The sequence below is a fragment of the Oncorhynchus gorbuscha genome, linkage group LG14 (genome assembly GCF_021184085.1).
Source record: "Oncorhynchus gorbuscha isolate QuinsamMale2020 ecotype Even-year linkage group LG14, OgorEven_v1.0, whole genome shotgun sequence".
NCBI lineage: Eukaryota > Metazoa > Chordata > Actinopteri > Salmoniformes > Salmonidae > Oncorhynchus > Oncorhynchus gorbuscha.
The window spans coordinates 33,990,426-34,062,514 of record NC_060186.1 but is presented as its reverse complement, the minus strand read 5'-3'; the positions used below and the strand labels follow the sequence as shown (position 1 = coordinate 34,062,514).

General features: G+C 43.2%; 1 protein-coding gene across 4 annotated transcripts; it reads left to right on the top strand.

Annotated features, from left to right (window-relative positions):
• Nucleotides 1-26,357: 26,357 nt before the first annotated feature.
• On the top strand, nt 26,358-71,800 carry LOC123994824 (interleukin-1 receptor accessory protein). Of its 4 annotated transcripts, none has more exons than XM_046297838.1 (12): nt 26,358-27,068; nt 27,316-27,471; nt 29,125-29,219; nt 45,472-45,760; nt 46,007-46,202; nt 47,940-48,108; nt 48,320-48,391; nt 54,648-54,774; nt 54,966-55,114; nt 58,572-58,715; nt 58,934-59,077; nt 70,292-71,799. In XM_046297838.1, exons 2-12 carry the CDS (start codon nt 27,413-27,415, stop codon nt 71,071-71,073), a joined length of 2,226 nt encoding a protein of 741 aa, XP_046153794.1. In that variant the 5' UTR covers nt 26,358-27,068; nt 27,316-27,412; the 3' UTR covers nt 71,074-71,799. The 4 variants fall into 4 exon arrangements, with proteins under 4 accessions (XP_046153794.1, XP_046153795.1, XP_046153796.1 ...); XM_046297839.1 differs by having other exon boundaries at nt 27,275-27,471; XM_046297841.1 differs by lacking the exon at nt 70,292-71,799 and adding an exon at nt 59,571-60,352 and having other exon boundaries at nt 26,367-27,068.
• The last annotated feature ends 289 nt before the right edge of the window (nt 71,801-72,089 follow it).

Sequence of the window (72,089 nt, the reverse complement as noted above, 5' to 3'; positions counted from 1 at the left end):
CACCTGCAAGTTCCCAGACATTTCTGGGAGGAATGGCCCTAGCCCTCACCCTCCGATCCAACTGGTTCCAGACGTGCTCAATGGGATTGAGATCCGGGCTCTTCACTGGCCATGGCAGAGCGCTGACATTCCTGTCTTTCAGGAAATCACACACAGAATGAGCAGTATGGCTGGTGGCATTATGCTGGAGGGTCGTGTCAGGTTGAGCCTGCAGGAAGGGTACCACATGAGGGAGGAGGATGTGTTCCCTGTAACGCACAGCGTTGACATTGCCTGTAATGGCAAAAAGCTCAGCTCGATGATGCTGTGACACACCACCCCAGACCATGACGTACCCTACGCCTCCAAATCGAGCCCACTCCAGAGTACAGGCCTCGGTGTAACGCTCATTCCTTCGACGATAAACACGAATCGACCTTCACCCCTGGTGAGACAAAACCGTGACTCGTCAGTGAAGAGCACTTCTTGCCAGTCCTGTCTGGTCCAGCAACGGTGGGTTTGTGCTCATAGGTGACGTTTACAACAGACCTACAGACCTGCCTTACAACAGACCTACAAGCCCTCAGACCAGCCTCTCAGCCTATTGAGGACAGTCTGAGCACAGATGGAGGGATTGTGCGTTCCTGGTGTAACTCGGGCAGTTGTTGTTGCCATCCTGTACCTGTCCCGCAGGTGTGATGTTCGGATGTACCTATCCTGTGCAGGTGTTGTTACACGTGGTCTGCCACTGCAAAGACGATCAGCTGTCCATCCTGTCTCCCTGTGCGCTGTCTTAAGCGTCTCACAGTACAGACATTGCAATTTATTGCCCTTGCCACATCCTCAGTCTTCATGCATCCTTGCAGCATGCCAAAGGCACGTTCACGCAGATGAGCAGGGACCCTGGGCATATTTCTTTTTGTGTTTTTCAGAATCAGTAGAAAGGCCTCTTTAGTGTCCTAAGTTTTCATAACTGTGATCTTAATTGCCTACCGCCTGTAAGCTGTTGGTGTCTTAATGACTGTTCCACAGGTGCATGTTCATTAATTGTTTATGGTTCATTGAACAAGCATGGGAAACAGTGTTTAACCCCTTTACAATAACAAAGTTATTTGGATTTTTACGAATTATCTTTGAAAGACAGGGTCCTGAAAAAAGGAATGTTTCTTTATTTGCTGAGTTTATAATGGAGTGTGCAAAGCTGTCATCAAGGCAACGGGTGGCTACTTTGAAGAATCTAAAATATATTTTGATTTGATTAAGACTTTTTTGGAGATTAATTTAGGTACTAATAATTCAATATGTGTTATTGCCTAGTTTTGATGTCTTTACTATTAATCTACAATGTAGAAAATAGTAAAAGTAAAGAAAGACCCTGGAATGAGTATGTGTATTTTAACTTCTGACTGGTACTGTACACTCTCACAAAAAACGATTCCAAAAGGGTTCTACAGCTGTCCCCATAGGAGAACCCCTTTTGGTTCCAAGTAAAACTTTTTGGGGGATCCATGTAGAACCCTCTGTGGGCTTTTGGAACCAAAAGGGCTCTACCTTCAAAGAGTTCTCCAATGGGGATTGCCGAAGAAACCTTTCAGGTTCTAGATAGCACCTTTTTTTCTAAGAGTGTACTAGTCGTACTCTGAGTGTACAAAACATTAGGAACACATTCCTAATATTGAGTTGCTCCCCCTTTTGCCCTCGGACCAGCCTCAATTCGCCAGTGAATGGACTCTACAAGGTGTTGAAAACATTCCACAGGGATGCTGGACCATGTTGACTCCAATTCTTCCCACAGTTGTGCCAAGTTGGCTGGTTGTCCTTTAGGTGGTGGAACATTCTTCACACACACGGGAAACTGTTGAGCATGAAAAACCCAACAGCGTCACAGTTCTTGACACCCTCAAACCGTTGTGCCTGGGATCTACTACCATACCCAGTTTAAAAGCACTTAAATATTTTGTCTTGTCCATTCACCCTCTGAATGGCACACATACACAGTCCAAGTCTGTGGAATGTTTTATATTCTCCCAGACCTACTTAAAAAGGGGTGAGCACAACCACTCCGGTACAGTATAGAGATAAATAAAACATTCTTCAAAAATACACTTCAGGGCCCTGTGTCTTCAATGTCTTGCTGTCTTAAGAGCAGTAGATGGTTATGAAAGATGTATGAAGGCCAATACAAATACAGCTCTTCTTCACACTGGGTGACAGATAAAACAATACTCCACGTCAAAACGACAATTATAAACAGATTGACACTAATTTATTTTTTTATTTCACCTTTATTTAACCAGGTAGGCTAGTTGAGAACAAGTTCTCATTTACATCTGCGACCTGGCCAAGATAAAGCAAAGCAGTGTGACACAAACAACAACACAGAGTTACACATGGAATAAACAAACATACAGCCAATAATACAATTGAAAAAGTCAAAATACAGTGTGTGCAAATGAGGTAGGTTAAGAACTAACTAAGAAGTTTTAGGGAGCTATTAAAACTGATAACACCAATTTCTTCACACTCTCCATGTCTTGCTACTGTCATAGCAAACAGTGAATGTTCCTACAACGTTAGTTAATGTTCCCTATGGAGTCCCAATTGACCCATTGTCTAGCCCAGACCTCCTACTGTTGCTATTCAGGCCAAGCTCAATTCTCCATTTAAACCAATGGAGAAAACCTCTCACAATGATCCCAAACTGTGTTTTTAATATACAATGAAAGTTAACACAGACTACACCTTGCTAATCAGGAGACTTTTAGGTATGTTGTGGTAGACTGTCTTAGTTATATTAACTGGCTACCTAGCTAGTGTTACCAGCATTTTCAATGGTGGTCAATGAGAGCTAGCTCACCAGCGAGCAAACAATGTAACAGACTCTGCATTTCAGGAATTACAGTTGCAAGTACCTCTGGTGCACTGTTCAACAATTAAGCCATTTAAACAATTTATTAGGTGAGCGTGTTGAAAGCCAAGCACGACTGTAGAAACTGTTCATTCTTTTTCTTATTCACTGCCACCTAGATAGTGTGGACCAGAGCTATACTAGAGCAAGAGCGGACCGGTGCTAGCTAGCTACTAGCTATGCCCCGGACCACAGCTCTGGTCTTTCTCTGGCCCGCACCAACTAGATGTGTTCCGGAGCATAGCTGGTCCAGGGAGTAGTTAATAGCTAGTTAGCTCTGGTCCAAACTATCATCTGTCTTGCTCTAGGCCGTGCTAACTAGGTCTAGTAGCTAGCTAGCTTTGCTCTACACTAACTGCACTAGCTGTGGTGCTTGTCTTCCCAGTGGCCTACTTGATGTGTGAACTGCTGACTGCTCATAATTTGCAGATCAACCAGAATTAAAGGGAAGGGTAATTTTTTACTTGTTTTGGTAATCAGTGTATCTTTTCTGAGTGCTCTGTGCATTCAGAAAGTATTCAGACCCCTTGACTCTTTCCACATTTTGTTACGTAACAGCCTTATTCTAAAATTGACTAAATAGTTTTTCTCCCCCATAAATCTACACACAATACCCCATAATGACAAAACAAAAACAGGTTTAGAAATGTTTGCTATTTCATTAAAAAAACTGAAACATCACATTTAAATAAGTATTCTGGCCCTTTACTCAGTATCTTGTTGAAGCACCTTTGGCAGCGATTACAGTCTGACATATCTTGGGTATGACGCTACAGGTTTGGCACCTATAGTTTCTCCCATTCTTCTCTGCAGGTCCTCTCAAGTTCTGTCAGGTTGGATGGGTAGTGTTGCTGCACAGCTATTAACAGGTCTCTCCAGAGATGTTAGATAGGGTTCAAGTCTGGGCTCTGGCTGGGCCACTCAAGGATATTCAGAGGTTGTCCCGAAGCCACTCCTGTGTTGTCTTGGCTGTCTGCTTAGGGTGGTTGGACAACACCCTGGACAACACCCTGTCATTCTCTGCAAACATCAAAGCCGTGACTCACTCCTGCAGGTTCATGCTCTACAACATCCGTAGAGTACGACCCTACCTCACACAGGAAGCGGCGCAGATCCTAAACCAGGCACTTGTCCTCTCCCGTCTGGACTATAATGCAACTCTCTGTTGGCTGGGTTCCCCACTTGTGTCATCAAACCCCTGAAACCTATCCAGAATGCTGCAGCCCACCTTCCCAAGTTCTCTCATCTCACCCATCTCCTCCGCATGCTTCACTGGCTTCCAATCAAAGTTCGCATCCACTACAAGACCATTGGTGCTTACCTACGGAACAGCAAGATGAACTGCCCCTCCTTACCTTCAGGATATTCTCAAACCCTACACCCCAACCCGAGCACTGAATTCTGCCACCTCAGGTCTCTTGGCACTCTCACCCCTATAGGAGGGCATCTCCTGCTCAGCCTAGTCCAAGCTCTTCTCTGTCCTGGCATTTGTAGCTTAAACAATCCTCTTCCTCACCTAAATCCCCCGTCTAGCTCTCATTCGCACTTGCTGTGGTCTAGCACTGGACCACACTATCTCTAGTCCAGCTCAGGTCCAGGGCGTAGCTAGTACTGTAGCTAACTGTCTCTGGTCTGCACTAGTAGTTAGCTGATAATGGTCCAGCTCTACTCCAGGGCGTAGCTAGCATTGGTCTAGCACTGGTCTGCATTAACTAGCTCTGGTACAGACTGACTCATCTTAGATTGCGTCAATAAAGCTTTATGCTTCAAATTACAATAGTCACTACTAATACCACTACTATTGAAGTTACTACTACTACTGCCACAGTCACCACTACTATCACTACCATTACTACTAGCCCGCTATAACTCTGTATAACTCCACACCTACAAACCACCCTATAGGTCACTATAACTAACACCTAGCCTATGAAAACCCTATTACTACTACCATTATTGCCGTCACTACCACTAATGGTACAACTTCTTTAATTACCATGAAAAACACTTAAAGAGGATCAAGCACAACACATTTTCTTCAGGAAATATAATTTTCTAGTTGCCATAGGCCTCATAGGCTTCCATGCATTTGGAAACGAGAGCTTGCCCTAGGCGTCAGACTTCAGCTTGGTTAGTGACAACTGCTATGCACTGGAGCGATCGGTTGTTCAGCAATTCAACCAAATGCCCAAAATTCTGGGGCGGGGCTTGACAATGGGTCAATTTGGGTTACGGCTAACGTTAGCATGACAATCACCAAAATAAAAAAAGTTCCACGGAATATTATTTGATACACATAAACATCTTGTGTAATCAGGCTATGTGATTCACAATAGGCAATGAAATAGGCCAGGAGTTTTTCCTGATAAGACCTGACCGAGTTTTTCCTGCTTCGATCACATAGCCAGAAAAAACTCCTGGCCAAATTACTTGTATGTACTGTAACTTACAGTCTACTTACAGTAAGCTAAAATATTTTCAGGAGGGCTATCAAGTCTAAAGACACAAATGGCAGAATGAAAAACTCAGCTACAGCAACAGAAAGGAAAATACAAATATTTAAATGTGATTTCCCTGAACAATCCGTGTCAATAAACGTGCCAAAAGTAGAGATATGTTTGAAATGAAAAGTGCAATACATTTGTATAAATGCCTGGAGTAAGAGGGTTGATTTGCCAGCTTGCATTATGTGATGACATCCTAAAGAGCCATTGTATTGTGAAATAGAAAACCTCCCTCAGAGACAAACCTTGTCCCAACAACGTTTGCTAAATCTGGTAGATGGAAATATTGTTCTATGTGCATTACTTCTTTCAAAGGAACGTAGTAAAGTAACAGTTACTGACACTTTTTTTTGCAAAATCAATTTCTATTATGTCATAATAAACCATTTTCTAACTACACTTTGATAATGATAGCCTATACTTGCCCCTATTCCAAAACAGAAAGCATTTATCTAGTAGTAGCGACAGATTTCCACATAACCGAAAACTCTTCTGTGCTTTTACTTGACCGTGGCTGTTCTCACTGTGCCTTGTTTCAAAAGGTTTATAACCGACCAGCAATGTAAACTCAGCACAGCCCCTGCCCCCTGCCATTGGATACCAGAGTCTAGCAAAGGACATGTATTAAAAGAGTCATAGGAAACTGCTTGTAGACAGGCACACTATTCGACCCTGTGCCCACTTGCTAAACTAGAGCCAAGCAGGAGCATCATTTTCTACTGACTCTGAGAAAAAGAGGTAGTTGTACTCTGACGATTGACTCTTGAACTGATATAGAGAGCCCGTCACACACCCAATGACATTCCCTTGCACTTGAACACAGTAGCTCCTCCTGTAAGCCTGAGCATAAGGAAATTAAATCCTAAATTGATATCCTGAAGCTTAACTGCTGTATACAGAACACAAATCTGATAACATGAGCTCCCTGGTTTAATATAGCCTGGACCCAAATCTGTTCGTGCTATATAGCCAAGTTATAGCACAAACAGATCTAAGATCTGACTAGATTTCATACCCTGGCAGGATGCCGATCACATCCTTGTGGTGGTCAGGTTTTGAGTCAATTTGAATTGAAGCCACAAAAAAATAAAAAAATGTGGGTGGTATTTCCATTATCTGAGAATTGGAGAGAGCCTGTGTTGGTTTCTCATGACAGGCATTGCTCACCACCTGCTGGTTGTGGTTGGATGGTGCATTTGGAAAGCTGCAGTGCAGTCTGAGGGTGAGTACTTTGATTAATTCCCTACGTCCTCTCCTCACCTTATCTTTCCTCACCTTCGCAAAATGTCAGCGAGAAGTGAGGAGATTATTGGAAGAGAGATCTCCTCGGATCTTCTACTCATAGCTGCGGTGATGAAGTTTTACAACAAAAATAAACAAATGGTAAACAGGAGTAACATTTCAATGAGTTCAGTCAAAAGCTTGAGATATACAATATCAGTCAAAAGTCTGGACACACATACTCATTCAACAGTTTTTCTTTATTTTTACTATTTTCTACATTGTAGAATAATATTGAAGCCATCAAAACTAGGAAATAACACATACGGAATCATGTAGTAACCAAATAAGTGTTAAAAGAAATTGAAATATATTTTGTATTTGAGATTCTTCAAAGTAGCCACCCTTTTCCTTCATGACAGCTTTGCACAATCTTGGCATTCTCTCTACCAGCTTCACCTGGAATGCTTATCCAATAGTCTTAAAGGAGTTCCCACATATGCTGAGCACTTGTTGTGTCACACCCTGACCATAGTTTGCTTTGTATGTTTCTATGTTTTGTTTGGTCAGGGTGTGATCTGAGTGGGCATTCTATGTTACATGTCTAGTTTGTCTATTTCTATGTTTGGCCTGATATGGTTCTCAATCAGAGGCAGGTGTTAGTCATTGTCTCTGACTGGGAACCATATTTAGGTAGCCTGTTTGGTGTTGGGTTTTGTGGGTGGTTGTTCCTGTCTCTGTGTTTGCATCAGATAGGGCTGTTTTGGTTTTTCACATTTCTTGTTTTGTTAGTCTATTCATGTATAGTTTCTTTATTAAAGAACCATGAATAACAACCACACTGCATTTTGGTCCGCCTCTCCTTCAACTCAAGAAAACCGTTACATGTTGGCTGCTTTTCCTTTACACTGTGGTCCAACTCATCCCAAAACATCTCAATTGGGTTGAGGTCTGGTGATTGTGGAGGCCAGGTCGTGTGATGCAGCACTCCATCACTCTCCTTCTTGGTCAAATAGCCCTTACACAGCCTGTGTGTGTTGGGTCATTGTCCTGTTGAAAAACAAATAATAGTCCCACTAAGCAAAAACCAGATGGGATGGCATATCGCTGCAGAATGCTGTGGTAGCCATGCTGGTTAAGTGTGCCTTGAGTTCTAAATAAATCACCTACAGTGTCACCAGCAAAGCACTGCCACACCATCACACCACCTCCTCCATGCTTCACGGTGGGAACTACACATGCGGAGATCATGCGTTCACCTTCTCTGCATCTCACAAAGTCATGGCAGTTGGAACCAAAAATCTCAAATTTGGACTCATCAGACCAAAGGACAGATTTCCACCAGTCTAAAGCAATTGCTCATTTATTACCTTTATTTAACAATGCAAGTCAGTTAAGAACAAGTTCTTATTTTCAATGATGGCCTAGAAACAGTAGTTCAGGGCAGAACCACTGATTTTTTTTAACCTTGTCAGCTCAGGGATTTGAAATTGCAACATTTCAGCTACTAATCCAACACTCTAACCACTAGGATACCTGCCGCTCATGTTTCTTGGCCCAAGCATGTCTCTTCGTTTTCTTATTGGTGTCCTTTAGTAGTGGTTTCTTTGCAGCGATTCTACCAGGAGGGCCTGAATCACGCAGTCTCTGAACAGTTGATGCTGAGATGTGTCTGTTACTTAAAATCTGTGAAGCATTTATTTGGGCTGCAATTTTGAGGCTGGCAACTCTAATGAACTTATCCTCTGCAGCAGAAGTAACGCTGGGTCTTCCTCTACTATGGCGGTCCTCATGAGAGCCAGTTTCAGCATCGCGCTTGATGGTTTTTGCGACTGTACTTCAAGAAACTTTCAAAGTTCTTAATTTTCCATAGTGACTACCTTTCATGTCTTAAAGTAATGATTGACTGTCATTTCTCTTTTCTTATTTGAGCTGTTCTGAACATAATATGGACTTTTACCAAATAAGGCTATCTTCTGTATACCACCCCTATCTTTTTACAAAACAATTGATTGGCTCAAACGCATTAAGGAAAGAATATCCACAAATTCACTTTAACAAGGCACACCTGTTAATTGAAATGCTGGTTGAGAGAATGCCAACAGTACAAATCTGTCATCAAGGCGAAGGGAGGCTACTTTGAAGAATCTCAAATATAAAATATATTTTGAACTGTTTAACACCTTTTTGGTAACTACATGATTCCATATGTGTTATTTCATAGTTTTGATGTCTTTGCTACAATGTAGAAAATAGTAAAAATAATGAAAAACCCTTGAATGAGTTGGTGTGTCCAAACTTTTGACTTGTACTGTACAACATAATTAATTTAAGGCTCCAAGTTCAATCGATGGCTAACACAGAGTTCTTATTCTATCCATTCTTTAAACACTACACTACAATTCCTCCCCACTATATAAGTCCCCAAAATAAACTATTCTCTCTTTTAGAACTCTAATGTGCTTGAATAACAGTACTTAGTCCTTTAAAAAAAACTAAGCTCTTGTACATGCTCTTCGTCCGCCCACGTGTTCTCGCACACCCCGAGAGCTTCTGGTCAGCGGGGTGGTGGCACCGGGATCCTCATCTCTCCCAAGTGGTCATTCTCTCTTTCTCCCCTTACCCATCTGTCTATCGCCTCCTTTGAATTCCATGCTGTCACAGTTACCAGCCCTTTCAAGCTTAACATCCTTATCATTTATCGCCCTCCAGGTTCCCTCGGAGAGTTCATCAATGAGCTTGATGCCTTGATAAGCTCCTTTCCTGAGGACGGCTCACCTCTCACAGTTCTGGGCGAGTTTAACCTCCCCACGTCTACCTTTGACTCATTCCTCTCTGCCTCCTTCTTTCCACTCCTCTCCTCTTTTGACCTCACCCTCTCACCTTCCCCCCTACTCACAAGGCAGGCAATACGCTCGACCTCATCTTTACTAGATGCTGTTCTTCCACTAACCTCATTGCAACTCCCCTCCAAGTGTCCGACCACTACCTTGTATCCTTTTCCCTCTCGCTCTCATCCAACACCTCCCACACTGCCCCTACTCGGATGGTATCGCGCCGTCCCAACCTTCGCTCTCTCTCCCCCGCTACTCTCTCCTCTTCCATCCTATCATCTCTTCCCTCTGCTCAAACCTTCTCCGACCTATCTCCTGATTCTGCCTCCTCAACCCTCCTCTCCTCCCTCTCTGCATCCTTTGACTCTCTATGTCCCCTATCCTCCAGGCCGGCTCGGTCCTCCCCTCCCGCTCCGTGGCTCGACGACTCATTGCGAGCTCACAGAACAGGGCTCCGGGCAGCCGAGCGGAAATGGAGGAAAACTCGCCTCCCTGCGGACCTGGCATCCTTTCACTCCCTCCTCTCTACATTTTCCATCAGATCCTCCTCTCCACCCTCTCCGAGTTGGGCATCTCCGGCGAGGCCCACGCTTGGATTGCGTCCTACCTGACAGGTCGCTCCTACCAGGTGGCGTGGCGAGAATCTGTCTCCTCACCACGCGCTCTCACCACTGGTGTCCCCCAGGGCTCTGTTCTAGGCCCTCTCCTATTCTCGCTATACACCAAGTCACTTGGCTCTGTCATAACCTCACATGGTCTCTCCTATCATTGCTATGCAGACGACACACAATTAATATTCTCCTTTCCCCCTTCTGATGACCAGGTGGCGAATCGCATCTCTGCATGTCTGGCAGACATATCAGTGTGGATGACGGATCACCACCTCAAGCTGAACCTCGGCAAGACGGAGCTGCTCTTCCTCCCGGGGAAGGACTGCCCGTTCCATGATCTCGCCATCACGGTTGACAACTCCATTGTGTCCTCCTCCCAGAGCGCTAAAAACCTTGGCGTGATCCTGGACAACACCCTGTCGTTCTCAACCAACATCAAGGCGGTGGCCCGTTCCTGTAGGTTCATGCTCTACAACATCCGCAGAGTACGACCCTGCCTCACACAGGAAGCGGCGCAGGTCCTAATCCAGGCACTTGTCATCTCCCGTCTGGACTACTGCAACTCGCTGTTGGCTGGGCTCCCTGCCTGTGCCATTAAACCCCTTCAACTCATCCAGAACGCCGCAGCCCGTCTGGTGTTCAACCTTCCCAAGTTCTCTCACGTCACCCCGCTCCTCCGTTCTCTCCACTGGCTTCCAGTTGAAGCTCGCATCCGCTACAAGACCATGGTGCTTGCCTACGGAGCTGTGAGGGGAACGGCACCTCAGTACCTCCAGGCTCTGATCAGGCCCTACACCCAAACAAGGGCACTGCGTTCATCCACCTCTGGCCTGCTCGCCTCCCTACCACTGAGGAAGTACAGCTCCCGCTCAGCCCAGTCAAAACTCTTCGCTGCTCTGGCCCCCCCAATGGTGGAACAAACTCCCTCACGACGCCAGGACAGCGGAGTCAATCACCACCTTCCGGAGACACCTGAAACCCCACCTCTTTAAGGAATACCTAGGATAGGATAAGTAATCCCTCTCACCCCCCCCCCTTTAAGATTTAGATGCACTATTGTAAAGTGACTGTTCCACTGGATGTCATAAGGTGAATGCACCAATTTGTAAGTCGCTCTGGATTAGAGCGTCTGCTAAATGATGTAAATGTAATGTAAATGTATTTATATTGACCATCCCCAACATTAGTTTTTACACTGCTGTTACTCGCTGTTTATTATCTATGCTTCGTCACTTTAACCCTGCCTATATGTACAAATTACCTCGACTAACCTGTTCCCCCGCATATTGACTCGGTACCGGTACCCCTGTATATAGCCTCTTTATTGTTATTTTATTGTGTAACTTTTTATTGAATTTTTTACTTTAGTTTATTTAGTAAATATGTTCTTAACTCTATTTCTTGAACTGCATTGTTGGTCAAAAGGATCCACCCTTTAATAACAAAAATGTGCCTTTTTTTGTACCATCATATTTGAAATGCAAGAGAAAGGCCTTAATGTATTATTCCAGCCCAGACACAACTTAGATTTTGGCCACTAGATGGCAGCAGTGTATGTGCAAAGTTTTAGACTGATCCAATGGACCATTGCATTTATGTTCAAGATGTTGTTTCAAGACTGCCCTAATGTGCCTAATTGGTTTATTAAGGCATTTTCAAGTTCATAACTGTGCACTCTCCACAAAAAATAGCATGGTATTCTTTCACTGTAATAGCTACTGTAAATTGGACAGTGCAGTCAGATTAACAATAATTGTATCTTTCTTCCAATATCAGATATGTCTATGTCCTGGGAAATGTTCTTGTTACTTACAACCTCATGCTAATCGCATGAGCCTATGTTAGCTCAACCGCCCCGAGGTCGGGACACCAATCCTTTACATGGTAACTTCATAGGGCTAGGCACTTTTTCTCAATTTCCGCCTGAATGACGTGCCCAAAGTAAACTGCCTGTAGCTCAGGCCCTGAGGCCAGGATGTGCATATAATTGATACCATTGGAAAGAAAACACTTCAATATTGTAGGAGAATATAACTCAATAGATATGGTAGGAGAAAATCCAAAGAAAAACCTGGCCAGGAACCCAGCCTAAAACCCCAAACAGCAAGCAATGCAGGTGTAGAAGCACGGTGGCTAGGAAAATCTCCCTAGAAAGGCCAGAACCTAGGAAGAAACCTAGAGAGGAACCAGGCTATGGGGAGGGGGGGGCAGTATTCTTCTGGCTGTGCCAGGTGGAGATTATAACATAACATGGCCAAGCTGTTCAAATGTTCATAGATGACCAGCAGGGTCAAATATTAATAATCACGGTGGTTGTCGAGGGTGCAACAGGTCAAGCCCCTCAGGAGTAAATGTCAGTTGGCTTTTCATAGCCGATCATTTAGAGTATCTCTGGTAGCACGTCCGGTGAACAGGTCAGTGTTCCATAGCCGCAGGCAGAACAATTGAAACTGGAGCAGCAACACAGCCTGATGGACTGGGGAGAGCAAGGTGTCATCAGGCCAGGTAGTCCTGAGGCATGGTCCTAGGGCTCAGGTCCTCCGAGAGAGAGAGAAAGAGAGAGAATTAGAGAGAGCATACTTAAATTCACACAGGACACCAGATAAGACAGGAGAAATACTTCAGATATAACAGACTGACCCTAGCCCCCTAACACATAAACTACTGCAGCATAAATACTGGAGGCTGAGACAGGACGGGTGAAGTCCCTTCCCTCCATCGTCTTACTCACACATCGATCCAATTCTCTGAAATGTGTTTTAGTAACCCCCTCAATGTCCCCAGGACTAGGCTGGCGTTGTACCCACATTTCTCTTTCACTTTCTACCATTCTTCTATGGGTGTGCTTGGATCAAGTAGATATACAGTTACAGGTCTTTTCCACATCCAGGGTAGGGTTTTATTAATCTCACTATCTATGCCTACCCCCACTATACTGCGATATCCCGGACAATTACCACCACCCAAAGGGTAACTGTTACAGTAAATGGGGCCCAACACCCCTCTGGGGTGCATGGTTGTCTGTCCACCCGCAGTCCTTTATCCATGTTCAATATTGCGTCAACACAATTCTCATAATATTTATATATAGCTGGGTCTACCGTAGTCTGCCTATGGCCTTGTGATTTTCCTTTAAGAGGTTCACTCTGGGTCTGTTTTACATTAATCAATTTCTCTGTTCTGGAGCATGTCAAGTTTAAGTTACCCTAGAACAGACTAGAACGGGGTATGTTTGCCTTGATTCGCTGCTTCTATACACTCCTTTTCCCATAAAGGCATGCCCTTGTCCCCTTTAAAATACTGAACACACCACTCTGAGTACAGCCTTTGTTGTTCCCTTTCCTTTTTAATCCAGGTCACTTTATCTTCCAGCTCGGTCCAGTGCACTGAGACCCGGTGTAATCAAATCAAATCAAATTTTATTTGTCACATACACATGGTTAGCAGATGTTAATGCGAGTGTAGCGAAATGCTTGTGCTTTGCAGTAATAACCAACGAGTAATCTAGCTAATAATTCCAAAACTACTGCCTTATAGACACAAGTGTAAGGGGATAAAGAATATGTACATAAAGATATATGAATGAGTGATGGTACAGAGCGGCATAGGCAAGATACATTAGATGGTATTGAGTGCAGTATATACATATGAGATGAGTATGTAAACAAAGTGGCATAGTTAAAGTGGCTAGTGATACATGTATTACATAAAGATGCAGTAGATGATAGAGTACAGTATATACGTATACATATGAAATGAATAATGTAGGGTATGTAAACATTATATTAGGTAGCATTGTTTAAAGTGGCTAGTGATACATTTTACATCATTTCCCATCAATTCCCATTATTAAAGTGGCTGGAGATGAGTCAGTGTGTCGGCAGCAGCCACTCAATGTTAGTGGTGGCTGTTTAACAGTCTGATGGCCTTGAGATAGAAGCTGTTTTTTAGTCTCTCGGTCCCAGCTTTGATGCACCTGTATTGACCTTGTCTTCTGGATGATAGCGGGGTGAACAGGCAGTGGCTCAGGTGGTTTTTGTCCTTGATGATCTTTATGGCCTTCCTGTGACATCGGGTGGTGTAGGTGTCCTGGAGGGCAGGTAGTTTGCCCCCGATGATGCGTTGTCTAGACCTCACTACCCTCTGGAGAGCCTTACGGTTGTGGGCGGAGCAGTTGCTGTACCAGGCGGTGATACAGCGCGACAGGATGCTCTCGATTGTGCATCTGTAGAAGTTTGTGAGTGCTTTTGGTGACAGGCCGAATTTCTTCAGCCTGAGGTTGAAGAGGCGCTGCTGCGCCTTCTTCACGATGCTGTCTGTGTGAATGGACCAATTCAGTTTGTCTGTGATGTGTATGCCGAGGAACTTAAAACTTACTACCCTCTCCACTACTGTTCCATCGATGTGGATAGGGGGGTGTTCCCTCTGCTGTTTCCTGAAGTCCATAATCATCTCCTTAGTTTTGTTGACGTTGAGTGTGAGGTTATTTTCCTGACACCACACTCCGAGGGCCCTCACCTCCTCCCTGTAAGCCGTCTTGTCGTTGTTGGTAATCAAGCCTACCACTGTTCTGTCGTCTGCAAACTTGATGATTGAGTTGGAGGCATGCGTGGCCACGCAGTCGTGGGTGAACAGGAGAGGGCTCAGAACGCACCCTTGTGGGGCCCCAGTGTTGAGGATCAGCGGCGTGGAGATGATGTTGCCTACCCTCACCACCTGGAGGCGGCCTGCCAGGAAGTCCAGTACCCAGTTGCACAGGGCGGGGTCGAGACCCAGGGTCTCGAGCTTGATGATGAGCTTGGAGGGTACGATGGTGTTGAATGCCAAGCTTCACACCTTCATGACTCTCATGTGAAGATTTGAAGGATCAGGTTAAGGTGGGTTTGCTCTACGGCTCCCTCTCTCTCCCTCATAGGTGGAGAAGGTACCTGCAGGAACTATCTCTCTCTCTCCCACTCTGCAGAAATGGAAGTTATAAATCCCTTTGTTATACAACAGAGAGAGATTTTGCAGTACTGTGACATCCAAGATTGGATAATGTTGTGGAATTTATAGGATTAAATGTTAAAATATTTGTGAGAAGATTAAATATGATGTTAGCCTTCTAAATGAGAATTGTTTTTCATATAAAAGTTCTACCCTGTCAGTGACCACACCCATGTGAGCATTATGTTGGCGTCATGGAATGCCCCCTTTTGCCAGAGTGCATAAAACCCCTCCTAACGAAATTTACATTAGACCAAGCAGGCGGACGGGTGTTGAACCGGACGTCACGAATGTTCAGACTCTATGAGACCAGAAAAACGTGGACCATGGCTGCATGTTGAAATGGTTAGAAACTCTGAAACTCTCTCTCTCTCTCTCGAAGAAGAAGACTACACAGGAACATCCAGTCTGCAGCTGTTTAAGTACTTTAGTCTAGTAAACTCAACCGAGAACCACCAAGTGATACTTTGAAAGATCTAACGAACACTTCCTCTGGAAGATCCGTTCTCACAGACACTCCCAAACCAGGAAGCTACGACTACGAAAGACATTGCGATCTCTGGGGACAAACCAGAGACTTCTGTCGAACTACTCTACCCAGACGGACCGGCGATTTCAACAGAGAGACAATAAAGACATACAATCCTAAATATGTACATTGTATTTCTAAATCCGAATGAGCGCATGTTGGGGTGCTAAATATACATTTTTACGATGAGCGTATTATTCAACTGTATGTCTCTTCTTCCACTCTTTCTTACATGCCACTCCATTTTAATTTTTGTAACAAGCCATCATATCAGGTTAGTCCACTAGGGACTTTTCATTGCATTGTGTAGTAATTAATGTGTAAGCTATCCTGTTTGTGTGTTTATGTAATTCTGTGTGATTATTTAGTTAGTTATTAAAAAATAATTAAGCCAATTTGTATATCGCTGATTCATAATTTATGCTTGGATTTGTACAGATTTTCAAGTGTTTTGCGACATTAAGAATGATACTGAAGGTAAATAAGAATTAATTAATTCACTGTGACTGATGTAAGAGATATCTTTAGAGTTTAGTTGTTTTATAGTAACTCATTAAATACATTTTCCCATGGTGCCCCAGATTACTACTTAATTAATTGTTATATGATTAATTTAATTGCGTAATAATTGAACATGGTATGTAATTATTTTATAAAATACATTAACGGCATATTGATGCCCCCGTGCGAGGAATCTAAGATAGAATGAGGTCTTCATGTTGAATTCAGCCTATGAAATTGAAAAGCAGATTACATTATGGACCCAGATTATATTATGAGAGTTGTAGACCGGAATTGCTGATTGTTTGTGTTGCCATTGGAACAATACATAGAGGTTGCCTCTGTATTGTTTCTCTGACATAGTCAGTGTAGTGTCGATCAGGACATCATTCCCGCCCGGTATCCTTCTTGGCCTTTCCGTCCCAGGACCCTTCCAGACTACTGGCAATGGTGTCCCAGGTAAGGTGGCACACTCGCTGGCAATAGCTTGGCACCACCTCAGACCTTCAGATATTGTGCTAGTTATGCCGTCCTTCCCTAGCTGTAGTAGTGATTAGGCCCTTCCTGACCATATGTAACTATGTCCCCTTCTTACTAATCCCTTCAAATTCACATCCTCTGCCCCCAGAGGTAATGGTAATTGGGATTTAGGTTTGGTCATAGCATCTGCCTTGAAGTGCTGATTTAGCCAGCTTTTCCTATTCTAGGTATTTACTTAATCACATAATAAAATGACACTAAAAGGTGCAGTTTAGTCACATAACACAAGAGCACAGATGTCTCAATTTTTGAGGGGGTGTGCAAATGGCATGCTGACTGCAGGAATGTCCACTGGAGCTGTTGCCAGAGAATTGAATGTTGATTTCTCTACCAGAAGCCACCTCCAACCGCAGACCATGTGTAACCACGCCAGTCCAGGACCTCCACATCTGGCTCCTTCACCTGCAGGATCATCTGAGACCAGCCATCCGAAAAGCTGATGAAACTGAAGAGTATTTCTGTCTGTAAAAACTGGCTGGGTCTGGTTCCCCAGTGGGTTGGCCTGGCTCCTAACTGTGTGGGCCTATGCCCACCCATGGCTACGCCCCTAACCAGTCATGTCAAATCTATAGATTGGGGTCTAATGAATTTATTCCAATTAACTGATTTCCTTATATGAACTGCAACTCAGTAAAATTGTTGAAATTGTTGCATGTTGTGTTTATAATTTTGTTCAGTATACATTTGACGTCACACAGTTTTTCAGTTTTGAATACCTTTTACTCTGTATCCCATTTCTTTCAGCTTTTCCCAAGTTCATTTTATCCCTTGGTTTTCTAAACCCATATGGACACCAGAGATCAGCTTTCCCTTAGCCTCCTCAGGGACCTCTCCCTTCAGGAGTTGTTTTCCACCGTTCCCCCTTCCACTATTATACTCCTCACCTAAGCAATATCATCTACTTCCTCATTACCCTGCCAGTTATCTCCTTCTTTCAAAGTGCTTTCTTGTGTATTATTTAATGTTGCAAATCCATTAGCAACTGAGCTATTTAAGCCTGTACATCTTCATTGGCAATCTCCTTTCCTTTAACTCCTTCATAACCATTTCATTCACAGATCCCTAAGTCTTACCTAAGTCTCATTTTAAGGCTATATGGCAGTAGCCACTATTGGTTATTATTCTCTGTTTAATGTGTGTATCTTTAGTTTTTAACAGGACTTCAAGTACCCACAATAATTGGGCCCCCTCAGAGAAGCCATAAGTGTCTAGTAAATGTTTAACTCTAGACAGGTAGTTTATATATTTTTCAACTGTCTCTTTTAGGCAACACTTCCAATAATATTTTCAGTTCTTGCAACACATCAGACTGAAGCAAGGTTGTCATGGGTAACGCTTGTGGTTGCGGTAACCCAGCTTCTGTAGCGATTTGCCAGAGCTTTGATCTAAACTGCTAGCACTTCCTGTGGAGGAAGAACTGAGGCCCCGGGTGCTGTTACTATTTAACATCTCAGAGCTAGAGTCATCTCCCTCTGAAATTCTAACTCTCCTCCTTATTTTAGTGTCTGCTTTCAGCTCCTTTATAATCTTTCTCATAATCTCCTGTAACATGTGCCACTTAAATTATGGACATTTTAAAGGGGAGAGTGAGGCCCTGAGCTGACAATAAATGCTTTGAGGAGGGGTGATTGGCAAAATTCACATCATCATAGTTCCCTCATCCATCTTATCCACCCAAGATCTGGGATGATAACTACAGTCTATTCTGTTGTAGGGACATAGTATTCCCTACCATCCGGCCCAATCACCGTCCCCCAATAGGTATTAATTGCATGCTTTCTAGTAGCTCTTTTGGGTTTTTGCTTTTTATACTTGTGTTGCCTTTGTAGCAACCCTAATGATGGAGCAGCAATCACCAACGTACACCCCAGATTTCCTCATCGGTCCTCCTCTCCATCCTCATCATTCTGGTCTCACTGCATGTATCACATATTTCCTAACCTCTCCTGGGGGAGGGGGGGGGGTGCTTTGGGTCAGGTTGCTCCAGTAATGATTACAATGTTTTAACCTTTACTGGTCCTTTACTGCTACCCGGGCTTGTCCTTCTACCTCTAATCAAGGTACCGACCAATAGCTATATTCCTGCACTAAACCCCCTGGATGATTCAGGTGACCATTGGCGGCATTGGTAATAGCCTGAGTGTGTGCCCCGCAGATGAGTGATCTTTATTTGGGGTTGTCAGGGAAACACTATGCTTCCCTTTATTTCCAGGGGCACATTGGTGGGATTTTGCTTAGGGGCTGAGCCATCTCTTTTTGCCTCTCTGTCCCTTTTGCTATTTTCCCCGCCTGACCCTGGCCCACTCTGGTCTCGGCCTCTTGCGGGTGTGCACCCCTTCTCATTTCCATTTCCCCCCTGGGTTCTGTAATCATAGAGGCAAAATATTCAACCATCTTCCTCCAGGTTGCCCCAGATAAGGTTCTAGGCACTATTACTGGCTTGTGTATTCTTGAACACTCCGCGGTTAGAGGTCCCTACTACTTCGCTATCACCAGTACGTTCAATCGGGGACCCATACCATGGCAGGGTCCTCCCCGGACCGGAGTCTAGCTTTTTGTGTGTTTCTTCCCCTTCCGACTCCACATCCACTCATTCACCTATACTCATCTGACCCAGAAACATACTCCACACCCTCGGTGCAAGACCCCCCTTTAATTCCTAAAGGGATCCGTCAAACCTTGGGGTGTTTGTTCCGTAACTCTGGGCGGGTCCACTTTCTTCCTTCCGAGTCCCATGTATCCCTACTTATTTTGTAGGGGGAGCCGAAGGGTGTCCAAGAGTAACCAATTTTTGGTAAGAGGGAGGTGAAAGTATATATGGAGGAGCCAACCTTGCCGGGTCTAGGTACTCTGGCCCTGAACCTCTCCATCCAGGTATCTGGTCCTGTCTGTCCCACTTCTCATGCAACTGTAAATAGCATGCTTGCCATTCCGGGTCTGAGGATGCCATAGAGGTCGACGTTATATGGACACTATATGGACATTGCATTGCTGCTTGCCCCCCCCCCCCATTGCTCCGCCAGGACCCCTCATTTACCGTTCCTACACTGTATGACCTTCTTAAATTACTATACCCATACAGTGCACTACACACTCCCCTCTCATAGTCTGCTACTGGGGGTGTGACTTCCATTACATTTTCTGGATCCACATACTCAGATGTCTGAACAATCAAATCAAATCAAATCAAATTTTATTTGTCACATACACATGGTTAGCAGATGTTAATGCGAGTGTAGCGAAATGCTTGTGCTTCTAGTTTCGACAATGCAGTGATAACCAACAAGTAATCTAACTAACAATTCCAAAACTACTGTCTTATACACAGTGTAAGGGGATAAGGAATATGTACATAAGGATATATGAATGAGTGATGGTACAGAGCAGCATACAGTAGATGGTATCGAGTACAGTATATACATATGAGATGAGTGTGTAGACAAAGTAAACAAAGTGGCATAGTTAAAGTGGCTAGTGATACATGTATTACATAAGGATGCAGTCGATGATGTAGAGTACAGTATATACATATGCATATGAGATGAATAATGTAGGGTAAGTAACATTATATAAGGTAGCATTGTTTAAAGTGGCTAGTGATATATTTACATAATTTCCCATCAATTCCCATTATTAAAATGGCTGGAGTTGGGTCAGTGTGTCGGCAGCAGCCACTCAATGTTAGTGGTGGCTGTTTAACAGTCTGATGGCCTTGAGATAGAAGCTGTTTTTCAGTCTCTCGGTCCCAGCTTTGATGCACCTGTACTGACCTCGCCTTCTTGATGATAGCGGGGTGAACAGGCAGTGGTTCGGGTGGTTGATGTCCTTGATGATCTTTATGGCCTTCCTGTAACAACGGGTGGTGTAGGTGTCTTGGAGGGCAGGTAGTTTGCCCCCGGTGATGCGTTGTGCAGTCCTCACTACCCTCTGGAGAGCCTTACGGTTGAGGGCGGAGCAGTTGCCGTACCAGGCGGTGATACAGCCTGCCAGGATGCTCTCGATTGTGCATCTGTAGAAGTTTGTGAGTGCTTTTGGTGACAAGCCGAATTTCTTCAGCCTCCTGAGGTTGAATAGGCGCTGCTGCGCCTTCTTCACGACGCTGTCAGTGTGAGTGGACCAATTCAGTTTGTCTGTGATGTGTATGCCGAGGAACTTAAAACTAGCTACCCTCTCCACTACTGTTCCATCGATGTGGATAGGGGGGAGTTCCCTCTGCTGTTTCCTGAAGTCCACAATCATCTCCTTAGTTTTGTTGATGTTGAGTGTGAGGTTATTTTTCTGACACCACACTCCGAGGGCCCTCACCTCCTCCCTGTAGGCCGTCTCGTCGTTGTTGGTAATCAAGCCTACCACTGTTGTGTCGTCCGCAAACTTGATGATTGAGTTGGAGGCGTGCGTGGCCACGCAGTCGTGGGTGAACAGGGAGTACAGGAGAGGGCTCAGAACGCACCCTTGTGGGGCCCCAGTGTTGAGGATCAGCGGGGTGGAGATGTTGTTGCCTACCCTCACCACCTGGGGGCGGCCCGTCAGGAAGTCCAGTACCCAGTTGCACAGGGCGGGGTCGAGACCCAGAGTCTCGAGCTTGATGACGAGCTTGGAGGGTACTATGGTGTTGAATGCCGAGCTTCACACCTTCATGACTCTCCTGTGAAGATTTGAAGGATCAGGTTACAATGGCTGCACGTTAAAATGGTTAGAAACTCTGAAACTCTCTCTCTCTCGAAGAAGAAGAAGACTACACAGGAACATATAGTCTGCAGCTGTTTAAGTACTTTAGTCTAGTAAACTCAACCGAGAACCACCGAGTGATACTTTGAAAGATCTAACGAACACTTCCTCTGGAAGATCCGTTCTCACAGACACTCCGAAACCAGGAAGCTACAACTACGAAAGACATTGCGATCTCTGGGGACAAACCAGAGACTTCTGTCGAACTACTCTCCCCAGACGGACCGGCGATTTCAACAGAGAGACAACAAAGACATACAATCCTAAATATGTACATTGCATTTCTAAATCCGAATGAGCGCATGTTGGGGTGCTAAATATCCATTTTTACGATGAGCGTATTATTCAACTGTATGTCTCTTCTTCCACTCTTTCTTCCGGTTTCCTACTCTTCTTCTCTTTCCCCAGATTACTACTTAATTAATTGTTATATGATTAATTTAATTGCGTAATAATTGAACGTGGTATGTAATTATTTTATAAAATACATTAACGACATATTGATGCCCCCGTGCGAGGAATCTAAGATAGAATGAGGTCTTCATGTTGAATTCAGCCTAGGAAATTGAAAAGCAGATTACATTATGGACCCAGATTATATTATGAGAGTTGTAGACCGGAATTGCTGATGGTTTGTGTTGCCATTTGAACAATACATAGAGGTTGCCTCTGTATGGTTTCTCTGACATAGTCAGTGTAGTGTCGATTACCGAATGCTATGAGCCAGACCATACATATGGGCCGGTCAGTTTAGCTATTCTGAGAAATAAAGCATTGGGCTAAACGTGCTATTTCTGTCACTTGTGCCTCAGGAGCGAGTAGACTCGGTCAGTATTCATTTCTTGAGCCAGACATAATGGGCTGGCAATTAGAGAAGTTTTAGTAGCTATATTAGCTTAACTTCTCTGCGATATGTGGGACGGTAGCATGCCACCTCGCCAACAGCCAGTGAAATTGCATGGCGCCAAAAAAAAAAAAACAGAAATCCCATAATTAAAATTCCTCAAACAAGTATTTTACACGGTGTCTCCAGTGTGCTATTCTAGCCCGGTGCATTCTATACCAGCTCTTCGCATTGGCCGGGTTAGAATGGGCATCCAGCCAGGAAGGAGGGTGCCGGCTGAGCGCTCCTGGTCTCCAGTATACCTCCTTGGACCAGGATACTGTGTACTGTGTCTCCGGTGAGTCTGCACAGCCAGTGCGTCCTGTGCCAGTGCCCTGCATTTGCAGGGCGAAAATAAACATCCAGCCAGGACGGGTTGTGTCATCTCTACACTCCAGACCTCCTGTACTCCTCCACAGTCCAATACGTCCTGTGCCTCATCCCCGCACACTCCCTGAGGTGCGTGTCCCCAGCCCGGTACCACCAGTGCCGGCACCATGCACCAGGCCTACAGTGCACCTCGCCAGTCCAGATTGTCCGGCAACAGTACCCAGTCCAGAGTGTCCGGAGACAGTACCCAGACCAGAGCGTCCGGTGACAGTACCCAGTCCAGAGCGTCCGGCGACAGTACCCAGTCCAGAGCTTCCGGCGACAGTTCACAGACCGGAACCTCAAACAACGGGCCACAGTCCGGAATCTCCAGCGACGGTCCCCAGCCCGGGGTCTCCAGCGATGGTCCCCAGCCCGATACCACCATTTCCTGGCACCACACACCAGGCCTCCTGTGCACCTCCAGGGTCCAGTACTCCCTGTTCCTGCTCCTCGCACTCGCCCTGAGGTGCGTGTACCCAGACCGGTACCACCAGTGCGGGCACCACGCACCAGGCCTACAGTGCACCTCGCCAGTTCAGAGCGTCCGGCGACAGTACCCAGTCCAGAGCGTCCGGCGACAGTACCCAGTCCAGAGCTTCCGTCGACAGTTCACAGACCGGAACCTCCAACGACGGGCCACAGTCCACAACCTCAAATGATGGGCCACAGTCCGGAATCTCCAGCGACAGTCCCCAGCCCGGTGTCTCCAGCGACGGTCCCCAGCCCGGGGTCTCCAGCGATGATCCGCAGTAATGAGCCTCCAGCGAAGATCCACAGGTCAGTGCTACAAGGGCGGAGGGTTCAGTGTAAAGAAGGGGGGCGGCGTCCGGAGCCAAGCCCGCCACCAAAGTTAGATGCCCACCCAGACCCTCCCATATATGTTTAGGTTTGTGACCGGGAGACAGCACCTTTGGGGGGGGGGGGGTACTGTCACACCCTGATCTTAGTTATCTTTGTTTTCTTTATTATTTTGGTTAGGTCAAGGTGTGACGAGGGTGATATATGTGTTTTTGACATGTCTAGGGATTTTGTACGTTTATGGGTTATCCAGTCTAGGTGTTTTTATGTCTATGGTTGCCTAGGTTGGTTCTCAATCAGAGGCAACTGTTTGTCTTTGTTTCTGATTCGGTATTTCGTTGGTTATTGTCTATGTGTAGTTGCCTGTGACAGCATTCGGTTTATATACCGTCACGTTCGTTTTGTTATTTTGTATGTTTGCTTAGTGTTTCTTCGTTTATTAAAGAGTATGTATTCGTATCACGCTGCGCCTTGGTCTCCTCCTTACGACGAATGTGACAATGATTCAGTGTCGGTTCATAACATTCATAACATTTTATATACATACATACCGTAGAATGATAAATCATGCAATTGTTATTCTCAAGCTAACCAAAAGCATTCAGCTACGAATGCCCGTTCTCGCTATTTTAAGTTGAATTAATCTAATTTTCTTTCATGGCAACTCATAAGCAGACCATGTCATATTTGTTTCATAGTCGATATATTATCATATTTCATGACAGTGTGATGGTTAGCTTTTTTTTACAGAAGGATGAAAGAACACAATATGTCTGTCACAAATTGTTAGGGAGTCTTTGCAGTGTGTAAATGGTGCAGGTAACGTTATCATTGCATATTTCCCATCACCTAATGAACAACCACAATTACCAGTCTGGTGTTAAGCTTTCTGTGCTGTATTGACGCATCCTGAAAATGACATCTGCTGCTTCAGACTGAACAGTCATATCTCAGTTATTGTTTCAATATCTTGAAAAAAATAAGCTATTTGCTTTTTCTGTCAGAGAGCGAGCTGATCAAGGGGTCAAATGTTCAGATTTACACCAGTTAAACACAGCCATTTTTACTGGACTATCTGTTGTTGCCAAGTCATGATATCACTGGGGCTCAGCCTTGCAATAACCAAGTGGTGAGACACATAGCCCTCTAAATGCTTTAGCTAGCTAGAGTCTTTACATCCATTGTTTCACAAGAGGACAGCCTGGTTTGCTGGTTTTCTCAGGAGTCCCTAAAACATAAATAGCGATTTTCGTAAATGAACTTTATGACAAAAAAATATGCACAAACGTTTGTCTCTACATTAACTAACATATCCTCTCAATTGTATATTTGTTGTATATTTGTTGCTTGACTCGTTATGATGTTATAACTACTTACATTTGGTTCCACCATAATGTTTTGTCAGCCATCTTCAGCCAGGGACGGGTGACTCGTGTCCAATTCGTCATTGGACATCATATAAAAACCTTGGGACCCAAATGCATAATGAGGGCTCTAACTCCCCTTGTGGTGGTCTGAAGCAATGAAGCCATGACGCTGGGTACCTCTAAGTAACGCGGTGGAAGTACAACCATAACTTATTGCCACAACGCTGCTCATTTGGGAAGAAATTTAATGATGTATTCTGTCAGTGTGTGTGTGTTGTTGTTAACACCTGCCTAAGTTACTGCCTAGGTCCACCAGCCTGGACGACCAGACGACGTGTCTGTAACAACGATCCCAATCCGGACATCCGCTGCCCATCCTGGTGGTGGACTGCTCCATTGGCAGAAGGCCTACCAGGGTAAACCACCAGAGGGGGACCGCAACAGTGATCACCAACCAGGACATCCCCTGGCCATTCTTGTGATGGTTTGCAGCTGTAAGAAAGCCTTCCAGGGTAAACCGGGGGGAGTACTGCTATGCTGATCCACGGGGCGGCAGCGTAGCCCTAGTGGTTAGAGCGTTGGACTAGTAACCGGAAGGTTGCGAGTTCAAACCCCCGAGCTGACAAGGTACAAATCTGTTGTTCTGCCCCTGAACAGGCAGTTAACCCACTGTTCCTAGGCCGTCATTGTAAATAAGAATTTGTTCTTAACTGACTTGCCTAGTAAAATAAAGGTAAAAAATAAAAAAAATATAAAAAAACAGGACGGTTCATTCTTATGGTGGGTTGCAACTTGCAGGATCCTTCCAAGTTAAATCCACCAGAGTGGGACTGTCATGACTCCTGTGAAGATCTGAAGAATCAGGTTACAGTGGGTCTGCTCTACAGCGCCCTCTCTCTCCTGCAGAAGAGGAGAGGGGTAAAGTTGGCCATTTTATGATGGTCATAAATACCTGTAGAAATTCTCTTTCTCCCACTCTGCAGAAATGGAAGTAAAAAATTCCATTTGTTATAACAGAGAGAGAATTTGTAGTGCTGTGACATCCAATATTGGATAATGAAACAATGAAACAACAGTTGGAATGGTCCATGGGTACTTAAAGAACAATTATGTCAGATCAGTTGTTGTTTTGGGATCTCATTAAGGACGGAATAACAACGTTATTTTATTGACTGAATGTTTATGAATCAATTTAACAATTAGGATTTGTTATCTGTATTGGTTATGATAAATTAAATTGTTGCTCACTGTTGGCATAAAGATAAATGTGCACATGTTTTTTCCACTTTCAGCCACCCTTGTTCTAATCATGCGTGTACAGTCAAAAAAGGTAAAATACACATCCCTATCCATGACAGATTGCTCTATACATTAATAGTTTGAGGCAGATCTTCCCCCTATTAAATGCAATGTATTAACTTAGACTCATCTATTGTGAATACATTTTAGTAAAAACCGTAGCAGATTGACTTCTACCTGCTGATACAAGGCTGAAACAGCAACTAAAATTGAGAAATACTCATAGACTGCAGTCACTGCTCAATACACGAAAAAACGCCTATATTGGAGATTTCGCAACTTGGGTTTTCCGTGGAGGGAGGAGTTGAACTTTACGGTACAAGATTCACTTCCTTCTTCATGGCAATAAGCAGAGCACTTAGAAAAATCTAAAATTATTGAATGATTTATTTCCTTAAATGTAAATATGTTGTCGTAGCACTTAGCCTGTAACTATAAACCAATAACGCAGTTTATGTTGAAATCTATAAGAAAGAATGGTGTCTGAGTTATCCAATAGCTTATTGAAATATTAACTTTGTTTGAGCCTTTATCTATTCCTAAATCCAGCAAAAAAATGCGAGGAGTGTCAATTTAAAGTAAATTACAAGTGGCACCTGGGACATCGAACGGGGGCTCACTGAGATTTGCATAACCTCTAAGTAGTTTACGACGGCTGGCAGTCATTCGTCATAGGGACAGGCAGGCTACGTTTTATGTGTAATATACTTTAGTCTACTACTGAGCCGCATCTCGAGGGTGCTCGACTGTGTCGCTTTGATTGGAAGGATTCCCAAGACCGTGTGGTTGTCGTTTGTCATATGATTTATGGTCCAGTGGTGAATGGTACTGTAAAACAAACCCGGTACTGGCACGTCCGCCGTGTTCCTCTCTGATCGTTAGTTAGCCGGCTGCAGCTGAGTCAGACAGTCTCTTCACCCTGCGACAGCCACTCTGCCCTGCCCGGGGTGTCAGCGTTCCCGTTGCCGTCTTCAGCGCTACAGAGTGAACCGGTGGACTTGTGGAGATGTAAGTATCACCTCAACCTATTCACGCGTTTATTACGCATTGTGCACTGTTGCAGTACTAGTTGCATGCAGCCTATAGCTTGCTTTTTATCCACATTTAGCCTATAATCCAAACAATTCAAGCAATAATGATTTCCCCATACACTGCAAGCAGAGAAATCTCTGTACATCTATTGTAATCATTTTCATTTATGCATTTTCATACAGTTTGTCAGTTTTGACAGAAAGACCGTCCTCTTCTCCATCAGCTTCCGATCCGACCTGCTTAAACATTGGCGCATGTCTCGTTGTTTTCCGAGTTTGCCAGAGGACTCAGGAAGAGCGTGATATCGATCATAGCGGATAATGAGATTTTCTTTCAAACACATAATGAGTGCTTTTTTGTGGAAGCAGAATCAATTAAGGTATGCAAACTGAATTAGCCTAGAATGTCCCCTTTTAAGTAATTTCGTGACTCATTAGAAAACTAAAAAAACTCATTGGATACTAAAAGCAATCATTTGTGACACTCAGATAAGCAGAAGAGTGGTTTTGAGTTAAATTAGCCTAAGTAGGCTAGCATAAAATTAAAATGCTGTTGTGTCCAAAATTGTATTGTACATCAAATGAAGTAACCTAACATTATTTTACACAAGTCAACATATGTTGCTTTTGAGAATTAACTGAAGTGAGTATAAAGGGATAGTTGAAAGTGATGGTTCACCCAAATTTCACAATTAGGCCTATATATTGGTTTCCTTACCTTGTCCATAGACTGCTTACATGGGTAAGAAAACCAATATGTAATCTAGTAATAAGATTAACATCTGTTTTCAGATTACACATCTGTGTGAGTTTAATGTTCTTTAAAAAATAGTAATAATGTTACATTCAGTGTATCTGTGTTTATATTTGACCATGTTTTGTGCCATGGTCATAGAGACCTCTCATCTTTATCTGTGTTTCTAAAATTCCTCTTCCACGTGCCACTGTGTCTGTCTGGAATTCAATCAAAACCACCTCCACAGTTTCTTTAACTACAAACTAATGCTCATGCATGCACACGTTTTCTTCTGACAACTGTATCTATACAGTGTGTGGGTAGTCTACCTGGTTGTTGTTGTACAATTTACTGTACTCTTTTAGAAAAAAGGTTGCAAAAGGGTACTTCGGCTGTCCCCAGAGGAGAACCCTTTTTGGTTCCTGGTAGAATCCTTTTGAGTTTCAGGTAGAACCCTCTATGGAAAGAGTTGAACATGGAACCCAAAGGGGTTCTTCCTGGAACCAAAAAGGTTTTTCCTATGGTGGACAGTCAACGAACACTTTTAGGTTCTAGATAGGACTTCGTTTTTTAAGAGTATAGAAAAATCTGTGATTTTATGTCACCATGGGAATCAAGAGCTATGCTCTAAATACTGCAAAGTGGGTTTGATTGAATTACGCCCCTAAGTGTCTCAATGTGTATTTAATTCAGCATCTGTTCAGTGCCAATGTATCTGGATAGGCAGACCAAGCCAAGGCCATGCCAATTTCTCTTTAGTGCCTCAGTCCGTGATAGTGTGGCACATAGACTTTGGGCAGAAGGCAGCCTCTTGTTTATCTCCCTCTGTGCTGTTGCAGTAAAAACGGTGATCAATGTGGAGGTGGAGGCACCCATATGTGCTTCCGGGGAGCCACCACATGTCATTACCTACCTCAGTCCTTTCATGCGTGGCAGATCACCATCATTTGATATCCCTCTTCTCTCCTTTGTGCCTCTTCTCTCTTTACTCTCTCCTTCCCTCCACTTATTTCTTCCTTTCTCTCTCACAATCCTGATCTAGTCTCCTTCCCTGCATCTCTGTGTCTCTTTCTGTCTCCTTCCATGTCTCTCCTCTCTCTCTTTCCCGTCAACTCCTCTCTCTCTCCCTCGTCTGCCTTTACTATGACCTTGTCCCATCATTTTGTCTCTTTCCCTCAACCCCTCCAAAGTTTGACAGAACTGACTGAGTGCAAAATCAATATTTGTATAATTAATAGCTGAGTTATTGTAGAGATCGAGGCAGACATATGGTAATGATTTCCCTCACCCTCCCCAGGGCTCTCTTCATCACAGCTCTCCTATCTATCTCAGTTGCCATGGTGGGAGTAGGTGGGACTACTGCAGCCACCACTCCATCCAGTGTCCACTCAGGTGAGTGATAGATCCGACAAGGAGATTTTGATTGGTCAGTATTATGCTACACTCCGAATATGAACCCTAGTACACTCCGTAGGCAATTCATGTAGATTATAAAATATTGGATATGAATATATGAATAGCTCCACTTTGCTCAATGGAGTTCACACCATATTTATTACACCTATCCAGTCCTTCCCAAACTATCCCACAATTATGTGTGTAGGGGGTAGAGTCCTGCACAGGTCAGTTTTTTGGAGCCGCACCCACCTCATGCCGGCCACATCAGTTCGGAACCCCACCCATCAGGGCAGATTGTTCTCCGCAACCCGACCCACTCGCATAGGATTGTTTTCGAGAGCCGGTCCTTTACCTGCCAAATGACATAATTTTAATTAATTGTATTTGTGACTTCACAGTAGTAGGCTTTATTATAATGAATACTATTAGGCTATTATTACTATTCCCCTTCCCTGCATGAATTAATGTCTATTCAACATTTGGATAAAAGGAAACCATGCCATGAATTAAGAACTATATATTTTTATTTTCACAATGTGATGCGCTACTGAAATCACAAAAATGGCCTTTTTACCAAGTACAATTCTGAGTGTGCAAATGATTCCGATTTTAATTAGCCTTCTTACCTAATGAAAGCCTATAGCCAACCTAACAAAACAATATCTTTACATTCAATATGGTTTAGATTATAAAATAGTTTAGGCCTAATTACAACTTAAACAAACTATTCCCAGAATCAAATATAGGCTGCAAAAATAAGCTACATTTATTTTGTAGGCTACTCAAATTACTACCCGCACAGGTTTACACTTTGTATGGCCTGCAGATGCCTGAATTAATGTAATAATTAACTGAATTATGGAAAACAAATAGGCCTATCTGCTTGCACTTTGTGTAGGCTTCCTCTTTGTTGACCTTCCAAACTGGGAATTTCACTCGTGCAGCACCTGTTTCCCTTATCATAATATCCTTTTCTTTTTATTTATCCGGTTTTCTACAATAGCCATTTTCGCGTGAGCTAGGCTATCCAGGAAAAGTGAACTTGGCAACGTGTCAGACTCACGGATTGAAATAATGTTTTCATTCCATCCGCCAGCTGATTCACCCCGGGGGAACCATGGGTATCCAACTCGATGCAGGACTAGCTTGAGGTTGACTTGACATTGGGAATTCGAGAATAGGTTCACAGGCCCGTTCTGTTTCTGGTTGAATATGCACATTCTGTGGCTGAATCTCAAACCGAACACTTGGCCTCTAAGCCTTTTATTGAGTGTCCACTCACTGTTGTGTTCGATAGTGATCACTTTAGTTTGCAAGTGTTTTGGCCAAAATAATAATTTAGACAATTAAAAAAAAATGTTTTAATTGATTTTATTGAACCTTCATTTAAACAGGGACTCACATTGAGATTTAAAATCTATTTTAAAAGAGAGCCCTGTACACATTACAATAAAAACAGAATATTAAAACATACACATTGTCTTGTCTTTGGCTATGCCGGATTAAGTGATATGACATGCTATTCTATAAAATCATTTCTCTGTAACTAATATTACCTGATTGAGTGAATCATGTAAATGTAATTAACTAGAAAGTCGGGGCAAATCAAATCAAATCAAATGTATTTATATAGCCCTTCGTACATCAGCTGATATCTCAAAGTGCTGTACAGAAACCCAGCCTAAAACCCCAAACAGCAAGCAATGCAGGTGTAGAAGCATGGTGGCTAGGAAAAACTCCCTAGAAAGGCCAAAACCTAGGAAGAAACCTAGAGAGGAACCAGGCTATGTGGGGTGGCCAGTCCTCTTCTGGCTGTGCCGGGTGGAGATTATAACAGAACATGGCCAAGATGTTCAAATGTTCATAAATGACCAGCATCATATTAATTAATTACCACCGCATATGTTCAATTGGTCAGATTACCAGAATATAGTTAATTTCCCCCCACCTTCTGATGTTCCCAGAATCTCTATGTTGACCAAAGGATTTTCAAATGTCACATCAGTAGGGTAGAGAGAGGAAAAAGGGGGAGAGGTATTTATGACTGTCATAAACATACCCCCAGGCCAACGTCATGACAGTCCGCCCATGTTGGGTTCAATCTTGCGATAAACCTGCATGTTGCAAACCAACATAAAAATGACCGTGGGTTGTCCTGGTTGTGGACCATTGTTGTGGTCCCCATCTGGTGGTCGACCCGGGTAGGGTTTCTGAGAATGAAGTCCGCTCCATGGCTGGACAGCAGATGTCCAGTTGGTGATCACTGTTGCAGTCCCACCTCTGGTGTGGTCGACCCGGGTAGGGTATCTGCACTTGAAGAAGTCCGTGCGTTTCTGCTTACGCAAGAGCACATGTCAAAGGAAGGAAACCAAGTATCCTGGCAGATTACAACTTGCTCAGAATTAGTCTGACGTTGTCAGGTAATTTCCAGGTCAATGCCTGGAGGTCAGTTAGAATTGATGTCGAGGGAGTCTGTAGTGATTTTACTACCAGTCACTGTATTCCACTATTGTAGTGGCGGTAGGTATGAAGAAGTCTACTTCATAGCTATGTTATCCACGGAGGAGCTAACCTCATGACGGAAGTACTCTTTAAGTATTAGACCAGTCGTACGTGGTGTGATCGTTGTTTATGACTTCTAATAACTTTTCTCCTGAACGGAGGGTTCTATTTATTAGTGGTGTGTGTTAACCATTGGAAGAGTGCAATGGAGATTCCCTTCCCCGTGTTGCACTCTGAGTGACTCCTATGTTGCTATTATCAATAGCAATTTAACTTGTGAGGTTACTAATCCTCTTACTGAGTGTTGCTGGACTGACTGTGGTATTGGTAGGGGCAAAAAAACTAAACATGGATGTTCCTAAATCTGTGGCGACTAAAGGGATTTCTAGTGTTATCCATTCTTATGAACAGGTTTGGTAATTTATTATTCTTATCTTAATTAATGAAGTTACATATGGAGGGAGTTTCTGTCAGGTTGCTTTTTAAATATATAAAAGAGAATGCAGCTCTCTTCTTACAGACAGAGGTCCATCCCACATTTTTATACAGACTACAATGATCAGTCCTAAAATTGTCCCCTGTGATAAAACGTATTGCTGAATGGTAGACTGTGTCCAAGGGTTTTAAAACCGAGGTTGCTGCATGCATGTAAACAATTTCACCAAAATCCAATACAGGGATAAGCGTTTCTTGAACAATCTTTCTCCTATTTTTAATACTAAGGCATGATTTATTTAGATATAAAAACTATCTTTGATCTTAGCTTCTTAGTCATATTTGTTATATGCGTTACGAAGGATAACTTGTCATCAATCCAGACACCCAGGTACTTATATTGAGAAACAAGCTCCATTTAAAGTGTGTATATGCAGGTCCTCAGGGTCAACACTTCGTGACACTCGATGTCCCAACTGCCACTTATCAATTTTCTAAATCCATTCGCGAACATTGTCTCCTGCGACCTGTCTTCTTGTAGCATGACTCACTTGCTACTGTATGAAACAGGGGCACTGGTGACCAGGGGCAAACACAGACGCATACTCCAATAGACAGTGAGAAAGTAGTAAAAATAAACCCACATCTCTCTCTCTCTCTCTACTTCTGGTTGAGACCGAGGCTCTCTCTGCCAGACCACTCACTCAGAGCTATTATGAGCCCCTCCTTTATAGCAGAATCCTCAAACCAGTTTCAAAAGACAATGACATCTAGTGGAAGCCCTAGGAAGTGCATCCTCATTCATTTCTCACTAGGATTTCAATAGGCACTGTTTTGAAAATCGATTTCTCACTTCCTGTTTGGAATCTTTCTCAGGTTTTTGCCTGCAATATGAGTTATGTTATACTCACAGACATCATTCAAACAGTTTTAGAAACTTCAGTGTTTTCTATCCAATACTATATATAATAAAATGCATATATTAGCATCTGGGACAGGGTAGGAGGCAGTTCAGCACGCTATTTATCCAAAAGTGAAAATGCTGCCCCCTATCCCAAAAAGGTTAAACAGCTTGGAAAATTCCAGAAACTGATGTCATGGCTTTAGAAGCATCTCATAGGCTAATTGACATAATTTGAGTCAATTGTAGGTGTATCTGTGGATGTATTTCAAGGCATACCTTCAAACTCAGTGCCTCTTTCCTTGACATCATGGGAAAATCAAAAGAAATCAGCCAAGACCCTCAGCAAAAAAATTGTAGATCTCCACAAGTCTGGTTCATCTGTACAAACAATAGTACGCAAGTATAAACAATAGTACGCAAGTATAAACACCATGTGACCACGCAGCCTTCATAGCCCTCAGGAAGGAGGTACAAAAGTATCTATATCCACAGTAAAACGAGTCCCATACTGACATAATCTGAAAGGCCGCTCAGCAAGGAAGAAGCCACTGCTCCAAAACCGCCATATAAAAGCCAGTCTACGGTTTGCATCTGCACATGGGGACAAAGATTGTGCTTTTTGGAGAAATGTCCTCTCGTCTGATGAAACTAAAATAGAACTGTTTGGCCATAATGACCATCGTTATGTTTGGTGGAAAAAGGGGGAGGCTTGCAAGCCAAAGAAAACCTTCCCAACCGTGAAGCACGGGGGTGGCAGCATCATGTTGTGGGGGTGCTTTGCTGCAGGAGGGACTGGTGCACTTCACAAAATAGATGGCATTATGAGGGAGGACAACTATGTGGATATATTGAAGCAACATCTCAAGACATCAGTCAGGAAGTTAAAGCTTGGTCGCAAATGGAGCTTCCAAATGGACATTGACCCCAAGCATACTTCCAAAGTTGTGGCAAAACAGCTTAAGGACAAGAAAGTCAAGGCATTAGAGTGGCCATCACAAAGCCCTGACCTCAATCCTATAGCACATTTGTGGGCAGAACTGAAAAAGCGTGTGTGAGCAAGGAGGCCTACATACCAGACTCAGTTACACCATCTCTGTCAGGAGGAACGGGCCAAAATTCATCCAACTTATTGTGGGAAGCTTGTGGAAGGCCACCTGAAACATTTGACCCAAGTTAAACAATTTAAAGGCAATGCTATCAAATACTAATTGACTGTATGTAAACTTCTGACCCAATGGGAATGCGATGAAAGAAATTAAAGCTGAAAGAAATCATTCTCTCTACTATTATTCTGACATTTCACATTCTTAAAATAAAGTGGTGATCCTAACTGACCTAAAACAGGGAATTTGTCTTGGATTAAATGTCACGAATTGTGAAAAACTGAGTTTAATGTATTTGGCTAAGGTGTATGTAAACTTCCGACTTCAACCGTTTATAGACCTTTTCTCGCTTCTCTGGTAGATAATGTTTTTTTTGAGGCCTTGCTCACAATTCATTCTGTGACAGCACAATGATCAAACGATATACTGTATGTGAGGTTCTTGATCATATCTTTGATCATGACACTGGTGAGGAGGAGAGAGTCCTTGTTAAACTTCGACACAAAGTAGTCTGTGACAAATAGTACAATATGTTTCATCTGAGTATTTGTTACAGTCATAATTGTCCATACATTATGATTTTTTAAAACTCAAAAACAAGTAGTATGAGCTCAGGTCAATGAGGCCTACAGGCCATAAATAGCAAATAGAAGTTAAAAACTTGTAATGTTCACACAAAATTAAGTTAATAAAAAGATCTAACACAACATTAGGTGATAGTATATGTATTATTATGGGTTTATAATAAGCTATAATGGGGAGGTCATTTTGGACCGGGAACACAGAATTAATTAACATGAGATGGACACAAAAGAAGGGTCAATTACTTTTTTCATTGGCAAGATGAACAAACTTAGGGATGACATGCCAGCAACAAATGCTGACACAACACATCCAAGTGTATCTGACAAAATTATGAAAGACGAGTATTGTACTTTTTAATTCCTCAATGTCAGTGTGGAAGGGTTGAAAAAATTACTGTTGTCTATCAACAATGACAAGCCACCAGGGTCTGACAATTTGGATGGAAAATTATGAGGACAATAGCGGATTATATTGCTACTCCTATTTTCCATATCTTCAATTTAAGCCTACTAGAAAGTGTGTGCGCTCTGGTCTGGAGGGAAGCTAAAGTATTTCCGCCACCCAAGAAAAGTAAAGCCCCGCTTACTGGCTCAAATAGCCAACCAATCAGCCTGTTACCAACCCTTAGTAAACTTCTGGAAAAAATTGTGTTTGACCAGATACAATGCTATTTCACAACACTTTGAGCATGCATATAGGGAAGGACACTCAACAAGCATGGCACTCACACAAATGACTGATGATTGGCTGAGAGAAATTGATGACACAATTATTATAGGGGCTGTCTTGTTAGACTTCAGTGCAGCTTTTGACATTATCGATCATAGTCTGCTGATGGGAAAACATATGTGTTATGGCTTTACACCCCCTGCTACAATGTGAATAAAGAGTTACTTGTCTAACAGAACACAGAGGCTGTTCTTTAATGAAAGCCTCTCAAACATAATCCAGTTAGAAGCAGGAATTCCTCAGGGTAGCTGTTTAGGCCCCTTGCTTTTTTCAATTTTTACTAACGACGGCGTTAAGCAAAGCCTGTGTGTCTATGTATGCGTATGATTCAACACTATACATGTCAGCTACTACAGCATTGGAAATGACTGCAAAACGTTTGTTTCAGAATGGGTAGCAAGGAAGAAATTAGTCCTAAATATTTGCGAAACTTAAAATAATGTATTTGGGACAAATCATTCACTAAACCCTAAACCTCAACTACATCTCGTAAAGAATCATGTGGAAATAGAGCAAGTTGAGGTGACTAAACTGCTTTGGGTAACCGTGGATTGTAAAACTGATACAACAATAGCTAGGATGGGGAGAAGTCTATCCATAATAAAGCGCTGCTCTGCCTTCTTAACAACACTATCAACAAGGCAGGTCCTACAGGCCCTGGTTTTGTCACAACTGGACTACTGTTCAGTCGTGTGGTCAGGTGCCAAAAGTGGGACTTGGGAAAATTGCAGTTGGCTGGCCCTTAAAAGTACACGGAGAGCTAACATTAATCACATGCATGTCAATCTCTCATGGCTCAAAGTGTAAGAGAAATTGACTTCCTCATTCCTTGTTTTTGTAAGAGGTGTTGACAAGATGTAGGTACCGAGCTGTCTGTTTAAAATACTAGCACCCAGCTCGGACACCCATGCACCCCACAAGACATGCCATCAGAGGTCTCTTCACAGTCCCCAAGTCCAGAATATGCAATGGGAGGCGCACAGTACTACTTAGAGCCATGTCTACGTGGAACTCTATTTCACATCAGGTAATTGAGCTATGGAAGATACCGTTCCAAAAAGAATAGCAAATGATAATGGAATGTTGTTAATGGAGGATGTTTGGACACTGACTGACAGAACATTTAAATATTACTCCAATAACTTCCTTCCACCAAAGAGTACACAAGCAGTAAAATTTAGTTTAAAAAACTGATAAATATACACCTTATGGAACAGCGGGGACTGTGAAGCAGCACAAATATAGCCACAGACACACGCATACACACACACGATAACATACGCACTATACACTCACGTACATAGGAATTTTGTACTGTATATATGTGGTGGAGTAGGGGCCTGAGGGCACATCTGTGAATGTATTGTAATGTTTTTTTAAATTTTATAAACTGCCTTAATTTTGCTGGACCCCAGGAAGAGTAGCTGCTGCCTTGGAACAAATACAAATACAGCTGTAATCGCTGTCAAAGGTTATTCTAACATGTATTAACTCAGGGGTTTTTATTTATTTTTTGAATATTTCTTCCACTTTTAACATTTCAAAGTGTTTTGTGTAGATCGCTGACCAAAAAATTACAATTACAGCAGTTTTAATCCCACTTTGTAAGGCAACAAAATGTGGAAAAAGTCAAGGGGTGTGAATACTTTCTGAAGGCACTGTATGTGAATTGTGAATAATGTAAAAGCATGATGTCAAAAACTTCACGAGCAGACCATTCTTTTAGAATTTTTTTATGGATAGGCTCCTTGGCTAATTGATGCATAGGATGAGAAATACACCCGACACATTGCTGTTCAAAACAAATCAAAGTTTATTTGTCACTTGCGCCGAATACAACAGGTGTGGGTAAACCTTACATTTAAATGCTTTCTTTCAGGCTCTAACCAATAGTGCAAAAAAGGTATTAGGTGAACAATAGGTAGGTAAGGTAATAAAACAACAGTAAAAAGACGGGCTACATACAGACACCAGTTAGTCAGGCTGATTGAGGTAGCATGTACATGTAGATATGGTTAAAGTGACTATGCATATATGATGAACAGAGAGGAGGAGTTGGTGGGTGAGACACAATGCAGATAGCCCGGTTAGCCAACGTGAGGGAGCACTGGTTGGTCGGCCCAATTGAGTTAGTTTGTACATGAATATATAGTTAAAGTGACTGCATAGATGATAAACAGAGAGTAGCAGCAGCGTAAAAATAGGGTTAGGGGGGGGGGGCACACAATGCAAATAGCCCGGGTAGCCATTTGATTACCTGTTCAGGAGTCTTATGACTTGGGGGTAAAACTGTTGAGATGCCTTTTTGTCCTAGACTTGGCACTCCGGTACCGCTTGCCATGTGGTAGTAGAGAGAAAAGTCTATGACTGGGGTGGCTGGGATCTTTAACAATTTTTAGGACCTTTCTCTGACACCGCCTTGTGTCAGTGATGTTCTGGGCCGTACGCACTACCTTCTGCAGTGTGTTGCGGTCAGAGGCCGAGTAAATTGCCGTTCCAGGCAGTGACGCTCTCGATGTTGCAGCTGTAGAACCTTTTGAGGATCTCAGGACCCATGCCAAATCTTTTTAGTTTCTTGAGGGGGAATAGGCTTTGTTGTGCCCTCTTCATGACTGTCTTGGTGTGTTTGGACCATTCTAGTTTGTTGTTGATGTGGACACCAAGGAACTTGAAGCTCTCAACCTGCTTCACTACAGCCTCGTCGATGAGAATGGGGGCGTGCTCGGTCCTCCTTTTCCTGTAGTCCACAATCATCTCCTTTAGTCTTGGTTGAGACAGCTTTTGTTATAGTAGGCCTAGGTTTAGTGTGAGGGTAGCCTACTGAGGGCTTATTTTTTAATCACATGAAACTGAAAACAAGCACCTTCAATGTTTCTAAATAGGGCATAAGCTCATCTCTCGTTTCATGATGGGCACATGGACATATAGCCTATATGAGGGTTTTTATGCTCATCCAAAATAACAACAGGAGCTGGCTAAAATAATGTACAGATAAAAAGGGATTTTTGCTGATCCCAAACATTTATATTTTAATCTTGACTACTTGGTGAATGCCTTGGGCAGGATAAACAAAACAGCCTTTATTTAAAGGAGAGGCGGCTATGTTTGTTTTTTAATCAAATTAAACTAAATGGGGAAACACATTTGTTTTCTATGTTTCTAAATATGAGGTTTAGGGGCACAAAAAGCACATCTCTCTTGTTCCATGCACAGGGATACTGGTCCAGGTCCATGTTGACTCCATGTGCCAAGTTTGCTGGATGTTCTTTGGTAGGTGGACCATTCCTGATACACACAGGAAAACTGTTGAGTGTGAAAATCCCAGCAGCATTGCAGTTCTTGACACACTCAAACCAGTGCATCTACTACCATACCCCGTTCAAAGGCACTTAAATATTTTGTCTTGCCCATTCACCCTCTGAATGGCACACATGCACAGTCCATGTCTCAATTGTCTCAAGGCTTTAAAATCCTCCCCTTCATTTACACAGCGGAATTAACAAGTGACATCAATAAGACCATTGCTTTCAACTGGAATCACCTGGTCAGGCTATGTCATGGAAATAGCAGGTGTTCCTAATGTTTTGTACACTCGGTGTATATTATTTTGTAATTTAAGATGAAACATTTGAATGAAGTATAGGGTTTTTATAATAAGTATTTTACATTTATCAGCCTTACAGTATTCAATGCTCCAGATAAGTCGTTATTTCATTGGGGGCGGGAATAGAGAATCAAGACAACAAACGTTGCTGCTGTCAAGTTTCAAGTTTTTTTAGTGGTATGTACGGGATACACATGGTATACACTACTGGTCAAAAGTTTTAGAACACCTACTCACTCAAAGTTTTTCTTAAATGTTTGACTATTTTCTACATTGTGGAATAATAGTGAAGACATCAAAACTACGAAATATCACATATGGAATCATGTAGTAACCAAAAAAGGGTTTAACAAATCAAAATATATTTTAACGAACAGCAAAAGCACTAGCCTATGTCTATCTAAACTCAGCAAAAAACATCCTTTCACTGTCAACTGCATTTATTTTCTGCAAACTTAACATGTGTAAATATTTGTATGAACATAACAAGATTCAACAACTGGGACATAAACTGAACAAGTTCCACAGACATGTGACTAACATAAATTTAATAATGTGTCCCTGAACAAAGGGGGGGGGTCAAAATCAAAAGTAACAGTCAGTATCTGGTGTGGCCACCAGTTGCATTAAGTACTGCAGTGCATCTCCACCTCATGGACTGCACCAGATTTGCCATTTCTTGCTGTGAGATGTTACCCCAGTCTTCCACCAAGGCACCTGCAAGTTACCAGACATTTCTGGAGGAATGGCCCTAGCCCTCCCCCTCCGATTCAACAGGTCCTAGACGTTCTCAATGGGAGATCCGGGCGCTTCACTGGCAATGGCAAAACATTGACATTCCTGTTTTGCAGAAAATCACGCACAGAACGATCAGTATGGCTGGTGGCATTGTCATACTGGAGGGTCATGTTAGGTTGGGCCTGCAGGAAGAGTAGCACATGAGGGAGGAGGATGTCTTACGTGTAACGCACAGCGTTGAGATTGCCTGCAATGACAACAAGCTCAGTCCGATGATGCTGTGACACACCACCCCAGACTATGACGGACCCTCCACCTCCAAGTCGATCCCACTCCAGAGTACAGGCCTCGGTGTAATGCTCATTCCTTCGACGATAAACGCAAATCCGACCATCACCCCTGGTAAGACAAAACCGCGACTCGTCAGTGAAGAGTACTTTTTGCCATTCCTGTCTGGTCCAGCAATGGTGGGTTTGTGCCCATAGGCGATGTTTTTGCCGGTGATGTCTGGTGAGGACCTACGTTACAACAGTCCTACAAGCCCCAAGTCCAGCCTCTCAGCCTATTGAGGACAGACTGTCCTCTGCACTGATGGAGGGATTGTGCATTCCTGGTGTAACTCAGGCAATTGTTGTTGCCATCCTGTAGCTGTCCCGCAGGTGTGATGTTCGGATGTACTGATCCTGTGCAGGTGTTGTTACATGTGGTCTGCCACTGCGAGGACGATCAGCCGTCCGTCCTGTCTCCTTGTAGCGCTGTCTTAGGCGTCTCATCGTGCGAACATTGCAATTTATTTCCCTGGCCACATCTGCAGTCCTCATGCTTCCTTGTAGCATGCCTAAGACATTTTCACACAGATGAGTAGGGACCTCAGAGTCAGTAGAAAGGCCTCTTTAGTGTCCTAAGTTTTCATAACTGTGACCTTAATTGCCTACCATCTGTAAACTGTTAGTGTCTTAACGACCGCTGCACAGGTGCATGTTCATTAATTGTTTATGGTTCATTGAACAAGCATGGGCATCATTGTTTAAACCCTTTACAATGAAGATCTGTGAAGTTATTTTGATTTCTACGAATGATCTTTGAAAGACAGGGTCCTGAAAAAGGTCCGTTTCATTTTTTGCTGAGTTGACTATCCCCCATAGTACAAAAGTTGACCTATGCTACTGATCAACTTGTCCTTCTGTGTAAGAAAAAAAACATGTTCCAAAATGCAATCAATTAGCGGGAAAACACTGTTCTCGAAAGTGAAGACAAATGCGATTGTTTTTTAAATTTATTTTTATTTCACCTTTATTTAACCAGGTAGGCTAGTTGAGAACAAGTTCTCATTTGCAACTGCGACCTGGCCAAAATAAAGCATAGCAGTGTGAACAGACAACACAGAGTTACACATGGAGTAAACAATTAACAAGTCAATAACACAGTAGAAAAAAAATGGTCAGTCTATATACAATGTGTGCAAAAGGCATATAGGAGGTAGGCGAATAATACAATTTTGCAGATTAACACTGGAGTGATAAATGATCAGATGGTCATGTACAGGTAGAGATATTGGTGTGCAAAAGAGCAGAAAAGTAAATAAATAAAAAACAGTTTAAAAACAGTATGGGAATGAGGTAGGTGAAAATGGGTGGGCTATTTACCAATAGACTATGTACAGCTGCAGCGATCGGTTAGCTGCTCGGATAGCTGATGTTTGAAGTTGGTGAGGGAGATAAAAGTCTCCAACTTCAGCGATTTTTGCAGTTCGTTCCAGTCACAGGCAGCAGAGTACTGGAACGAAAGGCGGCCAAATGAGGTGTTGGCTTTAGGGATGATCAGTGAGATACACCTGCTGGAGCGCGTGCTACGGATGGGTGTTGCCATCGTGACCAGTGAACTGAGATAAGGCGGAGCTTTACCTAGCATGGACTTGTAGATGACCTGGAGCCAGTGGGTCTGGCGACGTATATGTAGTGAGGGCCAATATGTATGTAATGCTTTATTAAAAATCTGCATTTTATGGTGAAAATGTATCTTCCCCAATTGTGAAACTCACGTGCAGCCTATGTTTGCCTGTTAGGCTCGACACCAGTTATAAAGCGGATTAATGTGCTTAGATTTCAGGAATTATTTGGTCACTTTAGTTGTGATTACAACCCGTATCAAAACATATGAGCTAGGCTACATGAGGTGTGCGACTATGATTTGAAAAAGTCACACAAAAAAAGGCTTGCGCTGTTCCTTGCCTTACTGCACAAGCTGGGCATTATTCATGAGGAGCAATCCCGTATCCGGGAGCGTAATCATAGCCTCAAGCTCATTACCATAACGCAACATTAACTATTCATGAAAATCGCAAATGAAATTAAATAAATATATTCACTCACATGCTTAGCCTTTTGTTAACAACACTGTCAACTCAGATTTTCAAAATATGCTTTTCAACCATAGCTACACAAGCATTTGTGTAAGAGTATTGATAGCTAACATAGCATTAAGCCTAGCATTCAGCAGGCAACATTTTCACAAAAACAAGAAAAGCATTCAAATAAAATAATTTACATTTGAAGAACTTCGGATGTTTTCAATGAGGAGACTCTCAGTTAGATGGCAAATGTTAATTTTTTCCAAAAATATTATTTGTGTAGGAGAAATCACTCCGTTTTGTTCATCACGTTTGGCTAAGAAAAAAAACAGAAAATTCAGTCATTACAACGCCAAACTTTTTTCCAAATTAACTCCATAATATCAACAGAAACATGGCAAACGTTGTTTAGAATCAATCCTCAATGTGTTTTTCACATATCTATCTATTCGATGATAAATTATTCGTGGCAGTTGGGTTTCTCCTCGGAAGCAAACGGAAAAATACACGCAGCTGGAGATTACGCAATAATTGTGATGGAGGACACCAAGCGAGCACCTGGTAGATGTAGTGTAAAATGGTCAATCTTCCAATGATATGCCTACAAATACGTCACAATGCTGCAGACACCTTGGGGAAACGACAGAAAGTATAAGCTCATTCCTGGCCCATTCACATCCATATAACGAGACATTGGAACACAGCGCCTTCAAAATCTGGGGCACTTCCTGTTTGAAATGTAATCTTGGTTTCGTCTGTAGCATCAGTTCTGTGGCACTCACAGACAATATCTTTGCAGTTTTGGAAACGTCAGAGTGTTTTCTTTCCAAAACTGTCAATTATCTGCATAGTCGAGCATCTTTTCGTGACAAAATATCTTGTTTAAAATGGGAACGTTTTTCATCCAAAAATTAAAAGAGCGCCCCCCTATATCCAAGAAGATAAAACATAATCCACAAGTGATAAATAATATTGTCACCCATCAGACTATTGTTAATTTAATATTGTCTTTACATTTACTAAATAATATATGTGTGAAATTTGTTTTGATTTTGAATGGACCATTCTCACGCACCTGTCTTGGAACAGGGGCATGGGAAAAAACATGTCGTCTATGCACTTAAATAGCAAATGGAGGACGCTTTTCCCGTGGTTCATTTTCATGCCAGCCAGGAAGGCTATACTCCTGTTGTAAAGCGAAGCAATGTGCTTAATATTATGAGAATTGATAAGTAGTAAGTCTAGCCTATAGAAAGCTGATGGGATCCTCCTCTTTCTAATAGAATCCATAAAATCTCTGTTTTCTCCCACAATTACATAGCCTATAGAAATGTTGCGCAACATGAGCTCATGGGCTCTCATGAAGCGTTTGATTAGATTTCCGATCACATTTCCATTGCTCAGAGTGATTAGAGGGACAATAGAGTGCTGAGTACCAGGCAGTTTGGTAGACAACTAATAACCATCAGCAACATCAGAGCTTGGAGAAGCCTAATTATCATGACTAAACGGTCACACGGAATTTGACTGCCATCATGACTCGTGACACCATAAGTGTCACAGTCACCATACGGTCACCATAGGTGTGTGTGTGTGTTAAGGTGCGGATTAAAGGGAAGCACACCCGCAAGCTGCCCTGTGACACCAGCCTACCAGATGAGCTAAATAACTTCTATGTTCGCTTCGAAGGCAAGCAACACTGAAGCATGCATGACAGCATCAGCTGTTCTGGACGACTGTGTGATAACGCTCTCCGTAGCTGATGTGAGTAAGACCTTTAAACAGGTCAACATTCACAATGCCGCAGGGCCTGACAGTGACCAACTGGCAAGTGTCTTCACTGACATTTTCAACCTGTCCCTGTGCCCAAGAACACTAAGGTAACCTGCCTAAATATCTACCGACCCGTAGCACTCCTGTTGCCATGAAGTGCTTTGAAAGGCTGGTCATGGCTCACATCAACACCATTTTCCCAGAAACCCTAGACCCACTCAAATTTGCATACCGCCCCAACAGATCCACAGATGATGCAATCTCTATTGCAGTCAACACTGCCCTTTCCCACCTGGACAAAAGGAACACCTATGTGAGAATGGTGGACAGAGCAATTCCTTTACCAGGCCGTGATCTGACTGGTCAGGACGCTCTTGATGGTGCAGCAGTAGTTTTTGGAGAGGACCTGGGGTGGCGTTCTGAATTTCTTCAGCAGCCTTAGGAAGTAGAGATGTGTGACCTCTTGACAAGAGTGGTGTTGTTGGTCCATGACAAGTCCTCGTGATGTGGACGCCAAGGAACATAAAACTGCTGACTCTCTACTGCAGTCCATTTGATGTGGATCCTCCTCAATGAATAATACTGGCTTAAGGGAGAGATTGTTGTCCTGGCAGCACAATGCCAGTTCACTTACCTCCTTTCTATAGGCTGCCTCGTCGTTGTTGGTTATCAGGCCTACAACCCTGGTGTCGTCAGCAAACTTGATGATGGAGTTTGTGTCGTGCAAAGATACACAGTTGTGGGTGAACAGGAAGTATAGCAGAGGGCTGATTACACAACCTTGGGGGACCTCTGTGTTAAGTGTCAGTGTGGAGGAGGTGTTGCCAATCCTCACAGCCTGTGGTCTGCCCTTCATGATGTCAAGGATCCAGTTGCAGAGGGTGTGGTCCAGACCCAGGGCTCTGAGCTTGGTGTCAAACTTGGAGGAATTACACAATAGTGTTGAATGCTAAACTGTAGTCAATGAAGAGCATTCTCACATAGATGTTCCTCTTGTCCAGATGTGTTACAGCCGTGTGAATATGAATATGTGTGAATATGAATATGAAAATGGCATCTTCCATGGATCTGTTGGAGCATCTGATATCAATGTAATATCAGCTAAATCACTGGTTTATTCTTGTGGGACAAGCTTATTTTAGCTCGCAGGTGCATGTCTTCTCCCGTTAGTATCGTTTAAGAAGGTGCGTATAGACCTCTGCAAACGGAAACTTGCAGGTGTTTTTTTAATAGTCAGATTAATACTCTGTGTGAATCTGACGGGAATTACCGTCAAACTGTCGTGCAGCCCAGCATAGCCCCCCTACCTCCACCCCTTTACAGAAACATACGATGAGGACTACAGTAGTACAGGCCCCCCAATATCAGCAGAGTGCCCCACATCTCACTCCTTCTCCCTATTCCACTTCTCCAAGCCCAATGTTCCTAAATACAACATGTGAAGTGGGGTACAATGTAAGAGAGAGAGAGAGAGAGAGAGGTGTGGTTTTGTCTGTCTAGAGTAATCTCTCTATCCCTCTCAGTGATCCAGTGCCATGACTGGGGCGAGTCAGACGATGGAGCCGTGAGGGTGATGGAGGGGGAGGCATGCTGGCTTCTCTGCCCTCTCTTCTCCCACCCCACTGTCTACAACTATAGCTCGGCCCAGGCAGCAGGCCTCAACCTGGTGTGGTACCACGTGAGTGCAGGTCAGGACCTGGAACAACCCATCGACTTCCACCACCCCGACCAGAGGCTCAGCAAGGAGAGGGAGAGGCTGTGGCTGCAGCCCACCACCACGCAGGACGCGGGCCAGTACATCTGCATGCTGAGGTAGGATGGAGACGGGGCTCGGTAGTGCCAAGAAAACCTTTCTATGAGCAGATGTTTGTATAAAAAATGTGTCATTCTTTTAATCTTTTGAACCCATCATCATTATCTGCCAGACGGTCAGAAAGTGCGTCATATCCTGAGCCAAAACCTCCTCACCTACAGTATATATTTTTAAGTTTTAAATGACAAAGTCACAGTTTGTCTGATTTAACATGGTGTGTGTGTGTGTGTGCTTTCCCCTCTCAGAAACAGGACATCGTGTGCCAAGATTGCCATGCGTCTGGAGGTGTTGCCAAGTGGACAGGACCCCAACTGTGAGGTGAAGGCTGCTGTACCTCCCACCCCAGTCATCGCGCCCATACAAGATGGCAGGACCCTAACCTGCCCTGACCTGGAGCACATCAAGCTGCCTAACACTAGCCACTCTGTCACCTGGTACCATGTAAGGTGACCCTCGGTCTGTCTGTGTACAATTAATTTAATTTACCATATGGGAGAATGGCTAGTACTGTTACTTGGATGCTGTACATAATATAAATAGCAGCTAAGAAAGTGTATTACTTGATACAATTTAAAAAATAGATTCAGTGCGATCATCAGTATGTATACCCCAGGGGTCAAAACATTGTCAGATTGTATACTAGGTTGTAAACATGTTTTTGGTTATAATTTGGGCCTGGCACCACAATTACATCTACCTATCAGTTTTGAGAGTTGTTAGTGTTTTGGTCTATTAATATTAGTATTTTCAAGAAGTTTAAATAAAAGTCTCAATCTTGATGAAAATGTATATATTTTTTGGTTTAGCAAACTAGTGTCACCGAAATGTAATGATTTTTAACCACTTTAAAATGGACATGTATACAACATTTCAAAGCTCACTATTTTGAATTACACAATTTATAAGCCAATTTCATAGAGAATGTAACAAACTAGACTATATGTAGTAGCTTCCTTTGAAGAGATGTTTGGGTCTAAGTAGGAATTGTCTAAGTAGGAATTGTCTAAATTGTAGGATATGCAAATATGTAGGATATGCAAATATGCACATATTTGTATTTATTAGGGATCCCCATTACCTGCTGCCAAGGCAGCAGCTACTCTTCCTGGGGCCCAGCAAAATTAAGGTAGTTATACAATTTTAAAAACATTACAATACACCAGAAAATCAGCACTGTAACAGAGTGCTGTATTTTTCTTTCTACAGTAAATCATACAGTAATGTGCTGCTATATCAGTATACAATATGTTACTGTAGACCTCAAGGCATTCTGGTCTAGCAAATTACTGCATTTGTTAGCTGTAAAATGAACAACAAATATTCAGCTAAGATACCGAATAGTACATTTACAGTAAGTTCCTTTATTTTCAAAATTGAAGCACGTGCCATTTCAAGACTGATTTATAAAGTTTAACTGGTTTCATCATTGATTACAAAATTGGAGGACTCTCCAATGTTTTGGCCACAGTTTTTTGTTAAGTTTTAGAACCTTCTAAGGTAAAACCTTTGAATTTGATGAACATATCTTATGTTTTGGCCATCACAGTTGTATTAAATCCGTCTAGAATGTGGTTTCAACCAATCATCTTCCAGGATTAGACCCACACGTTGTATAAACAATTGCATTGTCTTTGTTTTACGTTGATTGTCAATTTGTACCCAGTGTAGAAACACACGACGGAATGTTCTGTAGAGTAATCAACTATAGAAAAGTTGACAATAGAATTACTGTAAAAGTGGAACACAACACGTTACAATACGACAGGATGCCAGTCTATCGCAGGGACTTACTCCCAACCCATCTCCTTAATGCTGAGTGCCGAGCAGGGCGAAACTCTAACCACAAGGGCAAGGAGTTGGTCTCACAAATATAACCTCTAACAAAGTATGGCAGGACATACACTAGATGCCCAAAAGGTCAATGGACATCTTTGGTTCCTCCCTTCTACTAAAGATGATCTATTACAGTGGAGGCGGCTGAGGGGAGGACGGCTCATAATAATGGCCAGAACAGAGCACATGGAATGGCACAAACATATGGAAACCATGTGTTTGATACCATTTCACTAATTCCACTCTAGCCACTACCACGAGCCTGTCATCCCCAATTAAGGTGACACCAACCTCCTGTGATCTACTGTGCTCTACCCACCCCCCTCCTGTGTTGACCTTGAGCAGGGGTGCAATGCGTTCGGGAACTTCAACATCGATCGTGTGCTCAAAGGAGACAAGCTGGTCATCCATGTAATGTTGGAGCACTACCAAGGACTGTACCACTGTGTGGTCACTTATGAGACCAAAGGAAGAGCCATCAAATTCACCAGGGTGGTCAATGTAACCGCAGTGTGTAAGTCCTTTTTCACAACTATCTGAAAGTTTTGTAATTATGAACGTTGCACTGTACATCCTTTTGTTAATGTTTGAGATCATGAAAGCAATTCAGTGATATGTTTTTGAATATTTCCTATAGTTAAGGTTTTATGGATAAATATCTGATATTGCAATATGATAATGTCAAACTTCCAATAAGCGTAATTTCTGCTTTGTGTTTCTCTCAGCTTCCAGTGGTTTACCCAAACAGCCAAATATACTCAACCCTGCCAAGGAGCAATTCTATCCTGTCAAACAAGGTAGGTAGAGATTGACTATGAGATACATCAGCATATCAATATATTGATCAAGATATACACAGTGTACAAAACATTAGGAACACTGCTCTTTCCATGACAAAGACTGAGCAGGTGAATCCAGGTGAAGGCTATGATCCCTTATTGATGTCACTTCAATCAGTCTAGATGAAGGGGAGGAGACAGGTTAAAGAAAGATGTTTAATCATTGAGACAATTGGATTGTGTATGTGTGGCATTCAGAGGGTGAATGAGCAAGACAAAAGATTTAAGTGCCTTTGAACGCGTTATGGTACTAGGTGCCAGCCGCACCGGTTTGTGTCAAGAACTGCAATACTGCTGCGTTTTTCACTCTCAACAGTTTCCCGTGTGAATCAATAACGGTCCAATACCCAAAGGACACCCAGCCAACTTGACACAGGAAGAGATAAAAGGAGAATTGACAGCAGTACAATGACAAAGCATGTGTTATAGAAATGGTGTACAAGTTAATGATGTGGAAATACTGAAAAGCATATATATATATATATATATATATATATATATAAAAACTATTGGTTTAAGCAGACCAGTTAGCAACATGCCAATTAGGCATATATATATATATATATATATATATATACAGTTGAAGTCAGAAGTTTACATACACTTAAGTTGGTGTCATTAAAAAAAAGTTTTGACAAGTCGGTTAGGACATGTACTGTGTGCATGACACAAGTAATTTTTCCAACAATTGTTGAAAATTGTTCACTTCTAATTCACTGTATCACAATTCCAGTGGGTCAGAAGTTTACATTCACTTAGTTGACTGTGCCTTTAAACAGCTTGGAAAATTCCAGAAAATGATGTCATGGCTTTAGATGCTTCTGATTTGAGTCAATTGGAGGTGTACATGTGGATGTATTTCAAGGCCTACCTTCAAACTCAGTGCCTCTTTGCTTGACATCATGAGAAAATCAAAATAAATCAGGCAAGACCTCTGAAAAAAAATTGTAGACCTCCACAAGTCTGTTTCATCCTTGGAAGCAATTTCCAAATGCCTGAAGGTACCACGTTCATCTGTACATTTACATTTACATTTAAGTCATTTAGCAGATGCTCTTATCCAGAGCGACTTACAAATTGGTGCATTCACCTTATGACATCCAGTGGAACAGTCACTTTACAATAGTGCATCTAAATCTTAAAGAGGGGGGGGGGTGAGAGGGATTACTTATCCTATCCTAGGTATTCCTTAAAGAGGTGGGGTTTCAGGTGTCTCCGGAAGGTGGTGATTGACTCCGCTGTCCTGGCGTCGTGAGGGAGTTTGTTCCACCATTGGGGGGGCCAGAGCAGCGAACAGTTTTGACTGGGCTGAGCGGGAGCTGTACTTCCTCAGTGGTAGGGAGGTGAGCAGGCCAGAGGTGGATGAACGCAGTGCCCTTGTTTGGGTGTAGGGCCTGATCAGAGCCTGGAGGTACTGAGGTGCCGTTCCCCTCACAGCTCCGTAGGCAAGCACCATGGTCTTGTAGCGGATGCGAGCTTCAACTGGAAGCCAGTGGTGAGAACGGAGGAGCGGGGTGACGTGAGAGAACTTGGGAAGGTTGAACACCAGACGGGCTGCGGCGTTCTGGATGAGTTGAAGGGGTTTAATGGCACAGGCAGGGAGCCCAGCCAACAGCGAGTTGCAGTAATCTGTACAAACAATAGTACGCAATTATAAACACCATGAGACCACGCAGCCATCATACCGCTCAGGAAGGAGACGCATGCTGTCTCCTAGAGATTAAACTTACTTTGGTGCGAAAAGTGCAAATCATTCCCAGTACAACAGCAAAGGACCTTGTGAAGATGCTGGAGGACACAGGTACAAAAGTATCTATATCCACAGTAAAATTAGTCCTATATCGACATAACCTGAAAGGCCGCTCAGCAAGGAAGAAGCCACTGCTCCAAAACCGCCATATAAAAGCCAGACTACGCTTTGCAACTGCACATGGGGACAAAGATCATACTTTTTGGAGAAATGTCCTCTGGTCTGATGAAACAAAAATAGAACTGTTTGGCAATAATGACCATCGTTATGTTTGGAGGAAAAAGGGGGATGCTTGCAAGCTGAAGAACACCATCCCAACCATGAAGCACAGGGGTGGCAGAATCATGTTGTGGGGCTTCTTTGCTGCAGGAGGGACTGGTGCACTTCGCAAAATAGATGGCATCATGAGGCAGAAAAATTCTGTGGATATATTGAAGCAGCATCTCAAGACATCAGTCAGGAAGTTAAAGCTTGGTCGCAAATGGGTCTTCCAAATGGACAATGACCCCAAGCATACTTCCAAAGTTGTGGCAACATGGCTTAAGGACAAGAAAGTCAAGGTATTGGAGTGGCCATCACAAAGCCCTGACCTCAATCCTATAGAAAATGTGTGGTCAGAACTGAAAAAGCGGATGTGAGCAAGGAGGCCTACACACCTGACTCAATTACACCAGCTCTGTCAGGAGGAATGGGCCAAACTTCACCCAAGTCATTGTGGGAAGCTTATAGAAGGCTACCTGAAACGTTTGACCCAAGTTAAACCAGTTAAATACCAAATACTAAATAAGTGTATGTAAACTTCTAACCCACTGTGAATTATTCTGACATTTCACATTCTTAAAATAAAGTGGTGAATGAAGACAGGGAATTTTTACTAGGATTAAATGTCAGAAATGGTGAAAAACAGAGTTTAAATGTATTTGGGTAAGGTGTATGTAAACTTCTGACTTCAACCTTATATATATATATATATATATACAGTGGGGCAAAAAAGTATTTAGTCAGCCAACAATTGTGCAAGTTCTCCCACTTAAAAAGATGAGATAGGCCTGTGATTTTCAATCTCATCTTTTTAAGTGGGAGAACTTGCACAATTGGTGGCTGACTAAATACTAAATACTTTTAAATACTTATATATATACACTGCTCAAAAAAGGGAACACTAAATAACACATCCTAGATCTGAATGAATGAAATATTCTTACTAAATACTTTTTTCTTTACATAGTTGAATGTGCTGACAACAAAATCACACAAAAATGATCAATGGAAATCAAATTTATCAACCCATGGAGGTCTGGATTTGGAGTCACACTGAAAATTAAAGTGGAAAACCACACTACTGTAATGTCCTTAAAGCAAGTCAAAATGAGGTTCAGTAGTGTGTATAGCCTCCACGTGCCTGTATGATCTCCCTACAATGCCTGGACATGCTCCTGATGAGGTGGCGGATGGTCTCCTGAGGGATCTCCTCCCAGACTTGGACTAAAGCATCCGCCAACTCCTGGACAGTCTGTAGTGCAAGTGGCGTTGGTGGATGGAGCAAGACATGATGTCCCAGATGTGCTCAATTGGATTCAGGTCTGGGGAACGGGCGGGCCAGTCCATAGCATCAATGCCTTCCTCTTGCAGGAACTGCTGACACACTCCAGCCACATGAGGTCTAGCATTGTCTTGCATTAGGAAGAACCCACGGCCAACCGCACCAGCATATGGTCTCACAAGGGGTCTGAGGATCTCATCTCGGTACCTAATGGCAGTCAGGCTACCTCTGGCGAGCACATGGAGGGCTGTGCGGCCCCCCAAAGAAATGCCACCCCACACCATGACTGACCCACCACCAAACCGGTCATGCTGGAGGATGTTGCAGGCAGCAGAACGTTCTCCACGGCGTCTCCAGACTCTGTCACATCTGTCAAGAGCACAGGGCGCCAGTGGCGAATTTGCCAATATTGGTGTTCTCAGGCAAATGTCAAACGTCCTGCACGGTGTTGGGCTGTAAGCCAATCCCCACCTGTGGATGTCGGGCCCTCATACCACCCCGTTTGAGTAGACACGTGCACATTTGTGGCCTGCTGGAGGTCATTTTTGCAGGGCTCTGGCAGTGCTCCTCCTGCTCCTCCTTGCACAAAGGCGGAGGTAGCGGTCCTGCTGCTGGGTTGTTGCACTCCTACGGTCTCCTCCACGTCTCCTGATGTACTGGCCTGTCCCCTGGTAGCGCATCCATACTCTGGACACTACGCTGACAGACACAGCAAACCTTCTTGCCACAGCTTGCATTGATGTGCCATCCTGGATGAGCTGCACTACCTGAGCCACTTGTGTGGGTTGTAGACTCCGTCTCATGCTACCACTAGAGTGAAAGCACCGCCAGCATTCAAAAGTGACCAAAACATCAGCCAGGAAGCATAGGAACTGAGAAGTGGTCTGTGGTCACCATCTGCAGAACCACTCCTTTATTGGGGGTGTCTTGCTAATTGCCTATAATTTCCACCTGTTGTCTATTCCATTTGCACAACAGCATGTGAAATTTATTGTCAATCAGTGTTGCTTCCTAAGTGGATAGTTTGATTTGACAGAAGTGTGATTGGCTTGGAGTTACATTGTGTTGTTTAAGTGTTCCCTTTATTTTTTTGGGCAGTGTATATATACACATTTACAAATGTGCTTTTCTTTCAAAAACAAGGACATTTCTAAGTGACTCCAAACTTTTGAACGGTAGCGTGGGTGTGTGCGTGTGTGTGTCTACGTACACACACACACACACACACACACACACACACACACACACACACACACACACACACACACACACACACACACACACACACACACACACACACACACACACACACACACACACACACACACACACACACACACACACACACACACACACACACACACACACACACACACACACACACACACACACACACACGACAGACTGACCAGGTGAATCCAGGTGACAGCTATCAGTGTAGTGTTCAATCAGTGTAGATGGGGAGAAGACAGGTAAAAGAAAGATTTTTAAGCCTTGAAACAATTGGATTGTGTAATGTGTGCCATTCAGATGGTAAAGGGGCAAGACAAAAGGTTTAAGTCCCTTTGAACGGGGTAAGGTGCCAGGTGCACCGGTTTGCGTCAAGAACTGTAATGCTGTGCAGTTTTTCACGCTCAACAGTCCACCATCCAAAGGACATCCAGCCCACTTGACACAACTGTAGGAAGCATTGGTGTCAACATGGGCCAGCATCCCTGTGGAACGCTTTCAACACCTTGTAGAGTCAATGCCCTGACAAATTTGGGCTGTTCTGAGGGCAAAAGGGGGTTCTTCTCAATATTAGGAAGGTGTTCCTAATGATTTGTACACTCAGTGCATATTACGATAAATCAAGTTAAACTTATTCAACTCAGATTCAATCCTTTCCCCATAACAATTCATACAATTCAGTTGAAGATCAGACCATCATTTCCCACTTTTCGCTGTTGTGATCATCGAATTAGAATTAATACTAAGCATATGGTTGTGACAGAGTTTTCTCAATATATAGAAAATATAATCATACTCAACATTGACAAATTGAATCATCAACATCAGAGTTTTGGCTATTCCTTTTGAATTTTATTCAAATGTTTAATGTGACAACGTTGTAGTCATGGATGTAGCTGTGATATTGTTCCCATGGTAATGCAGCAGTATTGATAGCCTTGTGGGCTGTTGCAAGGTCAGAGGTGAATCTCACATTGAGGCCTCTCCATCTCCAACATTTTAATAACTGACTTGAGATCAGTTTTAGAACTTAGTGGGTACTGTAACTAAGTTTTATAAACTTATCTTATGTGTTGGCTGTCACTAATTTGAAAGTTGAGATGGGCAATGATTATCGAGTGCGTTTGGGGAGATGCATATGTGATAACAGAAAGCCGGATACTTTGATTTGTTTTCTAACAGCAAGGCTCGACTTAACAACTCAACATGCAATGTAAACGTTTGACAAAATATTACACTGCATTGTGTGAAAATTGTCAGAAGTGAGGAAAGAATATCTGTATTTCAAATGTTAGAATAATATCACCACATAGAATACAGTGCATTTCCAACCTATTGACCAATTGTAGGTGCATGGTATTGTGACTTCTGGGCCTCATTTAACATATTTCCCAGTGTGTTTTGTTGTAGGTTATATTTGTTGCCCCAGTTAGTGTAGAGTGTTGTACCAGTTTAGCTGTTTTTTGGTGTGCCAATAATAATATTTCCCATCACAGGGTGCAGACCAAAGTGACAGTTCCACATTCATTTGATTCCTGGCAATTGGGTACAATCAATATCATTTCACAGAATGTTACTTGCATTTTTTTGTGAGTTGTTGAGATTGGGTGATATTGTCATGGTGACACAGCACAGTAGACATTGTTCCCATGGTAATGCAGCAGTATTGATCGCCGTGGTGACTGTTGCAGGGTCAGAGGTGAATCTCACATGCAGGGTGTCATTGCCCTACCTGGAAGGACCCAGGGAGACCTGGTGGACCATCGATGGGAAGACTGTAGATCAGCTAGCTGATCCCCGCATCTCATTCACTTCTAGGTAAGTCTCATCCTCTTCTGTCTTTTCTTGTCTCTTCTGTTACTTTATCTTCTCATCTCTATTCTTCTCTATTCTTTTATACTGTTCTTTTTGTTGGTTTCTATCCTCTCCTCTCATTCTTCTGTTACGTCTGTCCAATTTTTTTCTTCCTTTCATCTCCTCTCTCCTCCCCACATCTCTCTATCCTACAGGGTGGTGTTGGATTATTTTGGGGATAGGACAGTTGAGAATGTGCTCCGCATCCAGGACTTCAGCTCAGAGGACCTGACCAGAGAATACAACTGCTCCGGACGCAACGGCCGAGATGTAGCCACCCGCAGGGCAGTGCTAGAAGAGGAGGGTGAGGAATGATTTAAAACACGACAGAGCATAGCATGACACAATAGGACATTTGTTGATAATTTGTGTGGAAATGTGCTGAATATTGTATTAGTCACCATGGGAAAGTGGTGTGTAGCTTGTGGTCTGTGGTTGATCTTGTTGGACTGTTTTGTGATCTGTGAGGACATTTTCTGTTAAACCTTACTAATGCTTTTGTACTAAAATATATGTCTTTAAGCCTAGGCATTGATCTTGAGTTAGTTTCTTTAACAAACTCATATAGATAGAAAAGTGTGTGTGCGCGCCTTAACCTCTCTGGAATATGTGGGACACTAGCGTCCCTGGCCAAAAACCAGGGAAAATGCAGAGTGCCAAATTCAAAAAATTACTATAAAAATCAAGCTTTCATTAAATCACACATGCAAATTAAAGCTACACTTGTTGTGAATCCAGCCAACATGTCAGATTTCAAAAAGGCTTTTCGGCAAAAGCAAACTATGCTATTATATGAGGATAGCACCTCCGTAAACAAAGAGAGAGAAGCATATTTCAACCCTGCAGGCGCGACACAAAACGCAGAAATACAAATATAATTCATGCCTTACCTTTGACGATCTTCTTTTTTTGGCACTCCAATATGTTCCATAAACATCACAAATGGTCCTTTTGTTCGATTAATTCCGTCGATATATATCCAAAATGTCCATTTATTTGGCACGTTTGATCCAGAAAAACACTCGTTCCAACTTGCGCAATGTATCTCAAAAGTTACCTGTAAACCTTGCCAAAATATTTCAATCTACTTTTGTAATACAACTTTAGGTATTTTTTAACAGAAATAATCGATAAAATTGAAGACGTGGTGATCTGTGTTCAATACAGGAGGAAAACAAACTGTAGCTAGCTTTCTGGTCACGCGCCTCTATCTAACAGTACACTTCAAGTTACCCTCGTTCAATATGGCAGTACTTCTTCATTACACAAAGGAAAAATCTCAACCAATTTCTAAAGACTGGTGACATTCAGGAAGCAGTAGGAACTGCAAGAAGGTCCCTTAGAAATCTGGGTTCCCAATGATTTGGAATTGTTTGTCCTCGGGGTTTCGCCTGCTAAATAAGTTCTGTTATACTCACAGACATGATTCAAACAGTGTTCTATCCAAATCGAATAATAATATGCATATCTTATCTTCTGGGGATGAGTAGCAGGCAGTTGACATGTGGCATGCATTTCATCCGGACCTGAAAATACTTCCCCCTGTCACCAATAAGTTAATAGAGGCCTGTTCTAACTGTTCTGTGTGTGTAGAATGACCCCATGATGTCTGGGCACTCAGCCAAGAAACTAACTGTTTCCTCTTAAGTTAACTGGAGACTGAGTAAAGGTTATATCCTGCACAGCAATGATAAAGCTATTGTTCTGTTTGGAGCCTGTTTCTGGGCGAAAGTTTCATGTTTTGTGTGTGTGTGACCAGTACGACCATACATCATCTGGGCCGATAGTCAAAGGTACTTGCTTGCCCAACTTGGGGGAACCTTTGAGCGGTTGTTAGAGGGATTATGTATGGAGTGACTTCCTGTCATTCTGGCCCCTATTTTTCTCACTCAGTTGCGACAGACTGAGGCAAACTTGCATGGGGTAGTTTGACTAGATAAATGCTCCTGTACTTTTTGTACAGGTGGGCTCTCACTCCATTTCACCTGCATGGGTGGTGCGACCAGCCTCCTTATTATAATACGTTTTTAATACAAGTAATACGTTGATTGATTATTGGCTTTGCCTCTCTTCATTATTCGAATTTCCACCACCGATCATTTCCATGATAGAAGAAAAAAAAATTTGATCTCTGCAGAGGGTAAGTAGCAGAGGTTTGGACTGTTTAGTGTACATTCTTTAAAAAAACTATATTCCTATTATTTCGATTTTGTTGAACAAGTTTGCCTTTTTATTCTGTTTTAACGCTTTTACATTTGATTCTCTTTGTTTCCTTTATTAGTATTATTTTTCTACCATTGTTTTATATCTTGCTTATCTTGTTTTATTTTTACATGCTACATTCTTTAGTGTAAGACTATGTTTTATTATTTCAAGCAATAACTTGTGAAGCACATTGGGCTGCAATGACTCCTGTGAAAGGTGCTTAACCCCCTAGCACCGGTGCATCAATCTAAGTTACATAATAAAAAAAATCCCATTAAAATCCGTCAGTTTAAGCTACAGATATCTGAAGTTGGTAGTCGGCACCATCTATTTTCCAACTTCTGTTTAGTAGCGTCCGAACCATTTGGCCTACAAATGAATGGGACTGCACTGTGGAAAGCTGAGATTGTGTCATGGGACTCGTCTGTGTAACGGAGGAGTAAGGATCGGACCAAAACGCAGCGTGGTAAGTGTCCATATAGATTTATTCAAAAACACAACTGAACACTGGAACAAAATAATAAACGTGAAATATACAAAACCGAAACAGTACGGTGTCGCCTAAACACTCACACGGAAACAAACACCCACAAACCAAAAGTGAAACCCAGGCTACCTAACTATGATTCTCAATCAGGGACAACAATTGACAGCTGCCTCTGATTGAGAACCATACTAGGTCGAACTCAAAACCCAACATAGAAAAACAAATAGACTGCCCACCCCAACTCATGCCCTGACCAACTAAAACAAAGACAAAAACAAAGTAACTAAGGTCAGAACGTGACAGTCTGAAGGTAACCAGTACCTGTAATATGGAATTATGAAGGTAGTTTCGTGTAGATTTTTTAAATTAATTTTTTAAATAAAAACAAACAAGCTAAGTAATCCATAGTATGACCATCTTAAAACAATTCCATATGTCAGCATAGCACCCCCTTTCCCCCAACCTCTTATGCTCTAAAGAATTAACAAACAAAGTACAATATATTATCATTATCAATAGTATTTCCAGTGAGTGTAGGTCACACCAATTCTGTAGGCTAGAAGAGTTGGCTATATCACACAGGCCTTTCCTATTTTATTATTTTTTTGGGGGGATAAGCAGGCGTAACAGTGAGGGAGAGCAGGATGAGACATACAGGTAGGAGGGTTTGAATTTGATTTAAGGCTACCACAGACTGAGGGCAACATTTTCGTAGTGCAAAATAATTGTGCAAAGTGCTAAAATTACAATAAACCTCATTGTAATCAGTGTGATTACATTTTTACTTTTTCTTCAACAATGTGCTTTATAAAGAGGAAACTATAGATGTATTGCTCAGTTTACAAAATTTGTGTTAAATCATACTGCGACTTTGGCCTCAATGGGAATCACCTGACTAAGTATACAGTAAGTTAAATAAAACATTTGGTTTATGCTATTTTTTGCACTTTGCACAATTCTTTTGCACTGTGAAAATGTCGCCTTGAATAGTGGTAAAATATATGCTGCAGGTGATGGTGTTACCAACTAGGCCAGCCCGAGGCAACCAATTCTCTAATTTAATTTTCAGTATACCTGCCATCCGTGGAGCTGGGCTGTGGCCTGGGCGTGACTCTGTTCTTGATGCTGGTGCTGTTCGTGGTCTACCACATCTTCTGGCTGGAGCTGCTGCTGCTCTATCGCTCCTGGTTTGGAACCGACGAACGCTGTACAGGTGGGACACCTACTGTACAGACAGACCTTGCTAAGAATAACCAACTAGGGCCATTCGTTTTTCCTGACCACTTGACCTGGCCAAGAAAGTGTAGCTCCAACATATTAAACCTGACCTGGAAAAATAATGTGGTCAGGAAACTCCTGACCCTAATAATGACATCTCTGAAATACATTTTTTTCCCTTCTTACTGTGTTTCTGCTTCCTCCATCATTCAGACGACAAGGAGTATGACATCTACATCTCGTACGCGAGAAATAGCGAGGAGGAGCAATTTGTCCTCTTGACACTCCGCAGGGTCCTGGAGAATGAGCTGGGCTATACCGTCTGCATCTTCGACAGGGACAGCCTTCCTGGAGGGAGTGAGTATGGTCTAGCTTAGACAGAATATTATGGTCTATCTTCAGGCCCTGATATCAGTATGGAACAGTCCAACAGTGGGATGAGGAGTGTATGAGAGAAAGGGGAACAGTGTGTTAGAATGAACCAGTGGGTAGAAATGTGTAGGAATTGTGAGGGAGATGATTACAGACCGGAGAGTTTCCTGACTACAACCTGACCAGGAAAAACTCTCTAAAAGCCTACAACCAGGGCCTGGTATTTTCCCTGGTCATGTCACATGGTCAGCAAACCTCCCCTGGCCCTAAAAATGACACATGCTATTACCATTAGAGGATTCAGAGGATTGGCCTAAATGAAGGCGCTGTGCTGAATCACTGATCTACAAATAATCTTGCATCCCAAATGACTCCCCATTATGTGATCAATATTAGTGAATCTGCATAGAGCCTTGCTCATTCTGACCCCTCGGAAGTGCTGTGTTACTGAGTGAGAATGGTGTGATCCCCTTCCCAGCCATCACTGACGAGACGCTGACCTTTGTGGGCCGCAGTCGCCGCGTCCTGGTGGTGCTCAGTCCAGGATACGGCCTCCAGGGGACCCAGGCCCTACTGGAGCTCAAGGCAGGGCTAGACAGCATGGCGTGGGGTGGACATCTGCGGGTCATTCTGGTCCAGTATAAGCCATTGAGGCGGGGCGGCTGGGTGCGCGAGCTGAGGCGAGCGAGAGTAGCTCTGGCGTTGGTCCGATGGCAAGGGGACAAATCCAGCGATCTGTCCTCTACGTTCTGGAAGCGACTCCGAGTGGAGCTACCTGTCAGAAGGATTAAAGACTAGCTACAGAGCCAAGATAGTAACGCTATACCACTGCAAAATATAGCTATAGACACACAGCGAGCATAATAACATTGTGGAGACGCAACTCGCACTTAGAATACAGAATGACATAGCATATATGTGACATACGCACGCACGCCCACACACATACATACACACACACCATTATTACACTGTCATTTTGTTTCCTTTTTGTGAGTGAGAAACCATTCATCAATTTGTTTTGCATTTTGTTAAATGCTTATTTGAAAGAGTCTCACATTGTCTCATTTTGTATACTTTCATATTATGTAAATATTTGTTATCCGAATAAATGCATTTTTTTCATATCTCAATATCCATTTCATCCATGTAATTTAATTTCATCACATTTTCATTGTTTGTCATATTATGCATTATCTTTCACATGACTGTGTGTTTGGAGTTGCTGGTTGAAATATATTTCTGGAAGGTGATATCTGATGGCTATGAGTATGTGAATTTGTCATTGTTTTTGATAATGGAAAATATACAGGGTGAAATTCAGTCGAACATGCCATAGCAATGTTTAATTTGTGTCTTTAATCAGTGTGATTAATGTGCACAGTTTTGAGGGGAGCCCACTTGTTAGTGATTAGTAAGTTTTCACACTACATTCCTTTAAAGTACATCAAAACTATTCTGTAATTTTATTTGACCGTTGGAAAAAATCTAGCTTTGCAGAATATCAAATCAAATTTTATTAGTCACATGCGCCGAACACAACTGGTGTAGACCTTACAACGTTTTCTGTAAGTCTTCATAAGGTTTTCACACACTGTTGCTGGTATTTTGTCCCATTCCTCCATGCAGATCTCCTCTAGAGCAATGATGTTTTGGGGCTGTTGCTGGGCAACACGGACTTTCAACTCCCTCCAAAGATTTTCTATGGGGTTGAGATCTGGAGACTGGCTAGGCCACTCCAGGACCTTGAAATGCTTCTTACGAAGCCACTCCTTTGTTTCCCGGGCGGTGTGTTTGGGATCATTGTCATGCTGAAAGACCCAGTCACGTTTCATCTTCAATGCCCTTGCTGATGGAAGGAGGTTTTCACTCAAAATCTCACGATACATGGCCCCATTCATTCTTTCCTTTACACGGATCAGTCGTCCTGGTCCCTTTGCAGAAAAACAGCCCCAAAGCATGATGTTTCCACCCCCATGCTTCACAGTAGGTATGGTGTTCTTTGGATGCAACTCAGCAATGTTTGTCCTCCAAACACGAAGAGTTGTGTTTTTACCAAAAAGTTATATTTTGGTTTCATCTGACCATATGACATTCTCCCAATCTTCTTCTGGATCATCCAAATGCTCTCCAGCAAACTTCAGACGGGCCTGGATGAGAGCATGTGGATGATCCAGAAGAAGATTGGGAGAATGTCATATGGTCAGATGAAACCAAAATATAAATTTTTGGTAAAAACACAACTCTTCGTGTTTGGAGGACAAACATTGCTGGTGGCTGACATGTACTGGCTTAAGTAGGGGGACACGTCTGGCACTGCAGGATTTGAGTCCCTGGCGGCGTAGTGTGTTACTGATGGTAGGCTTTGTTACTTTGGTCCCAGCTCTCTGCAGGTCATTCACTAGGTCTCCCCGTGTGGTTCTGGGATTTTTTCTCACCGTTCTTGTGATCATTTTGACCCCACGGGGTGAGATCTTGTGTGGAGCCCCAGATCGAGGGAGATTATCAGTGGTCTTGTTTGTCTTCCATTTCCTAATAATTGCTTCCACAGTTGATTTCTTCAAACCAAGCTGCTTACCTATTGCAGATTCATTCTTCCCAGCCTGTTGCAGGTCTACAATTTTGTTCCTGGTGTGCTTTGACAGCTCTTTGGTCTTGGCCATAGTGGAGTTTGGAGTGTGACTGTTTGAGGTTGTGGAAAGATGTCTTTTATACTGATAACAAGTTCAAACAGGTGCCATTAATACAGGTAACGAGTGGAGGACAGAGCGGCCTGTTATTTTATTTTTATTTATTTCACCTTTATTTAACCAGGTAGGCAAGTTGAGAACAAGTTCTCATTTACAATTGCGACCTGGCCAAGATAAAGCAAAGCAGTTCGACAGATACAACGACACAGAGTTACACATGGAGTAAAACAAACATACAGTCAATAATACAGTATAAACAAGTCTATATACAATGTGAGCAAATGAGGTGAGAAGGGAGGTAAAGGCAAAAAAGGCCATGGTGGCAAAGTAAATACAATATAGCAAGTAAAACACTGGAATGGTAGTTTTGCAATGGAAGAATGTGCAAAGTAGACATAAAAATAATGGGGTGCAAAGGAGCAAAATAAATAAATAAATTAAATACAGTTGGGAAAGAGGTAGTTGTTTGGGCTAAATTATAGGTGGGCTATGTACAGGTGCAGTAATCTGTAAGATGCTCTGACAGTTGGTGCTTAAAGCTAGTGAGGGAGATAAGTGTTTCCAGTTTCAGAGATTTTTGCAGTTCGTTCCAGTCACTGGCAGCAGAGAACTGGAAGGAGAGGCGGCCAAAGAAAGAATTGGTTTTGGGGGTGACCAGAGAGATATACCTGCTGGAGCGTGTGCTACAGGTGGGAGATGCTATGGTGACCAGCGAGCTGAGATAAGGGGGACTTTACCTAGCAGGGTCTTGTAGATGACATGGAGCCAGTGGGTTTGGCGACGAGTATGAAGCGAGGGCCAGCCAACGAGAGCGTACAGGTCGCAATGGTGGGTAGTATATGGGGCTTTGGTGACAAAACGGATTGCACTGTGATAGACTGCATCCAATTTGTTGAGTAGGGTATTGGAGGCTATTTTGTAAATGACATCGCCAAAGTCGAGGATTGGTAGGATGGTCAGTTTTACAAGGGTATGTTTGGCAGCATGAGTGAAGGATGCTTTGTTGCGAAATAGGAAGCCAATTCTAGATTTAACTTTGGATTGGAGATGTTTGATATGGGTCTGGAAGGAGAGTTTACAGTCTAACCAGACACCTAAGTATTTGTAGTTGTCCACGTATTCTAAGTCAGAGCCGTCCAGAGTAGTGATGTTGGACAGGCGGGTAGGTGCAGGTAGTGATCGGTTGAAGAGCATGGATTTAGTTTTACTTGTATTTAAGAGCAATTGGAGGCCACGGAAGGAGAGTTGTATGGCATTGAAGCTTGCCTGGAGGGTTGTTAACACAGTGTCCAAAGAAGGGCCGGAAGTATACAGAATGGTGTCGTCTGCGTAGAGGTGGATCAGGGACTCACCAGCAGCAAGAGCGACCTCATTGATGTATACAGAGAAGAGAGTCGGTCCAAGAATTGAACCCTGTGGCACCCCCATAGAGACTGCCAGAGGTCCGGACAGCAGACCCTCCGATTTGACACACTGAACTCTATCAGAGAAGTAGTTGGTGAACCAGGCGAGGCAATCATTTGAGAAACCAAGGCTGTCGAGTCTGCCGATGAGGATGTGGTGGTTGACAGAATCGAAAGCCTTGGCCAGATCAATGAATACAGCTGCACAGTAATGTTTCTTATCGATGGCGGTTAAGATATCGTTTAGGACCTTGAGCGTGGCTGAGGTGCACCCATGACCAGCTCTGAAACCAGATTGCATAGCAGAGAAGGTATGGTTAGATTCGAAATGGTCGGTAATCTGTTTGTTGACTTGGCTTTCGTAGGATAGATATAGGTCTGTAGCAGTTTGGGTCAAGAGTGTCCCCCCCTTTGAAGAGGGGGATGACCGCAGCTGCTTTCCAATCTTTGGGAATCTCAGACGACACGAAAGAGACGTTGAACAGGCTAGTAATAGGGGTGGCAACAATTTCGGCAGATAATTTTAGAAAGAAAGGGTCCAGATTGTCTAGCCCGGCTGATTTGTAGGGGTCCAGATTTTTCAGCTCTTTCAGAACATCAGCTGAATGGATTTGGGAGAAGGATAAATGGGGAAGGCTTGGGCGAGTTGCTGTTGGGGGTGCAGTGCTGTTGACCGGGGTAGGAGTAGCCAGGTGGAAAGCTTGGCCAGCCGTAGAAAAATGCTTATTGAAATTCTCAATTATGGTGGATTTATCAGTGGTGACAGTGTTTCCTATCTTCAGTGCAGTGGGCAGCTGGGAGGAGGTGTTCTTATTCTCCATGGACTTTACAGTGTCCCAGAACTTTTTTGAGTTAGTGTTGCAAGAAGCAAATTTCTGCTTGAAAAAGCTAGCCTTGGCTTTTCTAACTGCCTGTGTATAATGGTTTCTAGCTTCCCTGAATAGCTGCATATCACGGGGGCTGTTCGATGCTAATGCAGAACGCCATAGGATGTTTTTGTGTTGGTTAAGGGCAGTCAGGTCTGGGGAGAACCAAGGGCTATATCTGTTCCTGGTTCTAAATTTCTTGAATGGGGCATGTTTATTTAAGATGGTTAGGAAGGCATTTAAAAAAAATATCCAGGCATCCTCTACTGACGGGATGAGATCAATATCCTTCCAGGATACCCCGGCCAGGTCGATTAGAAAGGCCTGCTCGCTGAAGTGTTTCAGGGAGCGTTTGACAGTGATAATATAATAATAATAATAATAATATATGCCATTTAGCAGACGCTTTTATCCAAAGCGACTTACAGTCATGTGTGCATACCTTCTACGTATGGGTGGTCCGGTGGATCGAACCCACTACCCTGGCGTTACAAGCGCCATGCTCTACCAACTGAGCTACAAGTAGCCAACATGAGTGGAGGGCAAGTTGGTTAGGATGATATCCATGAGGGTGCCCGTGTTTAAGGCTTTGAGTGGAGGTCGTTTGACCGCTGACCCATTACGGATGCAGGCAATGAGGCAGTGATCGCTGAGATCTTGGTTAAAGACAGCAGAGGTGTATTTAGAGGGGAAGTTGGTTAGGATGATATCTATGAGGGTGCCCGTGTTTAAGGCTTTGGGGGGGTACCTGGTAGGTTCATTGATAATTTGAGTGAGATTGAGGGCATCAAGTTTAGATTGTAGGATGGCTGGGGTGTTAAGCATGTTCCAGTTTAGGTCGCCTAGCAGCACGAGCTCTGAAGATAGATGGGGGGCAATCAGTTCACATATGGTGTCCAGAGCACAGCTGGGGGCAGAGGGTGGTCTATAGCAGGCGGCAACGGTGAGAGACTTGTTTTTAGAGAGGTGGATTTTTAGAAGGAGAAGTTCAAATTGTTTGGGTACAGACCTGGATAGTAGGACAGAACTCTGCAGGCTATCTTTGCAGTAGATTGCAACACCGCCCCCTTTGGCAGTTCTATCTTGTCTGAAAATGTTGTAATTTGGAATTAAAATTTCAGAATTTTTGGTGGTCTTCCTAAGCCAGGATTCAGACACAGCTAGAACATCCGGGTTGGCAGAGTGTGCTAAAGCAGTGAATAGAACAAACTTAGGGAGGAGGCTTCTAATATTAACATGCATGAAACCAAGGCTATTACAGTTACAGAAGTCATCAAAAGAGAGCACCTGGGGAATAGGAGTGGAGCTAGGCATTGCAGGGCCTGGATTCACCTCTACATCGCCAGAGGAACATAGGAGGAGAAGAATAAGGGTACGGCTAAAAGCAATAAGAATTGGTAGTCTATAACGTCTGGAACAGAGAGTAAAAGGAGGTTTCTGGGGGCGATAAAATAGCATCAAGGTATAATGTACAGACAAATGTAGGGTAGGATGTGAATACAGTGGAGGTAGACCTAGGTATTGAGTGATGAAGAGAGAGATATTGTCTCTAGAAACATCATTGAAACTAGGAGATGTCATTGCATGTGTGGGTGGTGGAACTAATCAATTGGATAATGTATAGTGAGCAGGACTAGAGGCTCTTATAATATATGCCATTTAGGCTCTACAGTGAAATAAGCCAATAAACACTAACCAGAACAGCAATGGACAAGATATATTGACATTAAGGAGAGGCATCCTTAGTTGAGTGATCAAAAGAGTCCAGAGAGTGGAGTGGTTGGTTTCGGGGTCAAGGCGATTTAGACAGCTAGCCAGGACATCGGTAGCAAGCTAGCATAGGAAGGGGGTCTGTTGTTAGCCACCTCTTGCATTCCGTCAGTAGATTAGTGGGGTTCCGTGTGGTAGAGGGAATTAGTCCAAATCACACAACAACAAAAATAAAATAAAAACAATAGATATAGTTATAGAGGCCCAAGAATAAACATAATAATAATAATAAAAATAAATAAAATGTCCGATTGTCTATTCTGAGAGCTGCCGGTAAGACAGCTAACGGTTAGCAGGCCACAGATGGGCGTTCAGGTAACGTCGAGACGGAGGAGCCAGCCGGATCTCCTTCGGGTAGACAACGTCGGCAGTCCAGTTGTGAAGGCCCGGTGGGGCTCCGCGTAGGCAGTAAAACGGGTCCGGATAGGTGACTGCAGCCCAGGAGTGATTGACGGAGCTCAGGAGTGATTTACGGAGCTGGCTAGCTCCGGAGTAATTGATGTTTGCTCCGGAATCGACGAGAGCAGATAGACACACGGATAGCAGCTGGCTAGCTGTGAGATCCGGGAATGAATGTCCAGAGAGCAGTTGAAATCCAAGGACATGGAGAGAAAAATTGGTCCGGTATGATCCGTTCCGAGCCGCGCTGCGCCGTACAAAACTGGTGATAGATTTTCAAGCTAAAGGATAGCTGATGACCACAAACAATGGTTAGCTGAATACTAACAATTTGCCAGTAAAGAAGCTAACTAGCTTCTGAACTAGCTTCTGATTAGCTTCTAGCTAGCTCCGGGCTAGCTTCTGGCTAGCTTCTTGGAGCTTCTAGCTAGCTCCTGGCTAGCTTCTGGCTAGCTTCTTGGAGTTTCTGGCTAGCTTCTGGCTAGCTTCTTGGAGGATTGCAGATTTGAGGTAAATAATACTTATTTATAAATATAAATTGGTGAGGCGGGTTGCAGGAGAGTGTTTTGAAGATGAGTTGATGGAGAAAAAAAAAATGTATGTGAAAAAAAGTTGTAAATATATATATATATACAGGACACGACAAGACGAGGACAAAAGACGTCTGAACTGCTATGCCATCTCGGGCGTTCATGTTAAAGAAGTTCTGGCTACAGGTCAGATTTGTCTTCTTATTTCGCAACAAAGCATCCTTCACTCATGCTGCCAAACAAACCCTCGTAAAACTGACTAACCTACCGATCCTTGACTTCGGCGATGTCATTTACAAAATAGCCTCCAACATTCTACTCAGCAAATTGGATGCAGTCTATCACAGTGTCACCCGTTTTGTCAACAAAGCCCCATATACTGCCCACCACTGCGACCTGTACACTCTCGTTGGCTGGCCTTTGCTTCATATTCTTCGCCAAACCCACTGGCTCCAGATCACCTATAAGTCTTTGCTAGCTAAAGCCCCGCCTTTTCTCAGCTCACTGGTCACCATAGCAGCACCCACTCGTAGCACGTGCTCCAGCAGGTATATTTCACTGGTCACCCCCAAAGCCAATTCCTCTTTTGGCCGTCTTTCCTTCCAGTTCTCTGCTGCCAATGACTGGAACGAACTGCAAAAATCACTGAAGCTGGAGACTCATATCTCCCTCGCTAGCTTTAAACACCAGCTGTCAGAGCAGCTCACAGATCACTGCACCTGTACATAGCTCATCTGTAAATAGCCCTTCCAACTACCTCATCACCATACTGTCATTTATTTTGCTCCTTTGCACCCCAGTATCTCTACTTGCACACTCATCTTCTACACATCTATCATTCCAGTGTTTAATTGCTATACTGTAATCATTTCGCCACTATGGCCTATAAGCCTTACCTCCCTTATCCTACCTCATTTGCACACACTGTATATAGACTTTTTCTATTGTATTTACTGCGTTTGTTGTTTGTTTACTTCATGTGTAACTCCCTGTTGTTGTTTGTGTCACACTGTTTTGCTTTATCTTGGCCAGTTCGCAGTTGTAAATGAGAAAGAATAAAAGTTTTGCGATGACACAACAGTGGTAGGCCTGATCACCGACAACGACGAGACAGCCTGTAGGGAGGATGTCAGAGACCTGGCCGTGTGGTGCCAGGACAACAACCTCTCCCTCAACGTGATCAAGACAAAGGAGATGATTGTAGACTACAGGAAAAGGAGGACCGAACACACCCCCATTCTCAGCAACAGGGCTGTAGTGGAGTAGGTTCAGAGCTTCAAGTTCCTTGGTGTCCACATCACCAACAAACTGACATGGTCCAAGCACACCAAAACAGTCGTGAAGAGGGCGTGACAAAACCTATTCCCCCTCAGGAGACTGAAAAGATTTGGCATGGGTCCTCAGATCCTCAAAAGGTTCTACAGCTGCATCATCGAGAGCATCCTGACTGGTTGCATCACTGCCTAGTATGGCAACTGCTCGGCCTCCAACTGCAAGGCACTACAGAGGATAGTGCGTACGGCCCAGTACATCACTTCCTGCCATCCAGGACCTCTATACCAGGCAGTTTCAGAGGAAGGCCCTAAAAATTGTCAAAGACTCCAGCCACCCTTGTCAAAGACCGTTCTCTCGGGCTACCGCACGGCAAGTCTAGTTCCAAGAGGATTCTGACAACTTCTACCCCCAAGCAATAATACTCCTGAACATCTAATCTAATGGCTACCCAACATCTAATCAAATAGCTATTTGCATTCCCCCCCTCCTTTTACACCACTGCTACTCTCTGTTATGTTCAATGCATAGTCACTTTAATAACTCTACCTACATATACAGTGGGGCAAAAAAATGATTTAGTCAGCCACCAATTGTGCAAGTTCTCCCACTTAAAAAGATGAGAGGGGCCTGTAATTTTCATCATAGGTACACTTCGACAATGACAGACAAAATGAGAAAAAAAATCCAGAAAATCACATTGTAGGATTTTTAATGAATTTATTTGCAAATTATGGTGGAAAATAAGTATTTGGTCAACTACATTCAAGCAAGATTTCTGGCTCTCACAGACCTGTGTCTCTGCAGTAGATTGCAACTCCACCACCTTTGGCAGTTCTATCTTGTCAGACAATGTTGTAGTTAAGAATGGAAATTTCAGGGGTTTTGTTGGTCTTCCTAAGCCAGGATTCAGACACGGCTAGGACAACCGGGTTGGCAGAGTGTACTAAGGCAGTGAATAAAACAAACTTAGGGAGGAGGCTTCTAATGTTAACATGCATGAAAGGCTTTTACGGTTACAGAAGTCAACAAATGAGAGAGCCTGGGGAATGCGAGTGGAGCTAGGCACTGCAGGGCCTGGATTAACCTCTACATCACCAGAGGAACAGAGGAGGAGTAGGATAAGGGTACGGCTAAAGGCTATAATAACTGAAAGGAACAGTTTTCTGGGCACGATCAAATAGATTCAAGGCATAATATAGTTAAGAATAGATTCAAGGCATAAGGAGTAGTTAAGTTCATCTGGTTGGCTCATGTCCCTGGGCAGCTCTCAACTGTGCTTCCCTTTGTATTCTAATGATTTGCAAGCCCTGCCACATCCGACGAGCATCAGAGACGGTGTAATATGATTATATCTTAGTCCTGTATTGACACTTTGCCTGTTTGATGGTTCGTCAGAGGGCATAATGGGATTTCTTATAAGCTTCCGGGTTAGAGTCCCGCTCCTTGAAAGCGGCAGCTCTAGCCTTTAGCTCAGTGGGGATGTTGCCAATAATCCATGGCTTTTGGTTGGGGTATGTACGTATGGTCACTGTGGGGACGACGTCATCGATGCATTCATTGATGAAGCCTGATGTGATGTGGTGTACACCTCAATGCCATAGGATGTGGCATTTGTGATAGCAAAACAGCTTTTGCAAAACATAATTTGTGCCTTGTAGGGGTGCTCTTCAGCAAAAATGTCTCCCCTAAATAGACAGAAATAGTAGCAGTGGGGAGGAGAGGAGGAGAGGCAGGAGCCTAGTAGCAGTGGGGAGGAGAGGCAGGAGCCTACCTCTACCTCTCCTCCCCACAAAATCATATACTGTGGGGAGAACTAGTATTTGATACACTACCAATTTTGCAGGTTTTCCTACTTACAAAGCATGTAGAGGTCTGTAATTTTTATCATAGGTACACTTCAACTGTGAGAGATGGAATCTAAAACAAAAATCCAGAAAATCACATTGTATGATTTTTAAGTAATTCATTGACAAAAATTTACAGACCTCTACATGCTTTGTAAGTAGGAAAACCTGCAAAATCGGCAGTGTATCAAATACTTGTTCTCTCCACTGTATGTTTGTTTCCCTAAAATTAAGTATTTGTGTGATTTAATGAGATAAGACATGTTTACATTTGCGTATTCAATCCAACATTTTGATGTAAACAGTCAGCAACTAAACACACATAGTGTATCTTTAAATAGCGCAATGCGGTTTTATTGAATGTTGCCCATAGTGTCATTGTGCCATCCTGGTAGGTTCTAAGGTGAGTCTCTCTCCCCTAGATATGTCAGAGGCTGTCCTCAGGTGTATGCGGTCAAGCCGTCATCTCCTGGTGGTCCTGAGCCCCACCTACCTGACAGAGAAGAGTGTCAGCCTGCTGGAGTGTCGCCTGGGACTCTACATCCAGCTCACCTGCCATGCCCACATCATCACCATCCTTTACAGCCCCCTCCCGAGACTACTGGCCTCTTGCACTGAGGCCAAGCAGCTACGCCGCAGTACTACCACCATCATCTGGAGGGGACCCCAGTCGGAGTCGTCCACCTCTCGCTTCTGGAAGCGCCTGCGCCTGGCCCTGCCTGTGAGACCGTTGGCCCTGGGGAGGAGGCTCATCGACAGCACATCGTCCCACTCCGACCTGGCCACTTCTTTGCGCCAGCAGTGCCAGCCGCAGGATGCAGCCGAGCCACAGAGACAGAGGGATGGCAAGAGTGCTGCAGGCAACGGTGTCAGAGGCAGGGGGCGCAAGTGGAGGATACAGAGGATACAGGAGGCGCGCAGCAGGGAGATGTTGAAGGCGGGACACGGTAAGAACTGTGGAGTGTGTGTGGGAGAGCCCCACGGAATCTTGGGTAGGGCGGCTGTGAAGACCCAACATACACATCAACCCACAGAAAACAGTATCAGACCCGAGACCCAACCAAGACTTCATCCAAGCAGCACAGACACCCAACTAGGACTTCATTCAAGCAGCACAAAAGCCCAACCAGGACTTCATCAAATCAGTACAGAGACCGAAACCAGAACTTCATCCAAGCAGCACAAAGACCCAAGCGGGACTTGACCCTAAGAGTACTGAAACTCCAGCAGAACAACCACATCCTTCGCCTAGCCAACCACAGAACTTTGACAACTGTGCGTGCGACCTACAGTAGATAACAATAAAAGCAGCAATATCAGGCATGGCTGTGCACTGTAGAACACTGTCTGAAGACAGGGGCAACTGAAATAAACTTGGCTTACAAATTGCGAAATGCTAAGGACATATCGGATTAGAATAGCAGAGGAGACAACTTTGTTTCTTAAGTGGAGAAATGTGGAAAGTACATTTTATGGGTATGTAATGACAAACATTTGACATTAAATATTGTCTGTTCTGTATCTCATTTGGTTCTTCACTGACCTATTGAAGACGTCACCCGTTCACCATCCACTGGCCTGGGTTGGTTTGTCGACCCGTCTGTTTATCTGTGTGTGACTTTGTTGGGGGAAGGGGGTGGGTGATTAGCAACCAGTCAGACAGGCTTCTGGGACAATGAGGACCATAAAAGATTGGAGATTGTTGGAACTGACTGACAGATGCTAACTACCTGTCCAAGCAAACTGCACTGTGCTGAGTGTTTCTGGATTATCATAATATACTCTATCTAGTGTCCATTTTCCTTCTTTGGTGGTCCTTTGAGCCCATGACAAATGGTACTCAAATTTGGTTCAGAAATCCATCCAACTTTATCAATGCTTTTTTAAGATTGTGTTCTGATGTGCCACACAACAATTTCCCATCTCAGTGAATATGCAATTCATTAAAACTTGATTATGAATTATTTCTACAGGAAATATAACCTTGTCGCAATGTTATTACAGTGTATTTCCTTATGACATTAATGTGTTGTATTGAATGAGGGTTATATTATCAAAAGCTGTACCCTTTTTCCATATGGATCACAGATTGAGGCAAGTTCAATGACGACACTGTACAGCACATTCATAATGCTGAAGTGCAGAAAAAGAGAGTAGAAAAAGGGAGGGAGAGAGAGAATATCGTGCTGTTTTTTCAATGGCTGCTTTCAGTGAAGGTGC

Coding starts and splice junctions, on each gene's coding strand:
- LOC123994824 (XM_046297838.1), top strand. CDS start 27,413: ATGAGATTTTCTTTCAAACACATAATGAGTGCTTTTTTGTGGAAGCAG. Junction 46,203..47,939: donor ACTCTGTCACCTGGTACCAT/GTAAGGTGACCC, acceptor GACCTTGAGCAG/GGGTGCAATGCGTTCGGGAA. Junction 48,109..48,319: donor GGTCAATGTAACCGCAGTGT/GTAAGTCCTTTT, acceptor TGTTTCTCTCAG/CTTCCAGTGGTTTACCCAAA.